Here is a 63,525-nt window from a genome sequence, read left to right on the forward strand (position 1 = left end):
CTGAGCTAGGGAAACAGCTCACGTGCCAGCAGATATGGCTCCGTGTGCCACCTGTGGCACCCATGCCATAGGTTCACCATTACTGGTGTAGGGTCTGCTGGGCAGGGGGTTGAACTAGATGACTTACCAGGTCCCTTCCAACTCTGTTAATCGTTATTTGTATCTATCTGATGATTTCTGAGAATGCAAGTAGAGACTTATTTATTTATTTATTTATTATTATTTATTTATTTATTTATTTATTTATTAGATTTGTATGCCGCCCCTTTCTGTAGACTTACTTACCTACTTACTTACTTACTTACTTACTTACTTACTTACTTACTTACTTACTTACTTACTTACTTATTTAGTAGTACATATTGGTAGTATACAAAGATATAACAATGTTTATATACATGATACTAATGACAGAGAAACATTAGGACAGAGGATAGTAGCACACTGCTGCACTTATGCCCGCCCCTTACTGACCTCTTAGGAATCAGGAGAGGTCAACAGTGGATAGTCTAAGGATACAGTTTTGGGGGTTTGGTGATAATACTACAGAGTCAGGTACTGAGTTCCATGCATTAACTACTCAATTACTAAAGTCGTATTTCCTGCAGTCGAGTTTGGAGTTGTTTACTTTACGTTTGTATCTGTTGTGTGCTCATGTGTTGTTGTGGTTGAAACTGAAGTAGTCGTCGACAGGAAGGATGTTGTAGCAGATGATTTTATGAGCTATGCTTTGGTCGTGTTTAAGGCGACGTAGTTCTCAGCTTTCTAAACCTAAGATTGTAAGTCTAGTAGGGTAGGGTATTCGGTTGCGAGTGGAGGGCTCTTCTAGTAAACTATCTCTGGACATTTTTTGAAGTGTTTATGTCCAAAATGCGGTGTGGGTTCCAGAAAGATGAGCTGCATTAAGGATTGGTCTGGCAAAAGTTTTGTATGCTCTGGTTAGTAGTGTGAGATTACCAGAGCAGAAGCTACGTAGGATTAGGTTAACAACTCTTGAAGCCTTTTTGGCAATGTTGTTGCAGTGAGCTTTGGCACTTAGGTCATTTGATATGAGTATTCCAAGATTTTTTATGTTGTCTCTAAGGTCTTGTTTATTCAGCTTGCATTTGCTGTACTTTATTTTTTTTATTTGTTTGTTTTTGTCAAACACATATTGGTGGTATACAAAAATATAATAATATTTATATGCATGATACTAGTAAAAGAGAAACATTAGGACAGGGGACAGCAGGCACTCTGGTATACTTATGCATGTCCCTTACTGACCTCTTAAACCTTCCTTTCCCCTTTTATTCAAGTGGACTATTTAAGATTAAGGCACCTGCAAAGCTGCCCTTTCATCACATATTAACTGATGGATGACTTACTAAAATAAGATCCTGACAGTTAGCATTGCTCAGAATAGCCATAAACTCTGAAAGAGACAAACTCCAAGGCAGGATAGAACGTAAGGCAAAGTTTGAGAGCTACAAAAAAAACTTTCCACACTTCTCTTTTTTGGGAGATTCCTCTTGCTTGCATTTTGGAGTCAAGGACTCTTACAGGTCATTAGGCCTTACAAAGACCTAAAGTACATGACTTGATTCTATTGAGCCATTGAGCCATCAGAAGATCAAGAGTAATAAACAACTTGTGAGCCGCTCGGAGTCCTTGGAGAGGGGCGGCATACAAATCTAATAAATAATAATAATAACTTGGTTTACGAAAAAAATTAAGTCATTTTAAAAAATGACTTTGCAGCTATAATTTTGGAAAATATTAAAGGGATGGAAAATTTCACTTTTCCCCTCAGGTCCAAATTAATTGTTTTTGTAGATTCTTGACAATCTTATAATAGATCAGTATATATTTGCATTATATTTTAAGCGATCCCACTAAGGCTCTCCCTTAATTCTCTAGAGCGCTTCTGGTAACAATAGCTGCCTTATCTTTCTTACATCATCTGATTTTGCTCTCATTCCTGATCTTGCCACTAGGCATACAGTGGATCATTTTAGTTTCTGAACCTAATGGCTTTATAGTTCCTGTCCCCTTTAGATGAATACAACCATCAGCTTCAAAACTGGCAAACAGAGGATCCTTCTGTCCCCGAAGCCAGCATTGCTGCTTTAGATTGACTTTAGGCTTCTTTTCAGCAGTCTTCAAATCCCTTGATCAATTGCCCACAACCTAACTAAAGAAAAACCTGGCAGAAAGTAATGGCTGAATGAAACAGCCTCCTCCATATTAAAAGCATTAGGCTGAAAACTTTAAAGCCAGCCCAGCGATAACCAGTGTGGGAATCTAGCTAGCCATTATGCTCATCACAATGCAGCTCTGGGAGCTTTCTTTGTAAACCATCCATCGCACAGAACAGGGATTAAGCACAGGTACCGAGGAGATGGATGGGCTGAGTAGCACAGAAGGGTGAAGGTCTCACCTTTTAAGACTAAGGCAAAAACTGTCAGATGGTTATGTGGGAACTTGGCACATAGTTAAAATGAAAAAAACATATTTTAATCCTGAAAACTAGACTCCAAGCTAGATTAAATAAACCAAGACCAGGTTATGTCCAGTAATTAAGCTAATCAATTTAAGCGAATTACTCAGATGCTTCTGTGCCTGCTTTCTTCTGCAAGTCAGTTATCTTCATTAGACACACCGATCCCAAGTTTTATTTTATTTTTTTGTCCCTTTGAATCATTTGTTTAAAACTCTTGGCAACTGCCAGACAAGTTCTTGTAGTTTGGGGGCATGATTTTGGAAGTGGTTTACCGCTAACTTCTTCTTAGAGCTGAGAAAGGGTGATTGGCTTTGTGGTAGAACTTGAATTCATGCTCTCCTGGTCTCAGCTGGGTGCCTGAACCACTATACTAAACTGATTCTCCAACATCTATCTATATGTCTGTCTGTCCGTCCGTCTGTCTGTCTGTCTGTCTGTCTGTCTGTCTGTCTGTCACATTACTGAACTGTCCAGCTCCTTCCAGGAGGGACTTTGAACAATAAAATAACAACACATAAAAACAATATATAAAAATTAAAAGTTTAAAATTAAAAATTTTAATTATAAAAGGAGGCAAGAATAATTAAACACTGTTAAAAATAGGTTAACAAAGGCAGAAGGAGGAGTCTCATGGCATCCATCAGTCCCACGATTGGATGGTCTTTTGAGTTCCCTGAGTTCTCTGCGAGGCCACAGAGACATGTTTTAACTGCTTTTCAGAAGACCAGGAAAGTGGGGGCCTGCCTCACCTCCAGTGGGAGGGTATTCCACAGGACAGGGGCAACAGCAGAGAATGCTCTCTTTCTAAACCTTGATAGTCGGAATCCTTAAATGAAGAGATCTGCAATGTATCTTCTATGCCTGACTGGGTGGGCTGGTGTAATGGGATGAAGCTGGCTCTGTAGGTGCCCGTGCCTCTTGCCATGTAGAGAATTGGACATGGAGGCACACTGACACCAATGCAACTTGTGGAGCAGAGTGTTACATGCACTCTCCTCTGTGTATCCAATATAGTTCACAGGGTAGTATTCGGCACCAGCTGAAGCTTCCCAATAAGCCCATGGAGAACCCACTGCAATAGTCCAAACAGGAGATGAGTGACCAAAATGAAAGCCTCCCTACCCAAGAAAGAGCATAACTGATGCACAATATGGAATTGTGCAAATGTCCCCCTGGCCATGGCTACAACCTACTCGTTGAGCTTTGAGTCCAAGAGAATCCCCAGTTTATATACCAGGTCTGCTGGGGTAGCACAATCCCATCCAAGGCCGAGTACCTCTCTGGGTACAGAGGGACCCATCCACAGCCACTCTGTCTTACAGGGTTGTCTCACATCTAGGACCACCAGCCTCCAGGCACTGCAAAAGAGTTTTGATGGCATCACTCACTCCGCATGGGACAGATTTACAACAGCACATTTATTTATTTATTTATTTATTTATTTATTTATCAGATTTATATGCCACCCCTCTCTGTACACTCGGGGCGGCTAACAACAATAATAAGACAATATAAACAAATCTAATATTTAAGTTAATTAAAAAACCCTAATTTAAGAAATCAATGATACACACAAACATACCATGCATAAATTTTATAAGCCTAGGGGGAAGGGAAAATCTCAATTCCCCCATGCCTGACGACAGAGGTGTTGAGGGACGGATGGAATTTTAATTAGTCTCTGCAGACAGGAATCAAAGTAAAACAAACTTTATTTGTAAATTGTGCCAGGAGCGGCACTTATCAAGTAGCTGTAACATGGCTGAACACAGAATGGAGAATAGATTGGAATGTGTGCCTACGTAAGCAGGCGGATGTGACATGTAGGAAAGATATGAATTGTGGGAGTGATGTAAGAGGGGGTGTGATCAGAGGGAAAACACACATTAACTCTTTTAACTACTGAATGTCTCTGTTGACTGGCAATTCTCAGGGTTTTAAGAAGCTTACGAAAGGCAAGGAGGGTGGGGGCAACTCTGATGTCTGGGGGGAGTTGGTGATACATCATCCTGTGTTGACTGATGATCTCGCCCAGCAGTTTTATGTAGATGTTCTAAGTCCAAAAGAAGACCATTGTCAAAGGTGTTAGATGGGTGAGTCTTTGCAATGACAGAACTTAGCAGATGCTTGGCTTTTTAAACAGGGAACTTTTATTCTGGCATCTTCAGCACAATTCCAGCTCAGCTTAAATAGAACAGCGAACAGACTTCTAAAAGCTTATTTTATAGTGTGGCTGTCAAACAGCCAACTAATCCACAATGCTTTAATTTCCCGCTCGAAAGGCCTCTTGTGTTTAGCCAATCAGGCTTCAGCATCAACCTTCCTGTCCGGTTGTAAGTCGAGGACTTTGCATTTCTGCTGGGGTTGTAAGTCGAGGACTTAACAGAAGGTTCTGAAAGTCACAGAGATATCAGAAGGATCAAGGACACCATCTCCATCCTGCTCCTGTCAGAGATCATCCATGAGTGCAACCAATGTTGTCCTATACCCAGGCCTGAAAATTGACTAAAAGGATCCAGATAATCCATTTTGTTGGTATGTCTCGGTATAGCTAGGCTATGAGAACTTTGACATACACTGAGCAGAGAATTTTAACAGAGTGTGGATGTGTGGTAAAGCCAAAGAAAAAGACACAGACTTAGTTATGCTTAATAAGTACTATTTACATATATACAAAATAGAAACAATCCATAACACGCACTAAGCAAATACACTCCCCCATCAAGGCAAAGCAAAAGCGAATGAGCATTAAAGCATCATTGAGGGAAGGAGTACTGGCGCCCTCTTATGGCAAACCAGCCCAAAATATTTAAAGTGATAGCACAAGAGACTACAATAGGTAGTTTACAATGGCAAACCCTAACAACCATGTACCTTGTACTAACACATTTCCTCCAAGATCCGCTGAAACTGCAGTGCCACCACCTTCTTTCCCAAAAAGGGAGGTCGGAGATTGGATAAAATTGTTCAGAAGGGAAGGGTCCAGCAATGGCTTCTTGAGTGAGGGGCAGCCTGTGCCTCTGTAAAAAGAGTCAAGAATACCCCTTCCAACAAGGAAAAATTCACCATCATCTGGACATTGCCTGCTGTATGACACCTCCCAGCTGGTCTTCTTAACCATTTTATAAGGGGCGTGGATCTAATGTGGAGGTGGTGACATTTGCATTCCATAGGACCCTATCCATTTCTTCAGGTCCAACAGAATCAAATCATTCCCAGATTACTGAGAAAATTATATGAGATTATTCTAATTATTATATCTAAATTATGTCAGAACTTTTGTTTCTTTTGTTCTCCTTAGTGAGCAGCAGCATTACATTCACATGCTCATTTGTCTGCAATGCACAAATCTCAAATCAGTTTCTTCCTGTTGAGCATCCCTTTTTTCCCCTCCTTCCTGTGAATCTCAGCTCACAAAGGAGCAAACCAACAAACCAAAATCGGATCTGATGTTGAATACTCTAAACTGAAGCCATGACTCAGTCACTCTAAACTGCAGGTCTGAGCTTGTCAGTTTTGCACTTTTAGATGGAAAATTTGTCAATTTCACCATCTCTCTATCTCTTTTCTGAGTTTTCTGGGAACACGAAAACGCGCCTGTACAAATTAGCAGAAGACACTTGATGGCTGCAACAAACGTATATACTGGAGCTGCCTGGAGTGTCTTCTTGCTTTGTTTTTTGCTAATTGGGGCAACCAGCGATGGCAACCTGGCCAAACACAGGGCTCCTTTTGCTCAACGTGCAGGTGGTTCTCAATTTACAACAGTCCGTTTAGTGACGATTTGATGTTACAACAGCACTGGGAAAAAAAGTTGACTTATGATTGTTTTTCACACTTACGACCATTGCAGCATCCCCGTGACCACGTGATTAAAATTCAGATACTGTATTTGGCAACTGACTCATATTTATGACATTTGCAGCATCCCCGGTCAATTACCTTTTGCAACCTTCTGAAAAGCAAAATTAATGGGGAAGCCAGATGCTTGTGTTCTTCAGGACTGTGCCTTGCTGTTTCCAGACTTTGTTTATTGATTTTTCATTACTTTCAAACCAAAGCAGAGCAAAGTGTGTGTGTTTCACTTCGTGGGAGGAGGGCTGTGACGTTTCTTCACAGTTGCTAGCTAAGTACTTAAGGACTGATTAAGGGGATTGTACAGACTACCAGGTTGTTTTGGGAAGAGTGCTCTCAGCAATACAAAAAGGGTGCTTTGTTTCTTTTGAATTTTTGGGATAAAGAACATTGTTTTTGAACTTTCAATTGTGTGTGTGTCTGAAATTTGTACCCTTGAATTTTCGGGAGACTCATACCATAGAGCACGGCAGAACACTTACTTACTTACTTACTTATTTGATTTTTTATGCCACCCTTCTCCTTAGACTCAGAGCGGCTTACAACATGTTAGCAATAGCACTTTTTAACAGAGCCAGCATATTGCCCCCCAAAACTGGGTCCACTTAACAACTATGTTACAAATTTAGCAACTTGAATTATTCATGTAGCAACTGAGACAAGAAAATTTGTAAAGTGGGGAAAACTCCTTTAACAAATGTCTCACTTAGCAACATACATTTTGAGCTCAATTTTGGTTATAAGTTGAAGGCTACCTGGATAGTTTTCTTTCAAATGGTACTCCTTAGCTGTGTACTTCCTCAGGGTTATCTCAGTAGTGCAAACAGCTGTGGAGCCTTCTTGGAACTGTTGAAAGGCTTGTGGTGTAGACTGGAGATGGATGAAGCCCTATCCTTCCCTCTCTGCCCACTGACTAGTTTGGAAAAGGGGTCAAAGGCTGTCAAAATTGAACAGTCCTCTCACAACAGATGAGAAGGGATACAACATCATCTATCTCCAGACACAACGCTGTTCCAAGAAGGCTCCGCACCCATTTGCACTAACTAAGTTGACTCTGAGGACACAGATAAACTTTGAACTGTTCTCTAAAAAGGATGCAAATGGCCACCTGTCTGCAAGGGGTATAAATCCTTCCATTCTCCGCCATCCAGTCAGAGCTGGAGAAGCTTCTTGGATCAGAAGCGAAATGCCTTCAAAGAAAAACCAGAAAGTCTAATTGCCTCTTGAAAAAAGTACCTTTGGGACAACCCTTACTTATGGGACCGTCTTCTGCCTCACATGTCCCAGTGACCAATTAGGTCGCACAGAGTCGGCCTTCTCCAGGTCTCATTGGCCAAGCAATGCTGACTGGCAGGACCACGGGGAAGAGCCTTCTCTGTTGTAGCTCTAGTCCCCTGGAACCAACTCCCCCCAGAGATTTCTACCGCCTCACTCTCCTCGCCTTCCAAAATGTATTGAAAATACACTTATGCTGACAGGCCTGGTGCTCTTGAGTGATAGTTCTTCACTCCAGTAGTATGAATGTATAATGACTGTATGCTGTAATATTGGGTTTTAATTTTTATATGTTTTTATTCTATTATTGACAGTCTGAAAATGGGTGAACAGTAGGGCAGTAGGGAAAGCGAGTAGAATGCTTGGCTGCATAGCTAGAGGTATAACAAGCAGGAAGATGGAGATTGTGCTCCCGCTGTACAGAGCGCTGGTGAGACCACATTTGGAATACTGTGCTCAGTTCTGGAGACCTCACCTACAAAAAGATATTGACAAAATTGAACGGGTCCAAAGACGGGCTACAAAAATGGTGGAAGGTCTTAAGCTTAAAACCTATCAGGAAAGTCTTTATGAACTCAATCTGTATAGTTTGGAGGACAGAAGGGAAAGCAGGGACATGATAGAAACATTTAAATATGTTAAAGGGTTAAATAAGGTTCAGGAGAGAAGTGTTTTAATAGGAAAGTGAACACAAGAACAAGGGGACACAATCTGAGGTTTCTTGAGGGAAAGGTCAGAAGCAACCTGGGAAAATATACTGCTCAAAAAAAATAAAGGGAACACTCAAATAACACATCCTAGATTTGAATGAATGAAATATTCTCATTGAATATTTTGTTCTGTACAAAGTTGAATGTGCACAACAGCATGTGAAATTGATTGTCAATCAGTGTTGCTTCCTAAGTGGTCAGTTTGATTTCACAGAAGTTTGATTTACTTGGAGTTATATTGTGTTGTTTAAATGTTCCCTTAATTTTTTTGAGCAGTGTATTATTTTACTGAAAGAATAGTAGATGCTTGGAACAAACTTCCAGCAGATGTGGTTGGTAAATCCACAGTGAGTGAATTTAAACATGCTTGGGATAAATATCCATCCATCCTAAGATTAAATGCAGGAAATAGTATAAGGGCACACTAGATGGACCATGAGGTCTTTTCCTGCTGTCAATCTTCTATGTTTCTATGTTTCAAACAAACAAACCCTGACATGAATGATTAAGAATCCTCATAGACCAGAGGTCTCCAAACTTGACAACTTTAAGCCTTTAATACTTGTGGACTTCAACTCCCAGAATTCTTCAACTGGCTGGAGTCGAAGTCCACAAGTCTTAAAGTTGCCAAGTTTGAAGACCTGTGCCATTAGACGCTCCCGGTTTTCCCTCCAGCCATTCTCCCCAAACACCTCAGACCTCCGTTACGCCCAACGCGCGCTACTACAGCTCCTCCGCGCGGGTTTCGGCCGGGCGCCTGGAGGGGAGGGGGCGTGGCCGTCTGGGTGGCGGTGGGGGAGGGGCGGCTTTCTCGTTGCTCTCCGCCGCCGTCCCCTCAGACGGCTGCTCCGGCGCGAGAGTCTTCGCAGCCGCCTTCCCCCGTTCCTCTGGGATCTCGCAGCATGACCGCTCTGTGGCTCTCGCTGGCGGCCCTCGGCTGGGCTCTCCTGGCGTCGAGGGGCGCGACGAGTTCGGCTTGCGCTCCGTGCAAGCCGGACCTCTGCGCGCCCGTGCAGTGTGCCGTGCCGGAGCTGACGGCCCGCGACGAGTGCGGCTGCTGCGAGCGTTGCCTGGGCGAGGAGGGGGCCCGCTGTGGCGGGACGCGGGGCGCTCGATGCGGCCCGGGCTTGGTGTGCGTCAGCCAACGCCAGGCAGCGGAAGCGCCCGAAACCGACGCCGATGAGGGAACCGGCCATTGCGTCTGCAAGGAGGACGGCGCCGTCTGCGGGTCCGACGGCCGGTCCTACGCGAGCGTGTGCGCTCTGCACCTGCACAGCTGGCGCGCGGTCCTCGACGGCGGCGAGCGCGTCCGGAAGGCTCACGACGGCGAGTGCAAACTTGGTGAGCCGCGCGGCGCGGAGGGGTTGAGGTGGGCTGGGCTGGAAGCCGAGAGCGGTCGGCACACGAGACCCGCGGGTTTTTTCCTCCTTTCTCTCGTTCCCCACTTTCCAAATCTTGCCTTCTTTTGGCCTTTTATTCATTATTTATTTATTATTTCGATTTCTCTTCTCTTGTCTTCTAACGTTACTTTTTATCCTTGCTTATCTAATGTTTTATTTATACAAATTGCCAGCCTATAATTGTTTGATAGGTACACAAATAAAATAAAATAGATTTCTATGCCGCCCTTCGGCTGAGACTCAGGGCAGCTTACAGCAAGTAATGCACACATGATAGAAAGTACAACTAAAAACCATCATCGTTAAAAACCCAACCAAACAGATTCAGGCATCATGCATCAGACATTCATTCATCTCTTTTACTTAGAGAGAAAAATGCGTGTTGGTCTAAATTGGAACAAGGAGTCATTCTCCCACGCACCTCTACTCATACAAAACACACACAAGCAATCAAGGTAAAAACTTGAAAAGTTTTGGTTTTTTTTGGGGGGGGGGTTTACAGTAAGGGAGATGTTTGCATCTCTGGCACTAGTCTTAGGCACTATTTTAAGACCTTACAAACAATTGTATATATTTAGGCAGGGGTCCTCAAGCCAGCATTGCTGGCTGGAGAATTCTGGGAGTTGAAGTCCACAAGTCTTAAACTTGCCAAGTTTGAAGAGCTCTGTATTGAAGAGACTGCAACTATAGTATAGCTCTTGAGTGTGTGTGTGTGTGTGTGTGTGTGTAGCAATAGCATTTAAACTCATATACTGCTTCATAGTGCTTTTACAGCCCTCTCTAAGTGGTTTACAAAATCAGCCTCTTGCCCCCAACAATCTGGGTCCACATTTTACCCACCTCGGAGGAAGCAGTTAGCTGAAGTAGCCTGCAGTGCTGCACTCTAACCACTGGGACACTCCAGCTCATTATACACATACACACAGAGAGAGAGAGAAGGGGGAGACATACATAATTATGGTCTTTCATTCAGGTAAAGTAACAGTTTGCAAATTACAGACAATAAATGAAATACAATGGGGAAAAGAAATCAAGGAGAATTCTAAAAGCAGGTCATTCAACTTCTTAGGAAATGCTTATTCTGACAATTGTTCTTACTTACATGCTAGTCCAATGTTGCCTACGGTTCCTTGTACCTTTCCCCGGCATAATATATGGTCTCTTCAAAAGGAGTAGCATCCAGTCTGTTTAGGGAAGGAAATATCAATGAATTCAAGTTGGGGAATTTAGAATTTGGACTATTAAGTGGTCCATGAACATCAGCACAAACCTCATAAGGGTATTTATACTCCCAAAACCTGAATGCAGGCACACGTGTAATCCTGAATTGCCTGGTTTCACACAATACTTAAAATTTAGTTAAATTTAATTATGTTCTGGGTTCATAAAATGTGGTTATGCGCTTCCACAACTGGTTCAGCCACACATTTGCGTTCCACAGGCACTACATTACACTAACTCAGAATTCACCTTCTTATACCACTGCAACATCTAGGCACAAACTTTTCCTAACAACTTTCTATAAACACAGCCAGACTGGGTATTACAGAAAGAGTGTTCCATTCACCCAAACTAAGTAGCCTGGGATTTTATGCGACACGTTGGGGTTGGATTAAAAAGACCTAGATTCACATCCCCTTCCACCTTCCACAGGTCAGTAGATGGCCGTCAGCCAACTGATTCTCTTTAAACTTAACTCACATATTTGTCCCCATAATTAAAAAAAAGTGGGAAAGGAAGAAGGGGGGAAGATTGTGTGTAATGGGCATAGAGAGAGGGGGGGAGAACTACCACCAAGGTCAGACAAGTGGAGGCTGAACCTGGGCCAGGAGACTAATTTGAGGAAACATCTCAGATAACCCACCCACCTCTCTAATTCACAGGAAGGTAAACTGAGATAGCAGGGAGAACATTTAGACTTGCAAGATACTGTTCCAATAATAGTAGTTTCAGACATGTGGCATTGAATCCTTCATCTAGTCTATCTTATAAAGCTGGCATGTGTGTGCTATTCCAACAAATATCATAAATAATTGTTTAAATGGGGCTCCTGTTGCCAGTTATTGTGTTATTACATGCATCCTCTCAGCTGTCTATTTAGATGGTAATAAAAGTACGGGCAAAGGAGAGGGGAACACATTTCTCTGTTAGTAAGTACTTCATTATATCTTAACCCAAGGGCACTAATTTACACACATATAATCAGTGGGGTAACATTTAATGGCCCCCTTTGGGAACCAGGCTGTGCGTAACAGCTGCTTCTCTTTCTATTTGTAATCGGGCTGCTCCTTTTAATTTGGTGTGTGTGTGTGTGTGTGTGCAAATATATAACCATTTCGGGAGAACATTGCATTGCATTTCTTTTCTTTTTTTAGCTTTATTTGTGCAGTGTAACACATTACTGTTTTACAAATTGGTGCCCTTATTTCAAATCTCTCTGGGTGTGATAGACAGGTCCAACTATACAGTATTTTGGATATTCCCTATGCTATTTAATGTAATGCATACCCAACTGGAGGGTTGAAGTCCTGAATACATATGAATAAAGTCACTGTATTCATGATTTGCAGCACTTTCTTCAAACAAAAGGCAAGCTTTTCGCCATCCCGCTGAACTTCATTCAGTCTTGCTTAAGACAGGACTGGGAGAAGTGGGAATCTTTCAAAAGGGCTTGTGTTTCCTATAAGCTGCCCCCTCCCAAAAGCCAGCCAGCATCTTTATAATGTTCTGACTACTGGGGGGGGGGGATGAGACAACAAATCTCTTTTTTGTATCACCAGCAGTGCTTTTCACATCCCTTAATCCACTTGCTGACTCAACCAGTCTGAAATTAGTTTGAAATCTGCTCACTTCACTGCCACTTATGGTTTACAGGTTACATTTCCAAGAGTTCTGTACATACATTTCTGCCAATGAGTAGAATCCCCTTTGATTTTAAAGGAAATTCAAGAAGGAAGGGAAAGGAAAGGAAAGGGAAGTATTGTATGCTGTGAGCCGCCCCGAGTCTTCGGAGAGGGTGGCATACAAATCTAATTAATAATAATAATAATAATAATAATAATAATAATAATAATAATAATAATAGGAAAGGGGGGAGAAAGAGATGGGAGGGAAGGGGGGAAGGAAGGAAGGAAGGATTTTTTTAAAAAATAATCAAAATAATCCAAACAGAAATGAGCAATAAGTCCAAAATATTGTATAAAATGTTTAAGTATTAGAGGCTAGGGTGGTGTGTTAGAACACCTTTTTCCTCTGATGCTTTTATGCTAAAAGCTTTTATGTTTTGCCTTTTTTCAAACTAAACAAAATCTGTTTATAACATTTCCATTTCAACCTTTGCTCTAGTGTAAATATGTATCCATTCTTATCCCTTTTCTTTATTTTTGCTTTTAGTTTGTTTTACCTAATTAATATAAAGATAAAATCAGGGGGGGGGGGGGCAGAATGAAATGTTTTACCAGTTGTAGCTTAAGTAAAAGTAAAATATTACCAAGTAATCTTATTTATTCAATTTTTATCCTTCCTTTTTAAACAACTTGCCCTTTATTGTTTCTGTTTACAGAACAATAAACACAATCACAATAACCCAATCAGATCTTCTAACCAGAGATTTTGGGTAGACTAAGTAGACTAACAAGAGTCATTATTTTGGGAATATACTGTTTCTGCCCACTTTCTTTAAGAAGTTGAGTCTCATGTTCATCTTCCCACAAATAAGGCAGGTTATTTAACAAATAACAATGGGAAGAGAAGTCAAGAATTTGCTTCAGAGTAATGAAGGAGATATTCAGGAAACATTCATTCATTCATTCATTCATTCATTCACTCACTCACTCACTCACTCACTCACTCACTCACTCACTCACTCACTTACTTACTTACTTACTGGATTTATATGCCGCCCCCTCTCCGAGGGCTCGGGGGAGGCTTACAACATACAAAAGGAAGCAATGAAATACAAAGGCTAAATCCAATTAATTAAAAAAACTAGGTAAATTAACCCAATTTTGTTAAAAAAAATCAATCATACCCATTCAGACAACAATCACACATAACATTCGTCAGCCAGGGGCTTAGGACCTAATCACCCCAAGCCTGGCGGCATAGATGAGTCTTAAGGCTCTTGCGGAAGGAGAAGAGAGTGGGGGCAGTGCGGATCTCTGGGGAGGAGCTGATTCCAGAGTGCCGGGGCCCCCACAGAGAAGGCTCTTTCCCTAGGCCCCGCCAACCGACATTGTCTAGTTCAGTGTTTCCCAACCTTGGCAACTTGAAGATATCTGGACTTCAACTCCCAGAAGTCCCCAGCCAGCATTCGCTGGCTGGGGAATTCTGGGAGTTGAAGTCCAAATATCTTCAAGTTGCCAAGGTTGGGAAACACTGGTCTAGTTGACGGGACCTGGAGAAGGCCGACTCTGTGGGACCAAACCGGTTGGGCAAAAGAGAACGGGACATTTTTAAAGTCCGGAACAAGTTATAACATTCAGAACAAGCTCAGGCATATGTTTCCTTTATTCAAGGATCCAGAACACAGGTGTCAAACCCATGGCATCACGTGACATTTCACATTTTTCACATTCATGGAGCTGGGGTGGGCGTGGCACCTGGTCCATGGGCCGCCAGTTTGACACTCCTGATCTAGATGAAGGAGAGGAAGGATACTGCAATCAGACTTACAAGAGTCTGTTATTGCAGCCAATCTCAGAGAGGGGCGGCATACAAATTGAATGAATGAATGAATGAATGAATGAATGAATGAATGAATGAATAAAGTTTTGTTTTGTTTTATTTATTTATTTATTTATTTATTTATTTTTGTATGGCCCTGAGATGGGCTGCTAGGGTGTCTAAGGTAGTTTTAACCTTCCTGTGGAGCTGTTTTCCTGGTCTGAGTTATTTAGTGGGGATGGCACATCCTTGCCTCATTCATGGCAGAGAAACAGAATAAAAAGCACAGCTCCCTTGATGCCAATCCTCTCATCCCATGGAGAAACCAGATACAAAAGGAGGAATTCTACACCCCACTTCTTTTTTTTCTCTGTTCCTGCTTTGAACAAAATCTCTGCTCTGCTTCACAGCCATGGAACAATATCAATTAGAACAGTAGTGGATACTAAAACTCATTGCTACTGGTTCATGCACGCACGCAATGCTTCTACGCACGCACAGAAGTGTCCCGGGCATGTGGGCGGAGCTTCCTGCCATCGGTGATACCGGTTCACAGAACTGGGTCAAACCAGGAGCAACCCACAGCTGGGTTAGAAGTGTGGTTTCTATTTCCTTAAGATGGCTCAATTTTCTACTGGAACTTGCAGAACCTATGTATTAGTGCTGTTTCGCAGAAAAACTCAAAAACAGTTTTAAGCTAAATCTAACTCTCATGGTGTTAGTGAGCTGGGTCAGTTGATCCCTTTTTAATGTTTCCATAGTACATGAACAATATATTGTCTGCTTCTCTTCTAAAGAGCATTGTTGTAGGGACTGCAAAAAATCTGTACCACCAGTAGCAAAGAGACAAAGAAAATGAACTCTTTGTAATTATATAATTATTATCTGATATTTCTACATTATTGGGATTTCATTCTACCTGGCTTCTGGCTCATACACATCTGCCTTAAGAGAGACTTGCCCTTCTGTTTTACACAATGTATAAAAACTGTCAAAGGCAGAACGGAAACTCTGGTCTATGTTGCTTTCAGAGGAAGATCTCAGTTCACATAAGGATCTTTACAAATATACTGTGATCTGAATGAAGTCTGTATCTTACATAAAAACATATTCCCCCAGTAAAGATTAGTGGCATCTTCTAAGCCAGTCAATGTCAAGGCAATAACACAGCTATGCAGATTGATTGATTGATTGATTTGATTTTTATGCCACCCTTCTCCTTAGATTACTGTTATAGCAGGACAGGAAAGGCTAGGGTTGCTGTAGGATAGGGGTGTAAAACTTGATTTCAATGAGGGTTGTGTTGGAGGGTCGGGAGGATGTGGCAAGCTCAACGTCATTTGTGTTGGGAGCCCCCTGTGATGGCCAAGTGCTAAGGCGGGACTTCCCTCAGACCCACCCTCCCTCTCATTATAATCTCTTCTCGCTGAGAAGCCCCCTGGCTGTTTCAAAAGGCGACAGCCGGGCGGCGGGGCTTCTTGGCGGCCACCCGAACCCGAACTTTTGTAGAACTTCCGGGTTCGGCGTTTGGGCGGCGGGTTCATAAGACAGAAAAAGTTCAGAAGAAGAGGCAAAAAATTTCCGAACCCCGGGTTCGTATCTCGGATTGTTCGTATGGCGAGGGGTTCGTATCATGAGGTACCATTGTACTACAAGATGGTTTTATCCATCTGCCAAAACCCATTCTTCACTCTTCTTTTCAGGATTAGGGTTAGCTCTGAATCCAGAAGGAATATAGGCAGAGATGGGTTTCAGCAGGTCTCTGACCAGTTCTGAAGAACCGGTAGTGGAAATTTTGAGTAGCCTCGCCCCCATCTATTCTCTGCCTCCTGAGTCCCAACTGATTGGGAGGAAATTGGGATTTTGCCGTAACCTTCCCCTGGAGTGGGGTGGGAATGGAGATTTTACAGTATCCTTCCCCTGCCACCAAGCCAAGGCCACAGAACCGGTAGTAAAAAAAATTGAATCCCATATATAAGATTCACATTTTGGCAGCCAGATGTTTTTCAGAATAGCTCAAATAATGGGTGTTTGCTGCAATGGCAAAAGCAAGTGAACAAAGTCGGAATCATAATAATACAAACAAAAGGCAAAATCATCAAGAATTCTTGTTTCCCCCTCTTTTCCTTTTTTCTCAAGGATAGTTCCCTCGAGATGTCTTCAGCTATGTGTATACAGAGAGAGAATTAGGGTTGCCTTCATAAATAGGAATTGTAGGAATTGTAATCCATTTGCTGCTGCTTTGTGCTGAGTCCGCATTTGCTTTCAAACATACTGTCCCTCCTGGTGCGGTCCAGTGCACCAGTAGCGGCAGCCCACTGGTGACATCATGAAGACGTCACTGCCCCACACCCCACCTCACAGACTGACTTGAGTCCTTGCCGTAGTGCAGCTTTCCCATTGTTCTCATTCTGCTCCTCAGACAGCTCAGGTCCACCGATTCCCTCCCTTCCCTGCTGAGAGGTGAATACAGTGTTCCCTCGATTTTCACAGGGGATGCGTTCCGAGACCGCCCGCAAAAGTCGAATTTCCGCGAAGTAGAGATGCAGAAGTAAATACACTATTTTTGGCTATGAACAGTATCCCAAGCCTTCCCTTAACACTTTAAACCCCTAAATTACAATTTCCCATTCCCTTAGCAACCATTTAGATTATTACTCACCTTGTTTATTTATTAAAGTTTATTTTAAAAAATGTTTTTTAAAGGCAGATAAAAGTTTGGCAATGACATATGATGTCATCGGGCGGGAAAAACCGCGGTATAGGGGGGGAAACCGCAAAGTATTTTTTAATTAATATTTTTGAAAAACCGTGGTATAGATGTTTCGCGAAGTTTGAACCCGCGAAAATCGAGGGAACACTGTATAGAGAACAGCTCTCTCTCAGCCACCTCCTCCCAGCCTTGGGCTGTCCCATTAAAGTTGGGAAAGCTGTGGGAGGAGCTGGAGCAGCATGACATCTCCACAGGGGCTGGCCTGGAGCCCACCGCAAGTGAGCCTGGGGTCTTCTCCTACCCTGGGCTCATTAAAGGCAGGGGAGGGGTGAGAGGAGCCAGATGAGAGAGAAGCTTGGGAGCAGCCAGAGAAGTGGGGGACATTGCCCACTCACTAACGCAGCCCCCCACAGCAGGAGCAGCAATGAATGAATGAATGAATCAATCAATCAATCAATCAATCAATCTCCGTTCTCTCCCCAGGCATCTCGCACATTTGGACTCTTCTTGGGCTGCCTAGGCGGGGAGGAACAAACGGCAGGAGCTACCTCCATTCCGTCTACCTCAGCATCCCGAGAAGCTATGAATGCTGGGCTGGCCATTCCCACCTAGTCACATGACAGGCCACACCCACAAAATAAGCCACGCCCACAGAGTGGTAGTAAAAAAAATTAGGAACCCGCCCCAATACACACCCAGTGCTAGATGACAAGCAATGGTTTCCTCAACTTGGAAATTAATAATTAATTAATTAATAATTTCAAACATTATCAATATTATTTGTATGAACCTGTCCATATCTGAACCTTTGTTAATTATCTTTTATAAGTTTTGTATTTTTTAATTACAAAATACAAAATAAACATTCATCAGCAGTGTGTCGTATGGTTACAACTCTTTTTTTGTGGCATCCTCTTTTAATATCTTATCTTCATTTATCTTAGTCTCATTATACATTTTTATTCTCATTTCTTATCATCTATCCAGTTTTGTTTCATCTTTATTTTAATATATAAATGTTATATTTAGCATTTACATAAAGAGCAGCTTAATAGTACAGTGGTACCTCATGATACGAACTTAATTGGTTCCAGGAGGAGGTTCGTAAGGTGAAATGTCCATAAGACGAAACAATGTTTCCCATAGGAATCAATGTAAAAGCAAACTTTAGAAGGGAGGCGAACAGAGGGCAGGGAGGAGCAGCTAAAGGGGATGGGTGGAAGAAGCAAGGCTAGGCTAAAGGGTGAGTGGGAAGGAAGAAAGGCAAGGGGGCGCCCCTCCCTTTTCTTTCTTCAAAAGACACCCTTTCAGTGCCTCTGCAAGCACGCTGTTCTCCTACTTTTTTAAATGCAAACTCTTTCCCCCTCCAAGCCGCCCCGCCCTTTTCTTTCTTCAAAAAAGGGGGAAAAAAGAAACCCCTTCATCCCAGCAGCAGCGGCCTGGGTTCGTAAGGTGAAAATAGTTTGGAAGAAGAGGCAAAAATATCTTAAACACTGGGTTCGTATCTCGAAAAGTTTGTTAGAAGAGGCGTTCATAAGATGAGGTACCACTGTATTATGGTCTCACTGTGATGCAATATTAATACAGCTTAAATTAGTATCTCCTCTATTTCCTAGCACAAATTTGAAGGGAGCGGAGAACTACTCAACAGAACAATGCTAGTAAATGCAAACACCTTTCTATGATTTTACTGCAGGGTGAGATTGATGGCATGCCATCAAAGCAGAGCAAACCCTCGGGACAGTTTTATATTTATATGCTATGTTTTGGATTTGATTAGAAGATTTAACAAGTGCAAGAGCATAAACACAGCACTTGTCGGAGACTCATTAGAGCAGCCACACCTGTATCCAGGATGGAACAGGTGTGCAGGCGTCAGGGACCATTCGTCATATACTGAATCCTCCCTAGCAAATAAATTGGACTATCAGCCTGTAGCTTAAAGCAGCAGTCACCAACTAGTGGTCCGCGAGGAAATTTTGGTGGTCCTCAGAAAAATTATTTGCATTTTTTATATTGCACTAAATCAAGGGTCCTCAAACTATGCCCCCTGGGCCGGATGTGTGCATTGAACACCTGTGTTGTTGCAGAGAGTCTCTCCCTTCGAGGTCTTTTTGTGTAGGCTGGAGGAGGGCAGAAATTCCGACTTGGGGTCTACTTCAGCCTCCTGGTACGGGGCTTTGGGTGAAGGCTGGAGGGAAGTGCCACTGGTGGCAAAGAACCAAAGGGCCTCGTTCCAGTGGGACTGCCTCATGGCCTGGAACTGGCTGACCATCTAAGCTTGCTGAGCCTCCAGGTGCCACTACTTGGCCTTGCACTCCCGCAGGTCTTCCCTCTGCTCGGGAAGCCTATGCTCGTAGTCCTCAGTGAAGTGCTTCTGTTGAGCCTTCTTCTCAGTCAGATCCAATTTGAACTGAGCCAGATGTTTTGCCAACTCTTTCTTGTGGTGGCTGCTTAGCTCCAACAACTGCATCCTGTTGGGACCCTAAGGAGCCCGGTGGGCAGGCAAAGAGTGGAAGGGGAGGGGTGAGTGAAGGCCGTCAAGGCACCCCTTGATGTGAGTGACATAAAGTTGGCCACACCCACCCAGTCACATGACCACCTAGCCACACCCACCCAATCACTCATTAAGCAGGTCATATTAGTGGTCCATGGGATTTAAAATTATGGATTTAGTGGTGCCTGAGGCCCAAAAGGTTAAGGACCTCTGACTTATAGCACTGAAGAAACTTTATCTTTTTTTTTAAATTAGTCATAATCCTGACAAGAAGCCTGTGAAGGAAGCATAAATCAACAATGGTGTAATAATGGGGATACTGAGACTGGGGAAAAAGGAAGATTAAGCAAAGAGTGACTTTTCTGTGAGGATCAAAACAGGTGGGGAGTGAAATCCTGAAGGAGAAAAGAGAAAGGGAGGGGACAAAATGCTTTTCATCTGTTTCCTTTGTCTGCCTTGGGATGGAGGGCAAATTTGACCCTCGCTTTCTTATTTAAACGCAGTACAAAATTAGTTAAGTGTGTGATTATGCTTATACTGTACAATGCTTGGTTTGTAGGTATATCCAAGCATGAGCATTTGAGAGTTATGACATTAGCATACTTGAAATTATATCCTTGAGGTCTCATCCCTTCCTTTTTCTGAATATTGTAGTTGAATTTTCTTCTAGTAACTTGGAATGTTATGGCTGTCAAAAAGTATCACTGTTCATATAGCATTTACATAATCCTTCTGGGATGTAAAAGTTCCTATTCCAAGTTCATTTAAACTTAGCCAGTTTTAAAATATTCAATCGAAAGTCGCTTCTTCCTTCCTTCTAGTATTCTAAGAGACATTTTTAATGGGGGCCTGTAAAAATCTATAATGTGTTAATAGGGAGGCTTGGTTGTGAGAGGTACACACACACACACACACACACACACACACACAAACACACACACTTGACACCCATACAGTTCTATTGTCCAAAGTAGCCTTGATGACACTAGATCAGTGGTGGGTTGCTGCCGCTTCGGACCAGGAAATTTGGCTTTCGCGCATGCACAGAGGTTCATTTCCCCGACGTGACAGAGGACACAAAATGCATACTTCCAACGCGCTGCGAACCAGTACGATATGTAACTGGAACCCACCCCTGCTCTAGATCTGATAGATTACAATTGCTCATTAAAGAATATGAATATTGTAGCTTTACACATCTGGAAAGTTCAACGAATAGCATAGCTCCTGTAGATCAGAATGTAAAAGAAACAGGTTTACAAAGATATATCTTAGAACAGTGATGGCGAACCTTTTTTTCCTTGAGTGCCAAATGAAATGAGCGTGTGCTATCGTGCATGAGTGCCCATACCCATAAATCAATCCCTGGGGAGGGTGAAAACAGCCCCCCCCCATCTGTAGGCCAGAAATGACCTGTTTCCCAACTTCTGGTGGGCCCAGTAGGCTCGTGTTTTGCCCTCGCCAGGCTCCAAAGGCTTCCCTGGAGCTGGGGGAAGGTAAAAACGCCTCCCCCATCACTCTGGAGGCTCTCTGGAAGCCAAAAATGCCCTCACATAGCCTCTGTACGAGCCAAAAATAAGTTGGCTGGCACACACATGGACATTGGAGCTGAGCTAGGGCAATGGCTTGTGTGCCAGCAGATATGGCTCCGCGTGCCACCTGTGGCACTTGTGCCATAGGTTCGCCATCACTATCTTAGAAGAATGAATGATCACTTGCAGCAATTCTAATCAACAATTTAGTGCGGTGATTCCCAAAGCTGTTTATCAGAAAATCCTACTGAACTTCAGTGACTGTCCTAGGTTCTTTTCTTTAGAACCTTGTTAATTTTTAACATTGCTGAATGAATGATCACAACTTGAGGATGTTATTGTATAATAATAGCAACATCATTGAATGATATTTTCATCTTATCATTAGAGTCTTACTTTGGGAGATTTTAAAAAAATATCTCTTAGGGCACATGGCAATCCTTATGTCAATTTAAATGTCCCTGTTGTGATGGTTAATGAATCTGTGTCATTACCCAGAGAAAAAGCACTTTTACCCAATTTTGGGTAATTTACAGGTTTGGGAAGCACCAATTTAATAGGCTTTTCTTTCTTCTATGCACATTCTTGTTCCCATGAGTATTTTCAAAGCTTCCCCCCCCCTTGAGAACATGTATATGCAAATGTCAAAAATTTTATTGTCCAAGCTTTTTCCTCATGCTCCATTCATCTTGAAACCTGATGTAGTGTGAAATGAACATATTAATATGTAACGTATGTTTCACATGTTAGATACGTCTTTACAGGAATTAGACAAGCAATGAAATTGTTCTCTAATGATTTATGAGCTTCTTGCTGATACATATACTGTATTTTTTTTCTCGTAGTATGAACTATTTCTATAATAGCACAGATACCGGAGCATGGTGTGGTTACCAGTCTCTCTTTTGAAATCCTAAACATTAGTCTGGTGAAGATGAGCATCCGTTTATTTATTTATATCTACTAAAGGAGCTCAGCTATATTTACATTCTGATGGTGACCATAGCTAGTAATACGATATGCAGTGTCTAAAGTACAAAAATAGAGAAGCGGAAATTATAAAGAGAAAATGTCAGCATCTATGCAGAGCCACAACTGAATGATGAAATGATAGCTCACTGTAGAATTATGATTCAGTAAGCAAGTACAGTGGTACCTCATGATACGAACTTAATTGGTTCCAGGAGGAGGTTCATAAGGTGAAAAGTTCGTAAGACGAAACAATGTTTCCCATAGGAATCAATGTAAAAGCAAATAATGCGTGCAAATCCTTCAGGAAAATCCCAAACTTTAGAAGGGAGGCGAACAGAGGGCAGGGAGGAACAGCTAAAGGGGGCGGGTGGAAGAAGCAAGGCTAGGCTAAAGGGTGAGTGGGAAGGAAGAAAGGCAAGGGGGCGCCCCTCCCTTTTCTTTCTTCAAAAGACACCCTTTCAGTGCCTCTGCAAGCACGCTGTTCTCCTACTTTTTAAAATGCAAACTCTTTCCCCCTCCAAGCCGCCCCTCCCTTTTCTTTCTTCAAAAAAGGGGAAAAAAAGAAACCCCTTCATCCCAGCAGCAGCGGCTTGAGTTCGTAAGGTGAAAATAGTTCGGAAGAAGAGGCAAAAAAATCTTAAACACCGGGTTCGTATCTCAAAAAGTTCGTTAGAAGAGGCGTTCGTAAGATGAGGTACCACTGTACATGGATCAAGAAATAAGTTCTGTTTCAAACCCAGAAAAAAACATATCACGATCGAAAAGTTTTTCTGAATGATTCCAAATGGGGGCTTGAAACAAAATCTGGAGCATTGTAGGTAGTCCTGATTTGCACAATATCTTTTGTACAAAAATCAAATGTACAAGTAGAGATTAGACTAAATTTGGCTCAATAGCAGTAACTATGAGAGGGACCTTAGCGCCCTAGTAGACAATCACGTAAATATTAGTTAGGAGCCAAAAAGCCAATGCAATCTTAGGTTGCTTTAACAGACAGAAATAATCAAGATCATGTGAAGTACAGTATTAGCACCACTTTATAAAGCCTTAATAAGAGATAGAGGCTATGGAAAGAGTGCAGAAAAGCAATAAAGAGCAATGTTTCAATATTTGAGAGGTATTTTCCGAAGCACCATAAGGCAACCAAAATGATTAGGGGACTCGAAACCAAGACTTACAAAGAGAGATTGAGAGAACTGGGCATGGACAGCCTAGAAAAAAGAAGGTCTAGAGGGGACATGATAGCAGTTTACAGATACTTGAGGGGTTGCCACGGTGAGGAGGGGGTCTCTTTATTCCCCAGGGCACCAGAGGGCTGGACGAGGAACAATGGTTGGAAGCTGACCAAGGAGAGATTCAACCTGGAAATAAGGAAGAACTTCCTGACGGTCAGAGCGATCAACCAATGGAACTGCCTGCCAGGGGAGGTGGTGAACTCCCCAACTCTGGACACCTTCAAGAGGAGATTGGACTTCCATTTGGCTGGGGTGCTGTAGGGTTTCCTGCTCAGGCAGGGGGTTGGACTCGATGACCTAACAGTCCCTTTCAACTCTATAAATGAATGAATGAATGAATGAATGAATGAATGAATGAATGAATGAATGAATGAATGATGGATGGAAACTCATCAAGGAGAGAAGGAACTTAGAATTAAGGAGAAGCTTCCTAACATTGAGAACAATTAACCAGTAGATCAGCTTGCCTTTAGAGGTTGTGGATTCAATGGCAATAAACAGTATTTTCCAGAAGAATTTCATGTAAAGTTATATTAGATTGTCTTAGCTGAATGTGAAGAGTTTCAGGCTCTTATTCCAAATATTATGGTTCATCACAGCCAGATGTTCAGACCAGATTTGGCATTTTTGTCCACCTATCAAGCCCTTTCCAAGAATCTTGGAAGAATCCAAAGATTCTTGGAAGTCTTGGAAGAATTCAAAGATTCTTGGAAGTCTTGGAAGAGTCCAAAGATTCTTGGAAGTCATATGATCAATGAGTGATCAATGCCTAGAATGCACTCCCTGACTCTGGTTTCTTCCCCAAACCCCAAAAACCTTAACTTTAGATTGTCTACAGTTGCCCTCTTCCCATTTCTAAGAGGTCTGTAAGGGGTGTGCATAAGTGCACTATTGTGCCCACAGTCCCTATTGTCCTATTGTCCTTTTTTATCATTACCTTTTATTTATGCTATGTTTATACAAACTACTATCCTATACATGTTTGACAAATAAATAAATAAATCTGGGATAGACAGATGTCAATGTTAGATGCTGTTAAGGGAATTGTGGCAGGATGTAAGAATATTATTATTGATTAAAATTATTTGCCACCTATTTCGCCGTGGGGCTAGATGGCTTATAACAGTAAAAGCAAAAAGTGTAAACATAAGAATTATGAAACAGTGAAACAAATATTGGAAGTAGAGTAATAACAGGTTAAAAGATAGGTGGGGGGATGTAGAGAATACAGCGTGGAAAGTGGGGTTTGGTAACAGTGTAATAACTACCCCAAAATACATGTTTCAGAAAGCATCTATCAAAATTCTCCAGTAAATGCTCTGTAATTTGGCTTAATCCAATAATTTTTCAATAATTCTTCTGTAAAGTTTGTAAGGCTTTTGCTGCAACAGCTGTACCTATTTTTTTTCTATACCATCTTTGTGAGAGAAGGCAGGAAAATTCTTTCTAGCAATCCAGCAAGAAAAGCTCTTTTAAAAAAGAGAGATGAGATGCCTGACAACTCTTCAGTGAAAAAAATCAAAGCTTTGTCTGGATTAATTTTACAGGGTCTGCTTTTGGTCCCAGGTGTATTCTCTTGCTTTTGAAATTGTTGCATCTCATGCTTTCTACCCGTATCCTGGCTTTGTCATCTGCATTTGCCTGAAAACCTGAAGCTCCTGTAAGCAGTTTTAATGATGACCTAATGAGCAAAAACACATTCGGAGCCAGTGAAAGAAATGAGAACCCTTTTGAAGTATGGAACTTTTTCAACATCTTTGTACATGTGCCACTCCAGGCAATCAGTTCTTGAATTGCAGAGTTATATTCCATAAACACACTTATATGAACTTATTTTTCTATAAAAAGCCTTTGAGCTGAGACAATTATTAGATTATATTAAGTTTAAAACATACTTCTTGATGGAAAACAACAAACCTTTGAAACCAACTATTGTATCACATTTGTCGATTTTTATTGTTAGATAAATTTTAAAAATTCATTTATTTCAATTATTGTTAATAGCATGTAATTTGCAGCATAGAAATGATGAAGTGTGGTATGATTTAATCCATGTCTGAGGATTCTGAATTAAGGAATACAAAAATGGAAATGGAAATTTTTGTATTTTAATCAGGAATTTTCTTAGGCAACTGCTTAAAATTAGAATGCAAAATAATCATTTTGTCACCCCAAAATTAATTCAGGAACAGCTCTAGATATCATAACTTGAACATATATACATACATATATACATACATACATACATACATACATACATACATACATACATACAAAAATAAAATTGATATTTCATAGCTTTTTTTGGATAACTTTAGAGGTTTTGCAAGGCTGTGTAAAATTACTAATTTTTTTATTATTGATTATTGAAAAATTATTGGATTAAGCCAACCAAATTTAATACTGTAAATGATGAATATATTTAAGTTCATCTTTGTAAACTTTTAATATAAAATGTGGACCGTATTAATGTATGAGCAGAGTAATACTTGTTTACCAAGGTTATGCACACATAAATATTTAGATTGAGATTACTCAGCCACACACAGATATACTAACTTGAATTAAAGTTTACTTTGAGAAATAACATATTCAGATAAACAGTCTCAAGTCATACACATAATAAATCAGAATAACAATCCAAATATTACCAAGTACAGAGGTACCTCTACATATGAACTTAATTCATTCCGTGACCAGGTTCGTAAGTAGAAAATTTCATAAGTAGAAGCAATTTTTCCCATAGGGATCAATGTACAAGCAAATAATGCGTGCAAGCTCATTAGGAAAATCCAAACTTTAAGGCTTAAAACAAAAACCAGTGAGTGGACAAAGTGAAGGCTAACTAGAGTGGAGACGGACAGCGAGGAGAAGCAAGGAATGGAGGTCCTAACAAAGGCTAACGCTGCCCCAAATTGATCCCAAAATCACCCCTCCAAAAGCTTCCTACGCTGCCCCAAATTGCTCCCAAAATCACCCCTCCAGACACTTCCTATGCCTTCCCAAATTGCTCCCAAAATCACCCCTCCAAAAGCTTCCTACGCTGCCCCAAATTGCTCCCAAAATCACCCCTCCAGACACTTCCTGTGCCAACCAAAATCGCTCCCAAAATCACTCCTCCAGATGCTTCCTATACCACCCCAAATCGCCTCCAAAATCACCCCTCCAAAGGCTTCCTATGCCGCCCCAAATTGCTCCCAAAACCACCCCTCCAGACGATTTCTATGCCACCCCAAATTGCTTCCAAAATCACCTATGCCACCCCAAATCGAGGTCCTAATGAAGGCAAATGGAGTGAAGAAAGGCAGCAAGGAGAAACGAGGCATTTTGAAAGGAGAGGTGATTTTGGAAGACTTTGGAAGAGATTTGGGGTGGCATAGGAAGCTTTTGGAGGGGTGATTTTGGGAGCAATTTGGGGTAGCATAGGAATGGCATGTGCCCACACCCATAATGCAATAGCCTCCCCTCATGCATCTGCACACAATTCCCCCATTGCCCCCACTTTTCTAAACATCAAGGGGTTGGCCTGTTGGGTTGGTTTTCTCCATCCACAGGCTCTGGAGGCTTTCTAGGCTTTCCAATGGGTGAAAATGGCCTCTCCCCTGCCCTCCAGAAGGCTGAAAATCAGCTGGCCAGTGTGGGTGTTATCAGCATATTGTTGATACCTCACCCCGTGTTGTCAGATGATCTCATCCAGTGGCTTCATGTAGATGTTAAATAGGAGAGGAGAGAGGAGCGAACCCTGAGGCTCCCCTCAAAAGAGGCATCTGGGGGTCGACCTCTGTCTTCCTACCAACACTGACTACAACCAGATAGAGATAGGAGGAGAACCACCTTATCACAGTGCCTTCCACTCCCAACTCCCTTAGTCATCGCAGAAAGATACCATGGTTAATCATATCGAAAGCAGCTGAGAGGTCAAGTATAGCACCGATAGAGGAATGACCTCCATCTAGGGCCTGCCAGAGATCATCCATCAGAGTGACCAAAGCAGTTTCCGTGCTGCAGCCAGATCTAAAGCCTGATTGAATAGGGACTAGATAATCAGTTTCATCCAATGACCGTAGGAGCTGGAGTGCCAACACTTTCTCTGCAACCTTTCCCACAAAGGGTAGGTTGGAGACTGGACAAAAGTTCTTTAATTCAGCTGGATCCAGGGAAGACTTCTTGAGAAGGGGCCTCACAACAGTTTCCTTTAATGGTTGTGGGAAGGACCCCTCCCTCCAAGAGGCATTATTAACCAAAGCCTGGAACCAGCCTCGTGTCACCTCCCTGCTGGCCAAAACCAACCAGGAGGAGCACAGGTCCAATAAACACATGGAGGAACTTGTCGCTTCCACAGCCTTGTCCACATCTTGAGGAGTCACAGGATCAAATTCATCCCACACAATAGGACTAAGACCTACCCCTGTCATCTCAGTCAGAATTGCCCAATCAGATCATATGCACACAGACCAGCTGATCATTGCCTGCACATGCATGCAAGAAACCCGGAAGAGGAATGGCTGACGCCGCATGTGCCAGACGACATGGCTCCGCTGGCCACTTTTGCCACGCGTGCCATAGGATCGCCATCACAGGTATATATAGTAGTTCTCTCACTCGTGTCTCCATTAATTGCTCATTCACTGCTAGATACTGAAAAGTGAAGCTTTCTTGTGTCTGGGTTATCCTATCAGTATGGTGTCCACTTGCCCAATGTAGTCCTATTAATTCATAAGTTCTGGATTGGCAGAGGGAACTCAACTTACAATCACAATTGAGCCCAAAATTTATGTTGTTAAATGAGACATTTTTTTGAGTGAGTTTTGCCCCATTTCACAACTTTCATTGAGTTAAGTGTTAAGTTGTAATGGGAGTTGTTAAGTGAATCACTGCAGCTAGATAAATTAGTAACCCGGTCATTGAGTGAATCTGGCTTCTCCACTGACTTTGTCAAAAGATCCCAAGTAACTTTGGGACACAGCAATTGGTCATAAGTATGAACCAGTTTCCAAGCAAGTGAATTTTGATCCCATGATCATGGGGTGCTACCAAAGTTGTCCTCATGAAAAATGGTTATAAGTCACTTTTTTCAGTGTCATTGTAACTTTGAATGGGCGCTAAATGAACCATTATAAATCGAGACTATCTCTATTCTTATTCCTGTCCCTTTTTACATATTTTCCCATGCATCCTCATCCTGCAGTATTAGAAGTGCTGCAAATATCTGACTCTCTGTTGTTCCTATTTACCCCAAAATCAAGGTGTGGCAGTCCAGAATCTCACAAGAAGTTGCTATCCAAGGAGAGGTTTCAGTTTGAGATGGAGCAATTTAATACACGAAGAACATTTATTAATACTGTTCTATAATAACGTGCAGAGCAGTGGAAAATCATTTACAGTGATTCAGTAAAAGAAGTTCCAGTAAAAGTAGTTCCTTCAATTAGAATTTTATAAACTCAAAAATTTCACCGAGAAAAGTGTTTTACACACACACACACACACAAACACAAACACCTGAAAAAAGTGCACCTTTGGAGGTCAAGGTAAAAAAACATTTTAAGAAATTATAAAATGGATATCAGCTTGTCATTGCATCATACCAACAGTATCTTGTTAAATTCATACCTATGCAAACTAAATCAAATGTATTCTGTATCCAGGCTGCATTCATTTCTTTCTTCCAATCTTGCCTATACAGTGATACCTTGTCTTACAAACTTAATTGGTTCTGGGACGAGGTTCTTAAAGTGAAAAGTTTGTAAGACGAAACAATGTTTCCCATAGGAATCAATGGAAAAGCTATTAATGCGTGCAAGCCCAAAACTCACCCCTTTTGCCAGCCAAAGCGCCCGTTTTTGCGCTGCTGAGAGTCCCCTGAGGCTCCCCTCCATGGGAAACCCCACCTCCCGACTTCTGTGTTTTTGCAATGCTGCAGGGGAATCCCAGCAGGGGAATCCCAGCATCGCAAAAACGAGTGCTTCGCTGGCAACGGAAGTCTGGAGGTGGGGTTTCCCAGCGAAGGGGGCATCAGTGAAATCGCAGCATCGCAAAAAAACCAAAGTCCTCGAAACCCCACCTCTGGACCTCTGTGTTTTTGTGATGCTGCGATTTCACTGAGGCTCCCCTCGCTGGGAAACCCCCACCTCCGGACTTCCATTGCCAGCGAAGTGCTTGTTTTTGCACTGCTGGATGCCCCTGCTGGGATTCCCCTGCTGCATCACAAAAACACAGAAGTCCGGAGGTAGGGTTTCCCATGGAGAGGAGCCTCAGGGGAATCCGAGCAGCGCAAAAATGGGTGCTTCGCTGGCAATGGAAGTCTGGAGGCTGGGCATCCCAGCGGCTGCGGTGGGTTTGTAAGGTGAAAATAGTTTGTAAGAAGAGGCAAAAAAATCTTAAACCCCGGGTTTGTATCTCGAAAAGTTTGAATAATGAAGCATTTGTAAGACGAGGTATCACTGTATTTTGGAGGGCAAAGGCCAAATCCAGCCTTTGGACAGGAAAAAAAAATCTTCCCAGACTTTATCCAGGTAGTTCCTGCCCATTGCAAGGGGAGATGCTAATGAACACTGACCACACAATGCTGCTGCCCATATCAGAGAAAAACAGACTGGGCTCCTACACCTGATTCTGCTTATTTGTGCCAGGGTCAGCATCACTTGTGTCTTAGTGTTGGCTAAATACTATTTTATTCAGAAGTGACAAATAAGAGAAGGGTCAAAGGGAAGATGCAATCTCCCCAAAGCTAAAAGTCAGGGCGGGGTAGGGCAAGTCCTCCCTTTGTTGCTTATAAAATTGGCACAATGTCATTACAATATTTTCTTTAATGAACAAGCAACCTGCAGTCTAGAACTCCATGTGACTCCCGAGTCTCTCTTTGCAGCTGTGAACACCTTAGCCAATTGCACCACAATTAATTGCAATGTTTCTAAAAACGGCTGGCTGTCCTTTCTCCAAACCAAAAGGAAGAAGAAAATAAAATAAAAATAGCACATCTAAGGTACAATGCATGCATGCTTGGGGGTTTTTTTTATCACTGCTGGTGTGGTTCCTCTCTGCCAAATATTACTTACTCCAGCTGTGGATAATGGTTTAGTAAATGCATTTTTTTATTCTCTAAGTCTGAAATTGGCTCCTTCTTTAGGCACAAAACATTTTAGCCGTAATAACACACTGATTATTGTTATTTTTGTCCCAATGGTTCACCGAAAAACAGAGCCGAAAGAATAGACTATACCTGCAAATGTCATTCTGATTAAGGGGAAGAAGGTGATAGAAGAGCTGGGTTCAAGGAATCCTTCACCCTTTTTTTGAAATGAGTGACAGTTTTCAAACCCAGCCATGCTAATTATCACTCTTTCTTTTCACCAAATGCCAATTAGCCAGGTAGCAGCATGCCGAGGTCAGAAATGCTAACAAAAGCTCTCCAATTACTACTTGCAGTGTTTTTGTTGAAAGCAAGGAAGCTTGCGGTGAATTAATCATAGTGCTACAAGTATCTGCTGTTTAAATACATGTGTTTGTGTACAGTTTGCATACAAATGCTCATAATTCAAATTATGGAAAACATGGTCTGGTTCAGCCAGAATGATCAAGTGCTCTGTCCCGGTAGGAAAAATCGGGAGGCGCATGGAATTGCATGCCCCCGAGGGGTGCATGCATGCACCTTACACTACATTCGGCTTCTGCGCATGCTCCCGGAGCCAAATCCTGTGTGAGAATTCTCGCATGAGTAAGATTTTGGCAATTTTTTGCTTCTGCGCATGCTTAGAAGCAAAAAATTAGCTAAAATAGCTAAAATCTCACACTCGCGAATGTTCTCATGTATGCGAGTGTCCTTGGGCCTATGCGCAGAAACCAAATCTCGTGCGCACCCGCGGCCGGGAGCGCACCAGTAGTAACAGCAGCAGGCAGCCCCCCGCTGGTTGGGGGCCATATGCTGACTCTATAAACAGCTTAGAGGGAGGCTGTAAAGTGGTATATAAGTCTAAGTGCTTATTCCTATTGCTACTACAATCCACTCTATATTTAGCTCCCATTGCCAAGCATTTGGAAGTTTCAATTGGTGCAGAATGTAGCAGCAAGTGTAGTAAATGGCTCCACTAACTTAGTGTCTGTAGCACCACTACTCTCTGAGCTGCTTTTGTTGCTAGGGTGCTGATTTTCACCTTCAAAGCCCTTCATGGTTTAGAACCAAGTTATTTGATGAGCCATTTTTTCTCAATTGTTTTTACCCATCCAATCCAACCAGGCCAGATGGGCGTGATCCTACGCAGCTAACCTGATCCTAAGCAGCTTCTGCTCTGGCAATCTCACGCTACTCACCAGAGCCTACAAAACTTTTGCCAGACCCATCCTTGAATACAGTTCATCTGTCTGGAACCCATACCACATCTCGGACATCAACACTCTTGAAAATGTCCAAAGATACTTCACCAGAAGAGCCCTTCACTCCTCCACTCGAAACAGAATACCCTACGAAAGCAGACTATCAATGCTAGGTCTAGAAAGCTTAGAACTACGTCACCTAAAACACGATCTAAGTATTGCCCACAAGATCATATGCTGCAACGTTCTACCTGTCAATGACTATTTCAGCTTCAATCGCAACAACACAAGAGCACGCAACAGATTCAAACTTAATATTAACAGCTCCAAACTTGACTGTAAAAAATATGACTTCAGCAACCAAGTTGTCGAAGCGTGGAACTCATTACCTGACTCAGTAGTGTCAACCACTAACCCCAAACATTTTTCCCTTAGACTATCCACGATTGACCTCTCCAGGCTCCTTAGAGGTCAGTAAGGGGGGTGCATAAGTGGACCAGTGTGCCTTCCGTCCCCTGTCCAATTGTCTCTCCTTATCTCATTTATCTTTTATTCCTTTCAAATAAGTTCACCTATACTTTTATATCTTATTTTCTATTCTTTTCTTTTCTTATATTATTACATATCTTTCTCTTCAATGTGTATTATGTATTGGACAAAATAAATAAAAAAATAAATGTTTGTCAAAGAATGCCAGTTGGCAATGCCCAGAAGACATGTGTATTCTCCCAAGTGCCCATCTTGTGGGAAATTCCTCCCCTAGAGACCAGGATGGCCCAGTCATTGCTTCCTTTCTGTAAAACCTGGTTCTGTGCCCAGGCCTGGGACCCCGATGATGTACATCAGTGGTTCCCAAAACTTGGCAACTTTAAGACTTGTGGACTTCAACTCCCAGAATTCTACAGCCAGCAGACAGCTATGCTGGCTGTAGAATTCTGGGAGTTGAAGTCCACAAGTCTTAAAGTTGCCAAGTTTGGGAACCACTGATGTACAGGAACTCACTTTTTTGGTTTTGCTAGTGATGTTGCCCAGCTGCTGTATTTTAACTTTTGAAATATTTAAAATTGTTTTATTTTAAGTCTGTTCACCACCCACAGTCACTTGTTGAGATGGGTGACCCTATAAATCAGATGGAGGAAGGGGTTAGATGGGATATACGTATAAATAAAATAGAAAATGAAGGCATGGTTTCTCAAATTTTTAATACTTTATCATACTTTATCATACTTTTGTAAAAGTTATCACCAAAATTAAGTCGCACTGGTACTGCTGTGCATGCCTTAAAATAGTTCAAGCAAGGTGAAGTTGCTTTCTGCTGCTCAGGCTACATTTAGCCATTATATAAAGCTGAGCTTTCTGGCCCCACTTTGCTAAGCATAGCACTTAACTGTTAGTATAGTAGAGACTAAACCCTGTATTGTGTATTACCCAACACAAAGATGAAGAGAGAAGAGCATACAGTAATTCCATGGAACTATAGAACAATAACTGAAATGTGTGCTTCTCTTTCATGACAACATTGCAAGCTCAGAGCAATTGTATAAATCAATGCAGCCGTGAAATTCTCATAAGACATATGTACTTGGGATATTTTAGTACTGTTTACTATTATCCAAAGAAAGGAAATGTTGAAGGTTTGTGGTGCTTTGGATTCAGTTTGGAAGAAAGAATTCAGAATGCGCAGGGAGCACTAATTGTTATTGTTATCATTTGCTGACACTTTTATCTATAACTCAAGTGAGTAAACCTGCCTAACGCTCCTACTTCTAATTTTCTCTACAACGATCCACAAATGCACCCTTTGTCTGACCGGGACTATAGTTTGCCTTACTCTCAACTATGTAATGCTACCTACTGGGAGCACTCTATATGTTAATATTACTTTGCATGACTGACATTCTTTATATGCCTTTTATAGAGACTTTTATCATTAAAACCTAAGAGCTCCCGCTGCGTATATGGGGACTTAGCCCTAATTAAATATTCAGAATATCAGCTGAATATTGTTGAATTTGCATTTATGGCTATGTTAATTGGACATTCAGTAGTTGGTTTAAAACCAACTTACAGCCCATATGAACCCCCTTCCCCCCACCCCTCATTTTTGAAGCCAGTTTCAAAATCTTATTTGTTAGCTGCCTCCCAAGAGGTTTTACCCTTTCCCTACCAAGAGATATAAAGCTATGCTAAAACCTATTTTTCCTTCATGTCTAGTTGAAGGCAAATTGTGGTAATTGCTACTACAGTAAAAGGTCGTTTAATTTACAGTCATAGGTTGCATTTGAAATCCTTGTTTGGTTTTTATGTGTAAGGCCATCCTGGCAAGATTCGAGTTCTTGCAAAATGGCTTGAAAATTGATTAAAAGAATAAAGTAAAACAACTGTTTGTGGAGTAGGGATTGTGGAGTAGGTTAGTGAAGAGTTAAACTTTAAGAAGCTCGAATCATAACAATATTCCATACGCAGGGAGATTGGCAGTATAATGGACTCAGGAATTGCATAAAATAACAGAAAAGAATCTGACACACGCTGGGTTGTCATATTGTATGGTTTGAAAAGAATTAAGGATGGCTTGTTTGCTTACATTTGTGCTATGAAACTGTCATGCTGCAGATGTTGCCCCAGAAGTCTGCATTATTTCAAAGAGTTATCGGTATAGATGTCATGAAAAACAGTTCTGTGAGGTAGGTGGGGTTGGTAATTCTTCCTGGGGAATCTAAAATATCGCTGTTTGCCAGCTGCTGGTGGTGGCAGTAACCATTGTATAGTGTTCCTTTGTCATAGAATGCCTTGTGCCATTCAATTGCAAAACTTATCCCATTACACTTTTTTGGGCTATAGTCCTCAACAAGGACCAGATTTTGGGGAAGGGGGTGAGGTGAGATTTTGTTGAAATAAATGGTTTGCAAGAACAAACTTAAGTGGATATATTTGCCTACTGCATAGCTTCCATTAAAGCTGTTCCATCAACAGGGCTATCTTGGGAGGTGTTGTGGTTAGCTCTGGCCCAGCTCCTGCCCCAAGGACTGTGAATGTGGGGGAGACATCCACATGCTGCAGGCCTGTTTTGCCCCCCTCCCCTTGGTGGAATCTGCTGATGAAGGCTCCTCTGACCAAGAAGACATGAGTGACAGGGAGGAGGAGAGTGTGGCAGACAGCTCAGAAGGAGATCAATTATCTAGCTCCTCCTTGGATTCAGAACAAAGGTTAATGATACAGCCACGCATGCGGAGAGCGATGCATAGGCAACAACAACTGAGAGATTATTATCAAAGAAAATAAGGCCACCTGTGGTTGGGTGGGGCTCTGGTAATTAGTGAGGCTGCTATAAATAGCAGCCTGTGGGGTTGGCCATTGTGTTTGATCATTGTGTTTCATGACTGCTTTCCTGACTTTGACCTTTTGTGTGCTGATTTTTCCCCCGCTTTGAAACTAAACCAGAGCAAAGTGTGTTTCACTTTGTGAAAGAAGAAGGACTGTGAATTACCTCACAGCTGCAAGCTAAGTATCACAGAACTGATAAGGGACTTGTACAAATTACCAGTTTGTTTGCTATACCAAAAGAGAGCTTAGTTTAAGTGAATTTTCATTATAAAGAACATTGTTTTGAATTTTCAAACGTATGTGTGTCTGAAATTTGTACCTGTGAATTTTTGGGAGGATTCTACCAGAAAGCCCAACAGAACAGGAGGGGGGGCGGTTTTGTAATAAAGTCAATATGGCAGCCACAACCAACCAATCATGATACATATAAAGGTATGTGTGTAGGATTTCATGGTTGCAGTTACTATCTTTCTAAAAAACTATTTTACTACTCACTTAGCAACTGCCTCATTTAGCTAGTGGAGTTCCTTCCAATATTGATGAAAACTTTGTGAGCAATCCACACATTTATCACCTTTGCTGGTCTGTAAAGCAAAAGAAAGCTGAAGTTAGATCACAAACACAGCCATGGTTTCACTTTGCATCCTCTTTGCTTAACAACTGAGTTGCCAGCCCAATTGTGGCTGCTAATTAAACAAGGACTACCTGAGTGTACTACTTTTGGGCAATTCAGCACTTTGAATAGGAAAGACTATGAGGAAAATGTTTGTTTATTCACGTTGGAGCCATCACAATTAAAATAAGGCATACTGTATGACATAAAATTTAAGATCTAAAATACAATATTAACAGATCTTGCCCCAAAATTAGCAACATCAATTGCATACATGAGGAAGATAAAACTAACAAACTCTTTCCCCCACCATCTCAAACTTTCTGGAAAAGTTCTTTTAGGAAATGAAATCAGCAAAAAGTTTAAAACAATAGTAAACATTCTTGGACAAAAAATTGACAGTTCCATTTTCATTGTAAGTAGTATTTTTAAAAGCCTAAATTGGATGTGCAAACCCAGATATCTGTTTGATCAGTTTTTCTCCAATTTTCTATTGTGGACATCTGTTTTCCTACTATTTCAACGAAGATCTCCAATCTGGTGCAGGGTATAATCTTTCCTTCCTTCCTTCCTTCCTTCCTTCCTTCCTTCCTTCATTCCTCATGTGTATTCATTAGCTATTTTATTCACTGAACATCTTTGAGACCATGTAGTAGCTATTACAGGCTTAGAGAAAACTATATAATTTAAAAACAACAACAACTAAGATTATTTATCTAGGATTGATTTATTGCTCTCTCTAACATACCTGATGAGAAATGAGTAATGAGAAATTATTGTCCATTCCTTACTTTCTTAATTACAAAAAATAAACGGTGCCAATCATCTTTGTTACTCCTTATGAACAATCATGATTAAAAAGGGCTTTATCTAAAATGTACCCGCTTTAATCAACTGACTCCAACATGTCCTTGTGGGATATGAATTCTGAGAATTACAATGGCCACATAATTTGATTATCCTTTAATTTTAATGACTGCATTTTTAAAAGAAGACTAATTTTCATAGGTTGCATATATTTAAGAGAGGGCAGAGGCTATGCAGATGCCCATTCCGGCGTCTATAGGACCTTTGTGATCTTTGCTATTTGTTGCTATTTGTAAATCAGGACTGATCTGATTTAGACATCATGATAACTATAGTTTGCTGAACAAACCACAGCTGGTTGGGATGCCTGAATTCAGTTAGCAGTCTGTGCCATAATTGTACTTTGGCTCTGTGGGATAAACAACTGTGACAAAATGTATATTTATCTCAGCTGCTTTCTTCTTCAAAAGGAACTCACTTAACTAAAAAAAATGTGTTTGGCTAATCCATAGCTTAGTTTTAGTTGATCTTTATGAGCTTGGGCAGTTAGTTAATTATGTATATCATGATAAGGATTACCATGTTTGAATGGTTTATATGAACTAAAGTTCATCCAATTGCTTCCTCTGAAAGAAACAAGCCTCAGGCATGGAGGGAAGAGAAATACCTCTTTCCTGCCTGAATGTTGACTTCAGCACATGAAGTAGGTATCTTATTTATTTATTTTGTCCAATACACAATAATACACAATGAAGGTTATAGAGGATATAGTGGAGAAGAAATACGAGATATAGGAGAGACTATAGGACAGGGGACAGAAGGCACTCTAGTGCGCTTATGTACACCCCTTACTGACCTCTTAGGAATCTGGAGAGGTCAACCTTAGATAGTCTAAGGGTAAAATGTTGGGGGTTAGGGGATGATACTATAGAGTCCAGTAAGGAGTTCCACGCTTCGACAACTCGATTGTTAAAGTCATATTTTTTACAGTCAAGTCTGGAGCGGTTAAGCTTAATATTAAGCTTGAATCTGTTGTGTGCTCTTGTGTTGTTGTGGTTGAAGCTGAAGTAGTCTTTGACAGGCAGGACATTGCAACATATGATCTTGTGGGCAATACTTAGATCATGTTTAAGGCGTCGTAGTTCTAAACTTTCAAGACCCAGGATTGTAAGTCTAGTTTCGTAGGGTATTCTGTTACGGGTAAAGAGGAGTGAAGGGTTCTTCTTGTGAAGTATCTTTGAACATTTTCAAGGTGTTAATGTCTGAGATGCGATATGGGTTCCAAACAGATGAGCTGCATTCGAGGATGGGTCTGGCAAAAGTTTTGTAAGCTCTGGTAAGTAGTGTGAGATTTCCAGAGGAGAAGCTACGTAGGATTAGATTAACAACTCTTGAGGCCTTCTTAGCGATGTTGTTGCAGTGGGCTTTGGCACTTAGATCTTTAGTTATTAGTATCCCGAGGTCCTTGACCGAGTGGGGATTATCTGTGATAATTTGTTTATTAAGTTTGTATTTGAAGTTCTGATTCTTTTTGCTGATGTGTAGGACAGAGCATTTGCTGGTTGAGATTTGGAGTTGCCATGTGTTGACTAGTCAGAAACTGAGTCTAGGTCTTTTTGTAGAGTAGTTGCGTTATCAGTGGTGTTGAAGAGTTTTACATCGTCTGCAAAAAGAATACAGTTGCTTGTGATGAGATTGCAAAGGTCGTTGATGTAGAGAATGAAGAGTGTAGGTCCCAGTACGCTACCTTGGGGGACACCGCTTTTAACAGGGACAGGTGTGGATATGGAGCTTCCTATTTTGATCACTTGTTGCCTGTTAAACAGAAATGCAGTAATCCAGCTGTGGAGGGATCCTGAGATGCCATAGGATTTGAGTTTTTGAAGTAGTTTGTCATGGACCACTGAATCAAAGTCTTTGGAGAAGTCAATATAAATTGCATGTATAGATTTTCCTTGATCAAGATGAGTTGTCCATATGTTTTTGCAGAGAAGGAGCTGTAGATTGCAGGATAGGTTTTTTTGTGAATCCAAATTGTTTGTTAGAGAGCAGATTATTAGTTTCTAGGTGGAGAGTAATTGATTGGTTTATAATTGATTCCATAACTTTACATGGGACTCAACATAGTGAAATTGGTCTGTAGTTATCAACAAGAGTCTCTGCTAGAATTTCTTATCTATCACAATGGGGTTTTTTGTCCATCAGCCCAGTTCACATGAAAGTGGCGCAGTTGCTCTTCCAAGACTTCTAACAATGCTCTAAACATTTTGCAGTCTGAATCAGGTTGGGTAAAACCAGGTAAAGAAGTAAACATCTGCACATCCACACAGATCTGCTTTTTGGTTGGCACCACTTTTAAAAAACAAATTTAAGTAGGACCAAAGAGATAACAAGGAAAGCAGTTTTGGTGTGTGTGGGGGGGAGAGAGGTCTTTAATAAATTGCTGAGAAAAGATGATGATTTGCAGCTCTTCTCTCAGTTGAGCGCTCATTCTAGCTGCTTCAATTTAGCCTTTGTGAAGCATTTGCAAGAAATTCTGCCTAGGCTCAATTGCATTGACATCTGTGAAGCTTAACTCTATGGATAAGTAAATGGTGTCTGGGAAATCCCACTTCTTTTGGCTCCTATGGAAATGCATTCTGGGGTCAGAAAATATGAGACAGGTAGTGAACAAAGCAAACTGATACAATAGCAGTGTGGAAAAATCATCCTTGTAATTGGATTTTGTGGTGGATAAAAAAATCTGCCAAGTTACAGACAGGGGACAAATACAGACACAATTCTTTTTATTAAAATACAGTGATACCTCGTCTTATAAACACCTCGTCATACAAACTTTTCAAGATACAAACCCAGGGTTTAAGATTTTTTTGCCTCTTCTTACAAACTATTTTCACCTTACAAATCCACCGCCGCCACTGGGATGCCCCACCTCCGGACTTCCGTTGCCAGCGAAGCACCCGTTTTTGCACTGCTGGGATTCCCCTGAAGCTCCCCTCGATGGGAAACCCCACCTCCAAACTTCCGTGTTTTTTTTATGCTGCATGGGAATCCCAGCAGCGCAAAAACAGGTTCTTCACTGGCAACGGAAGTCCGGAGGGGGGTTTTCCAGTGAAGGGAGCATCAGTGAAATCGCAGCATCGCAAAAACACAGTGGTCCGGAGGTGGGGTTTTGAGGACTTCAATGTTTTTGCGATGCTGCGATTTCACTGATGCTCCCTTTGCTGGGAAACCCCACCTCCGGACTTATGTTGCCAGTGAAGCGCTCATTATTCCCCTGCTGAGATTCCCCTGCAGCATCGCAAAAACACAGAAGTCCGGAGGTGGGGTTTCCCATGGAGGGGAACCTCAGGGGAATCCCAGCAGCGCAAAAACGGGCACTTCGTCTGGCAAAAGGGGTGAATTTTGGGCTTGCACACATTAATCGCTTTTCCATTTATTCCTATGGGAAACATTGTTTCATCTTACAAACTTTTCACCTTAAGAACCTCGTCCCGGAACCAATTAAGTTTGTAAGACAAGGTATCACTGATTTATTATAAAGCTTGTCTTTATTTTAAAAGGTTTATGGTAGTATTTCTCAAAGATGCCTGTTGTTATAGTAGTTGTTAGTATTATTATTATTATTAATAATAATAATAATAATAATAATAATAATAATAATCCAGACAATTTACAGGAGCCAAGACTAGCTCAAAGACAAAACAGGTTATTAATTCTTTTTAGTTATTCTTAATTAAAGAGATAGACTGTTATACCAAAGCTGTAAGAAAACTTTACTGTTGAAAAACTAATTGAAAATGGAAATTCTTTACATGAAATCCCAGTGTTTCAGTATTTTGAAACATTTGCCCTTTCTGTTCTTTTTTAATGGAGGTAGAGTGCATGTAATTACTTAAAACAATGAAAAGAAAAATCATTTTACTATAGAAACCCATAAAATAATCTCACTGAAGGAAAAGCAGTGATGCTTTCTTCAGCATTTTTTCTTTTACATTCTTGATCAATGTCTACTGCCCTTTGTTAAAAATAATTACACCCCTCTCCAAATTCCCTGCATAAGAAATACATAGTAATATTAATGACAAGAACAGATTCTGCTTTTTTATCTGATCTTTTTTCATCTCCTGTCTAAGATGTCATTGTTCATCTGTCAGGAACAGTGTTTCTCAAACTTAGCATAGCTGGCTGGGGAATTCGTAGGAGCTGAAATTCACACGTCTTAAATGAAGTTGCCAAGGTGGAGAAATACTGGTTTAGAAGGAAGTCGCATTATGTCTGCCAAAGCAAATGTAGCATAAATGTAGATTTATGACATCTTAAAAACTATTGATTTTATCGTGGTGTATATTTGTGATTTCCTACAGACTAAAAGATTCAAAAACAATATTGCTGATCCTAACAGTGTTTGCTTTTATCGTGCAGTACGACCATGCAGATGGAAATCAATTTTATCTGTCACAAACAGATATATAATGGGAGAATACATGATTTCTCAAATCTATAAATCTATAAAACAAGAGAAGAAGGAGTCCAGCTATTCTCCAAAGCACCTGACGGCAGAACCAATGGGTGGAAACTAATCAAGGAGAGAACCAACCTTGAAATAAGGAGAAATTTCCTGACAGTTAGAACAATTAATCAGTGGAATGACTAACCTCCTAAAATTGTGGATGTTCCATCACTGGTCTTTAGTATGAAATGATATAGGGCAGTGATGACAAACCTTTATTGGTTCGCGTGCCCAAAGGGATGTCTGTGGGTGTGCTAGCATGTGTGCAAGTGCCCATATTCCTTACCCCCCATGCATGCGCACCACCCATGCTGCCACCCATGCTGCCCCTTGCACATGCGCACAGGTCTTTCTGAAGCATGGTAGATGAAAAAAATGCCCAAACCGGCGAACCAGAAGTTCGGGAAAATGCACTTCCAGTTTGCCGTTGAGCTTTTTTTTGCACTCTGGAAGGTCCAGGGAAGTTTCCTGGAGCTCCGGAGTGCAAAAAACCCGCACAACGGGCAAACCGGAAGTTTGGAAATTCAGAAAACGCATTTCTGGGTTTGTTTGTTTGTTTTCTTGGTTTGTTTGTTTGTTTGTTTGATTGATTGATTGATTGATTGATTGATTTGTATGCCGCCCCCTCCGCAGACTCGGGGCGGCTCACAACAATAATACGAACAGTGTATCACAAATCTAATATTAAAAAGTCTCTAAAAGCCCTTTATTTAAAAAGCAGACATTCACACAAACATACCATGCATAAATTATATAGGCCAGGGGGAGATGTCTCAATTCCCCCATGCCTGACGGCAGAGGTGGGTTTTCAGAAGTTTACGAAAGGCAAGGAGGGTGGGGGCAATCCTAATCTCTGTGGGGAGCTGGTTCCAGAGGGTCAGGGCCGACACAGAGAAGGCTCTTTCCCTGGGTCCCGCCAGATGACATTGTTTAGTCAACGGGACCTGGAAAAGGCCAACTCTGTGGGACCTAACTGGTCGCTGGGATTCGCACGGCAGAAGGTGATCCCATTTGCCCATTGTGCTGCTTTTTGTACTCGGGGGCTTCAGGAAACTTTCCTGAACCTTCCAGAGTGAAAAAAACAGCACAACAGCAAAATGGAAGTGCGTTTTTCAGAACTTCTGTTGGGCGATTTATTTGCCTCCGGGGCTTCCGTGAAGCTTCCCTGAAGTGTCCAGAGGGCATAACAGCCTTCCCCAAGGCCAAAAATCAGCTGGCCAACGCACACATGCACGCTGGAGCTGAAACATGGCAAAGTAGTGCATGCCCTTAAGTATGGCTCCACATGCCACCTGTGGCATGCGTGCCATAGGTTCACCATTGCTGGTATAGGGTTTCCTTCTTGAACAGTGGGGCTGGACTGGAAGACCTCCAAGGTCCCTTGCAACTCTGTTATCCCATTATTCTATTAAGAGAAAAATGTTTCTGAATCTTTCTACTTCAGTATCCATGTCCCATTTCTTACCTGATTCTAAATGAGATTTGTTTATAAATCTGTTGTCGAATGTCATACTTTTGCAGACCATTTGGCTTTTTCTTCCTTTGCAATCTGGTTTACACACTCTTCTTTTTTGGCCCATCAAAAATATTGGGGGGGGGGGCTTAATGTGTTTATAACAGTGCTGTCCATTAACCTTGGAAACCTAATGCATATGAAAGAACTGTAAAATAAAAGTTACAGCCAACTGCTATGAAGAATAAAGTCTACTTTTAATCTGCTACCACTCCTCATCACAAAATCCTTGAAAGGCACAACGCTTCTAACAGACAACCCTGTATTAAAGACATGTAAACAGTTACTCTCCCTGATCATCCTCATTTATGAACTAGAAGAGTGTCGGCAGCTATGTAGGTACTGGTTTTTTTTTTTTTTTTTATTATTATTATTATTATTATTATTATTATTATTATTATTATTAATTGGATTTGTATGCCGCCCCTCTCCGTGTACTCTTTGTTTAATGATCAGCTGCTTGGTTGTTAAGCAAATAGGTTACTAAGTGAAACCTCACAATTTCATGATCTTACTTCCATTTTCCTTTGTCTTGCGGACTTGTGAAAGTCGCAAACGCGAAGTTTGGGTTGCCAAGTTACTTTTCCATCATCATGGTAATTGCTAAATAAGGCAATAACGAAACGGCTACCTGTAATGCTTGGCATCTAAAAGAAACTAGTAGATTGGACATTTCACCTTTTTTATAGACACAGTTAAATAAAATTGCTGCGAACATTAATTTCTCATTGGAAGTGTTACAGATGGGAGCTCTTTCTTAACAGATGGCCTTTCGCTCCCTCGCTTTCCCAGCATTTTCAAAGAACATTGTGACAAGAGGCAGGTGCCAGCCACTCACTCCTGTCTTCCCTCTTGCCTTAGCTGCAGGCATCTTCTATTTGGGATTCTCCCAGCATGCCAGGTGTGGAACGCATCTTGCATTGTCAGTTCCAAACAGCCCAGCCTAAGAGAGAGGAGGGGGATTTTTTTATTGTGTTCTTAGAGGGCTGATCCAGAAGTCTCTCCTCTCCCTCTCCCCAACACCCTCCAGGGCGATAATTGCCATCTGCAAGGGAAGCGGTGCTAATGGCAAGGGAATCCAAGCTGTCTGCATATTCCTTGTGAATTGGGGAAGCTGAAAGGAAATTGGCTTAATTTTTACAAGCCGCCTCCTTCCATCCCAGAAGGCTTGCCATCATTCTGAAGTGTTGCCATAGATACAACTAAGAGACAACTCTGCGTGAAATCAAAAGGGGAACTATAGAAAGATTAAGACACGTGAACCTTGGAGTTGCCTTGCTGGCTGGAAAGAGCAGTCACTGCTCCCAGGATGTGCATTTGTACATAAATGTACAATGTACATTTAGTTAGTTAGTTAGTTAGTTAGTTAGTTAGTTAATTAGTTAGTTAGTTAGTTAGTTAGTCCGTCCAATACACAATACATATAGAAGAGAATAGACATGAGGTAATATATATAAAGAAAAATATAAAATAGAGGGGAAGATATATGAAAGGAAGAAAATATATATGATATATGAGATAAAGGAAAGACAATTGGACAGGGGACGAAAGGCACACTAGTGCACTTATGGTACGCCCCTTACTGACCTCTTAGGAACCTGGAGAGGTCAATTGTGGATAGTCTAAGGGAGAAATGTTGGGGGTTAGGGGTTGACACTATTGAGTCTGGTAATGAGTTCCACGCTTCGACAACTCGATTGTTAAAATCATATTTTTTACAGTCAACTTTGTAGTGGTTAATATTAAGTTTGAATCTGTTGCGTGCTCTTGTATTGTTGCGGTTGAAGCTGAAGTAGTCATTGACAGGTAGGACGTCGCAGCATATGATCTTGTGGGCAATACTTAAATCATGTTTTAGGTGTCTTAGTTCTAAGCTTTCTAGACCCAGGATTGTTAGTCTGTTTTCGTAGGGTATTCTGTTTCGAGTGGAGGAGTGAAGAGCTCTTCTGGTGAAATATTTTTGGATGTTTTCAAGGGTGTTGATGTCCGAGATGTGGTATGGGTTCCAGACAGATGAGCTGTATTCTAGGATGGGTCTGGCAAAAGTTTTGTAGGCTCTTGTGAGTAGTGTGAGATTGCCGGAGCAGAAGCATTTTCACTTCTACCAAATAAGATATAAGGAACGGGTGTTGAAAACCGGTCCTAGGTGTTCCAGAACCAAGAGAGATTTGAGAATAAACAAATGCATGGAGTTCTAATCCTTTCCAATATAGAAAACCATGCATATGTTGGTTTCGGAACTACCCCACCCAACCTCACCCCACCTTCAGAAGATAATGTTGAAAAATCCTGATATTAAAATTATTAAAAATCCTTTGGGTGCATAGAATTAAGAATTACAGTATTATAAAACAGCTGTTCATTCCATTCCATTTTTTCTTTGGGGGTGCATAGCAAAATATCTGGGGATAATCTATTCTTGCATTTAATTTATTTCAAAAACACTCACTGGCCCAAAAGTCATCCAGTCAAATAGAACATGGTTGAATGAGAAATGTGTTATTTCATAGTTTTAAAATAATAGCAATAGCATTTAGATGTATATACCACTTCACAGTGCTTTACAGCCCTCTCTAAGCAGTTTACAGAGAATAAGCATAAGCATAACAATCTGGGTCCTCATTTTCCTGACCTTGGAAGGATGGAAGGCTGAGTCAACCTTGAGTTTACTGAGATTCGATCTGCCAAACTGCTGCTAGCAGCTGGTGATCAGCAGAAGTAGCTTGCAGTGCTGCACTCTAACCACTGCACCACTGAGGCTCTTAACTAAGTCTGTTAATCTTAGAGATACAGAATGACATTTTTACTAAGATAATATAGTAATATGCAAACATTGATAGAATAGATTTGATTTGATTTGATTTGATTTGGAAGGATGGATGGATAGATGGGTAGGTAGGTAGGGTAAATAGATGATAGGTAGGTAGGTAGATAGGTAGGTGATAGATAGATAGATAGATAGATAGATGATTGATAGATAGATAGATAGATAGATAGATAGATAGATAGATAGATAGATCAGAAGCATTGTTTTCTTAAATCTTTATCAAAACTATTAGTCTTTATCAAAACTAGACTATTTTAAACTATGTATTTTTAAATATTAAATTAAAGAAACCTTGATAAGTAAGTTCCAGCTTCACTTCTTTGAATCATGATTTAGTATTAGGAATTTGGAAATTGCTTAACTACAATTCCCAGAAGTCCCAGCATTAGGTATACTGGTTAGAGCTCTTGGGAGTTGAATTCAGCAACATCTGAAAATCCCAGGTTGTCTGTTTTCTGCATTTAATGGAGTGTGGACTGTTTCACTAGCAGATTGAATGTTCCATGTCAAAGGTTTTTTTTCTTACCAGAAGCAGATAATTCAATTCTCTAAAATTGCATAATGGTGCAGATCGGGTGCTTCTGGGATTCTTGCTTTGTACATCTGTAATCATGTTCATCCTTCATTCAGAGTTTTGAAGAGTCTGGTTTTTTTTCAGACCCTGAAATTTTCTTGCACAAGAAGCACCATTAAATTCCAAAAAAGAGCAACAGCACCACATCCTGGACATCTGCAGCTTTTTTCCCCTTAAATTATCTTTGTGTATCCTGACACATCTCTACAATTACCTCTGGAGAAAGGACAATGGAAAAGATATATAGTAGTAATTTATGCACCACTCAATCTTTACAGGGCTCCAGATTGTTCTTCACGAATCGTTAAGCATTGTATTTCCATGCTAGCAAATGAAATGTAACATTAAGGCACTTTAATTTATTTTAAAGTAGTGATATTAGGGCAAAGAATAAAACTGACAACCACCCACATAAGGGAACTATTTTTATTATCTCCATTCCATGAAAGACTCACAAGGCTAAAAAGGGCAATTTTCAAATGTATCAATTTAATTCCAAATAGAGATACAGTACAGGTAGTCCTCAGTTTGCGGCCACAGTTGAGCCCAAAATTTCTGTTGTTAAGTGAGATGTTTGTTAAGTGAGTTTTGCCTCATTTTACGACCTTTCTTGCCTTGGTTAAGTGAATCGCTGCAATTGATAAATTAGAACCCGGTTGTTAAGTGAACCTGTCTTCCCCATCGGTTTTGCTTGAGAGAAGGTCGCAAAGGTCTTTGGAGAGGGGTGGCATATAAATCCAATAAATAAATAAATGGTGATCACATGACTATTGAGCTGGTGCAGAAGTTGAGGGAATAATTATTGGCTCGCCACACTGTCAGTAGAAGGCCGGATGGCTATGGGAATCTGGGAGGGGTGATTTTCATGAAGAAGCAGTTGCAGCCACAAAGCATTCTTTTGAGAGGTTCAAGGTCATCCTTTTGTCCACCAACTGGGCAGATGCAGGAGGAGGAATTGCCACGCTGGCACAACCTGAGTTGGCAACGTGACAAGTTTGGGAGTGGGGGATAAGGGATGTAAACTTTCAACTGAGTGGGAAACTTTGTTTTTTTGTTTTTAAAAAAATAGTTTTTATTAAGTTTCTTCTTAAAAAAAATACATATATCAAAAGAAAATAAGACAATACAATACAAAAACACAAAAACAACAACAAACAATTCAAAATAATGTGTAAACTTATACTTTAAGAGGAGGAAAAATAAACCATTCTCTATTACAATTATCAATATCTATACAATGAAATTTATATAAAATATTTTCATTTTCTGGCTTGAATATTCGGTGTCCTTTTACTTGTCTTGGTTATTGTTATCTTATCTATAAATCAACTATTTTCCTACCGCCTTATGTTTAATCTGTATTTAATGTTTAATGAGTGGGAACCGTTGGAAGCGTCAGATTTGGGTTTCCCACTGAAGGTGCCAGGATGGCTCTGGCAATAAATTGGAATTTTGAGGAATACTTTGACTTGGACTCTGATTTAAGTTTGGATGCTATCTGGAACCCTGACATTGTCCTTGGGACACAGCAACAGTCATAAATATGAACCAGTTATCAAGCATCTGAATTTTGATCACATGATCACATTAGAACTATCTACTGCGGACCTCACCCCTTCCCTAAGAGGTCTGTAAGGGGGCATGCACAAGCGCACCAGCGGGCCTACTGGGCCTACTGACTGGGCCTACTGTCCCAGTCCTACCATCCCCATTTATTTGTACTCATTTCATGTGTTCATGGTCACGTTTATACCTGTTATCTCATACATGTTTGACAAACAAAATAAAAAATAATAATAAATGACATGATCTGTGTGGATCTGATCACAGTTAGATTTTTTTCTTTCTGTATTAGTTAGACTTCTATGACTGGCGGAGCAACTGTAGCTCCTTTAAATGTTAAATGTTGTTTGTGTTGTTTGTCTAAAGAAAAATCAATATTTTTTTTAAAATAATAAATGACTGCAGAGGTTGTAATTTTGAAAAATGATCATAACTCACTTTTTTCAGTGCCTCTGTAACTTTGAATGGTCATTAATGAACTGTTGTAAGTCGAGGACTACCTGTAATTCTAAAATGCTATACCTGTACATATCTCTGTTTCTTATAGCTCCTGCTATTGTTGTGCCACCGAAAAGGATTCACAATGTAACCGGAGCCCAGGTCTATCTTTCCTGTGAGGTGAAAGCAGTTCCAACACCAATCATCACTTGGAAGAAAGTAGGTTAAGGGTCCTTCTAAATGCCAGTTGGCTGAATCGGGCAGCTACATCGATGCCACGCATACTTCTGATTCAAAAGCAATATCTTTCTTGTAGGAGTATTGTTGTGATCAATATTCCGTGGATCCTGGATCTTCTAGAATCCAAAAAGAAGATCCATTTACAGGATACAGAGAAGGGTGGGTTCATCCCAGTTTGGACCAGATTGCCCAAACTGTTAGCAACCTGCTGGTGAACTAATGTTGGCATCACGGATCTGGTTCTGTTGGTGCCATCTGTGCGCACAGCCACATGATGCCTTTTCATCTCAGCTGTGGGCAGAATGTGGGGTTCGCAAGGGGGAAAAGACCGCAGCCCAGACTGCTTTGGTGCGACTCGACTCTCCTTTTTTCCCCTGCTGCTGCTGCTGCGCGCTCCTCGCTTTTTTCCTCTTTCCTTCTTTCTGGCCTCGGGAGGTGGCTGCATGAGGCTGGAGGAGAGCCGTCCAAGGCTAGGAAAGAGGAAAAAAGCAAGGTGTGCGCAGCAGGAGGGGGGGGGGGAAAGAGAGCCGAGCCAAGACTGGTAATCCAGGAAGTGACTGCCACCAGTCAGCTGGAGCTGCGCACGCAGCTTCATTTCTGCCAGCGCAACTGCGTTCCACCCTGTCCTGCCTGCTGCCCACCCCTGATGGGCCTCCAACTGTTCATCATACATTAGATGGTTAAGCCTATAGAATATCCCAGGTAAAGGGAGTCTTGAGTAATGGTATAGAAAAAGGAATATGACAGCTATAACAAATAAAGTGTCTTAGGGTATTGCAATGTAAGTTTATGATGGGGCATAATATTAACCAAAACAAGAAAATAACTAAGCTCAGAGAGCACGAAGGACCTTTCATTTCAACCCTGAGCTGAAAAATACTGTCCGTTAAACAAAGCCTTGATATTTTTTAAAATAAAAATTGTTGCACATAAATGTTTAAATAAAACATATGCATAATTTTAAGCCAGTGAATCTCTTTCACATATGCTGTCTTGGTTAAATCCCACAGGTCACGGAGTCCCCAAAAGGAGTTAGGCTCTTAGAAGAATTGCCTGGAGACAGAGTTAACATGGCAGTCCAGGTCCGAGGTGGTCCTTCTAAGCATGAGAGCACCGGTTGGGTTTTGGTAAGTATGTTAGAAGGGGCAATTTGTAATGGGGCCGCTACTGGGACATGGGACGATTTTTATGTGTAGGACCTCGTTTCTTTGGTGAACTGTCCATCAGGATTGTACATCATCAGTGAGTGTGATTAAACCCAGCAATTATGTGTAGGACCTCATTTCTTTGGTGGACGGTCCATCAGGATTGTACGTCATCAGTGAATGTGATCAAACCCAGCAATTTGTGGTATAAAAGCCAAATTTGTTTATTTGTCAAATTTATTCACCCACCTATCTCACCTCTAGGCAGTTTAGGACAAAAAAATGAAGAAATGAAAAGTGTAAACATAACAGTTAGAGAGTAAAGTAACAATAGAATAAGCCATATAAAAAAAGCAAGGATGGAGCAATATGAGAATAAAAGGTGGGTGGATGTGGAAGCAGGGAGTGACAGCAGGGAAAGTGGGGTTTGCTATCAATATAGTATCCCCTCCAATATCGTTTCTTCTCTTTATTTCATTTTCTTCATTGCCTTTCTTTTCTTTCATGGAAGCATCATCCCACTTATTCCTATCATCATGATCCTACCCTTTTCAAAAAACATTCGGGAGATAAGGTTGTTCCTGCCAGAGACTGATTTCATTGCAACTAGACAAGCTTTGAAATTCAGCCAAAGACTGTCTATAATCCTGGAGGAAAGACAGAAAAGTACACACACACACACACACACACACCAGGAAGGGGAGGGGGGATTGTCCTCTGAGAGCCACAGTGGGTGTAACTTGCAAATGAACAATGCTAAATTTTCCAGGTTTTGTATGATTGGGATTTTATAGATGCCATCTTAGAAGTGTGTAAAACAATAGAACTGGGAATAATTGATTCAATTGCAAGGTTTCAGGAACATTAAGGCATAAAATGGATGCTTAGCTCTAGGCATAACCTAAAAGACCCATTTTGCCTTTTGAAGTTTTTTTCTTAACTCTCATCAAATTATTTTAAAAATGAGCTGAAAGAATTAGAAAATTCAGTGCCCTTTGTTGGATCTCGAAATGTCCTGGGCCTGCTAAAAGGACACTAGAAGTACTTTTGGAAACTATCGCTTCTGTATTTATGGGTGGAATAGGATCTGCATCATTGTTTGGTTGATTGGTTGATTGGTTGATTGGTTGATTGATTGATTTGTATGCCGCCCCTCTCCGTAGACTTATTCATTCTATTTGTTATGCTGACTTAAAAGATATCATTGGGAAGATCGAGAGGTCTTTGGGCTTTGTAGCCAACATGCAATTCTCTTTCAAGTACTTTTTCACTGACAGTAAGATTATCCATCCTTACACTCCTTTGCTGGTGGAGAATACACTCTTGAGATATGCACAAAGCAATGTGATGAACTCATTGTTTTCTACTTGGAAATCTGAACTTGAGCAACCCAGAAGACTTAAATATATTATGTATGAAGTAGAATTTCCTTCTGTATTTTCTTCTTCAACCGAGTATTATTATTATTATTATTATTATTATTATTATTATTATTATTATTATTATTATTATGTCAATACAACACAGCCAACGAGATCACTATGCTGGATTTCGTATTTCATCACCAGTCGGGCGCTTCCTAAGCACCTAGGACTGCGTGATGTAGCGGCGAATTATGTTTGCCGATCCCAGTAAAGCAGCTTTTTGCAATTGACAGATGGAGATTTTGTCAATTCCGAAGGTTTTCAAATGTCCGCTGAGATCTTTTGGCACTGCGCCCAGCGTGCCAAGTACCACATTATTATTATTATTATTATTATTATTATTATTATTATTATTATTATTATTAATTGAATTTCAGTGCCAAGCACATGTTCCTACTAATACACTTTATTTCAAACTGCATTTCCCCCCCCCCATTTTTCCCATAGAAATTACAGGTGGTAAATTTAATTATATATATATATATTTAAACCACAAAAAGAATGGTGATATATCATGATACAAATTGGCATAACACAATATGGTCAGATATAACATTTTATTGATAAGAATTTACTTGAAGATATGGTAGTATTAGAATTTCAATACCATTTGCGGTAATGCAAAATATCATTAACAGCTAGGTGGAGGTGGGGGAGAGAATCTAATCAAGCAAAAAACTTGGCATATATATTCAAATTACAATACAGAACCTCCATTACCACATCACTGAGTTCAGTGATGTGCATTTGGGAGCAACCTTATGTCGTAGACATGTTGCTTCCCATGGTTGCTTCTCTCTCTTTTAGACATCATACTATGTCCTCTACTCCAGTGTTTCCCAACCTTGGCAACTTGAAGATATTTGGACTTCAACTCCCAGAATTTCCCAGCCAGCGAATGCTGGCTGGGGAATTCTGGGAGTTGAAGTCCAAATATCTTCAAGTTGCCAAGGTTGGGAAACACTGCTCTACTCAATGAAGAACAATGTCAAAGTCTGCCATTTCGTTTCCTTCTTTTTTCAGGAACTATTGTGAATAATTATATTGTTGAATGGGAACCAGAATCTGTAACCTTCCTCCAACAAATGTTTTAAAGGATCCCAGAGTTGAAGAATTTTAAAAGGCAGGTAGAAAGAGGCAAGCTGTCCATGGCCTTTTGTAAATCCCACAAACTGCTGGAACCAATCATGGCTTTGAACACCAGTCAAGCTTCTTCTTCTATGTAGGCCAAGTTATTTCAATTTCACACAAAGAAGATTCACTCTCTCTTATCCAGGTCTGGAACCCAGACATATAAGTGTTTCTTTAAAAAATGGGGAGGAATTTAGCTACAAAATTGCCACCACCACCATCCCACCTGTGCAAGAACACATATTTGCAAAACCACAGTTTCACTTGGACATCAACCTAAAAACTGGGACAGAAACCTTGGAAAATAGATCTTGAAAGTTATAGAGAAAATTTAGCCTGGACAACTACTGCTTATTCTCCTTTTCCTCCCTCTTTTCAATTCTAAATTTCAGAAACATTACAATTAACACTTCTTTTTAAAAAGAAGTGTTAATTGTAATATTATAGAAAACTAAGTAACAACATAGCAATAAATCAATAAATTGCTATTTATAATAAAATTGTATAATTTAGAAGAGATACCTAATAGATTACCATACATTCACTGTAAACACGAACTCTTTATATTTTCAGGCCTTTACGGGCAATTGACAACACCCAGCTGCCAACGTCTTCAGACTGATCCAAAAAATCAAAATGACAATACAATGATGACATCAAAGCCCCGACTAATTTTTTATATGTGATGCACATTAAAGATAAAGGTGCAGTTTTGTTTGCTGCATTGGGATCAACATACCCTGTGGGCATCTCTGGGTCAGACCAGTTTTAAATGGAAGATCATACATAAAGCCTGATCTTTTTGCAAAAGCAGCTAGGAAGAACCATTCCTTTTTGGCAAGCGATCCACCATTGATCTTAATACAGGAAGCCTTTACTTTTAATGATTGCAGCTGATTTTACTGGATTTTATACATGGAATAGTTACTACTAATTATATAGGAGCTGTCTATCTTGAAATAATTATGGAGATTCTCAATCATCCAGGTCATGGTTGTACCAAAAGTACATTTTTTCAAGAGGAAACTGGACTTTCTGATTTTTCTTTGAAGCTGTTTTGCTTCTCATCCAAGAAGCTTTTTCAGCTCAAGAAGTTTCTTGGCTGAGAAGCAAAACGTCATCAAAGAAAAACCAGAAAGTCCACTTGCCTCTTGAAAAAGCACTTTTGGGATAGTAGACATGGTTGTTTTTTCCCAATTGATTGCCAGGAAATTATCTGGCCTGATCAAAATAGTATTTATACCTGGCCTACAAGGAGAGGACTTACTGTTTCACAAGAATTATTGTACTTAAATAGCAAAGGAACTGCTTTACCCAAACACTCACTAAATCAGGGGTCTCCAACCTTGGCAACTTTAAAACTTGTGGGCTTCAACTCCCAGAATTCCTCAGCCGGCTGAGGAATTCTGGGAGTTGAAGTCCACAAGTTTTAAAGTTGCCAAAGTTGGAGACACCTGCACTGTCAGGAAGCTGGTGCTGTCAGGAAGAGGTTTTTCAGTCCCTGATTATATTGAAAATGATATAAAAAAAGGTTTACCAAGATATGCAAAGACAATCACACTGCAATTATTGGAGAAAGAAGAAAGACCGACCCCCAGAGAACATATGTTTTGTGTGCTTGTTTCCCCCCCCTAGATTAATCCACTGACAAAAGATGACGAGGGTGTTTACCAGTGTCATGCCACAAATATGATGGGAGAAACGAAGGCAGAGGGGACTATTAAAGTCCTACACCAAAATAAAAATAAGAAGGATCACTTCCCAGCATCAGAAGACATGAAGTAGCAAGGTAACCTTGACCCCTTTAGTTTTCGGTGTTGGTAGAAATGCCTTTTTAAATGAATATAAATGCCTGCCTTTTTTTTCATAAGACAAGGATGGTATAATAAAATGAACAAAAAAGAGGAAAGAGGCTTACAAGTCTGTTTCAATCGAAAGGCAAATAGATCTTAATTTCCATGGGACACTTATAAGCCATATGGTTGCAATTTCCACATCATTGTTCCGGGGAACTCAAAAGAAAGTTAAGTTAGTATCATTGCCTAGTGCTGTTAAGCAGAATCAATATACATTTCACTATAGACAAAGTCAAGGCATTGTTAAGAACTATGAAAATGCTGCTGGAAATCGCTGCTATATGGCCATCCCTTCAATTCTAATCTTTGAAAGTACGGAAGCGTGGCAGAAATGAGACCTTTTGCAGCAGTGATTTATCTTGGGGTAATTTGGGGTTGTTATCCTCAACTTCATAATATGCATGAAGGATTTCAGTGGAGAAGTACCTATAAAGGCAGATAGATTGACTCGCTCTCTCAAAAAAGGATGGAGAGAAAACTATGACAGACTTATTGGAACAATGAAATGCTTGATGCTCAACACCAGATAGTAGTGAGAACAGGACAGGGGACTGTTTCTCCTATTATGATATGTGAAAGACAGGAGCATCCCCTTCTTTATTATTGCAGTATAACTGTGCCTTTAATCTATTTACTGCACAGAAACATGCTAATATAGGCCAAAATAACAGCTTGTGAGCCAATTGCAACTTTTTTCTCATTGTATTTGTAGTTCCTTATATGGAGACCCTACTGTATATCAGGGTTGGCAACTTTAAGACTTATGGACTTCAACTCCCAGAATTCCCCAGTCAGCATGGTTGGCTAGGTAATTCTGGAAATTGATGTCCACAGTTAGTTTGGACACCCATACAATATAGCAGTGATGGCGAACCTATGGCACAGGTGCCACGCGGAGCCATATCTGCTGGCACACGAGTTGTTGCCCTAGCTCAGCTCCAAGGTGCATGTGTTAGGGGGCTAGCTGATTTTTGGCTCACACAGAGGCTCTGGGAGGGCGTTGGGAAACAGGCTGTTTTCAGCCTCCAGAGGGCCTCCAGGGGGTGGGGGGAGGTGTTTACACCCTCCCCAGGTATTGAATTATGGGTGTAGACATTTGCACATGTGCAATAGCGTGCATGCTGCTCTTTTCCTGCATCCGAGGAAAAAAAAGTTTGCCATCACTGCTCTATAGTATTAATGATACTATTCTACATTTTCCCAAGAACTAGGCCATGTGTTTGGGAACTACAGCAGTTGATGTACATTTTCTGGCATACGACTGCCAGATCATTCAGCAAACAATCCACATTCATTTATGTACACATTGTGCAAATAGTTTTGGCTGTAAAAGCTGCTACACAAAGCAAGATCAGTGAATGCCTGCCAAAGTTGAAATCTAACACTTTTTTTCCTCTTCAGAGAACCAGAACAGATGGGAATGTGGTGGAATAGGAGAAAGTGCATTTTAGGGTCTGATAAAAATAGGAGCTAAAAGAAAAAGAAGATATACAGTACTTTGGACACAGAAAGAAAATTGGTGGGTTATATAAGGAGTGTGTGTAGACAAAGAACAATTAAAAATGAGACAATAAACTGAATTATAACCAATTATTTATCTGTAATTAAAGGGTAATTCAGCCCTCTGAATCTAAACAGAAGCCTCCACATTAATTCTCTGTAAAACTGCATATAAATATTATTTGTGGTTGCCACAAGTTATATTTTTTTCTCTCCTTCCCTCATATCTCTAGAAGACATCCTCCAGTTGGATCAGAACTGAACACAATCTAAAAACCAATGGATTAGTGAATGCTTTCTTACTTTCTGAAGACTAGAAGACGCTGTCTCAATCTTTTTTTGAGTAATGGTAATATTTGTAACCCCCTTTTTTAGTGTTTGATGAATATTGAATATGTAGTTAGTATGGAACAAAGACATAATAAAAGCATGGGTTTTTTTAAAAAAATGTTTTTATTGGCACGCTTAAGTACATCTAGGAAATACTGCAACTTACTATAGCAACAAATTAACTGGTAAAACATTACTGCATTCAGGTCCATTTAAAATTGAAACATTGGAGAAAATATCCATTTGGAGCCCTCCCTTTACTAAGCAATCGATTCTCCATCATTTTTGTCAATAAAACTAAATGGACAACTAAATGAGAACTATCAAAAATAATATTGTATTTTAATGCATTAGTTTAACCACTTGAATGAAATTTGCTAGATTTATACTCATCTTTCTTGCAAGACCCTTATGTTGGACCTTCCCTTCATTACATAACCATCACAACAACCCTGTAAGGTAGATTGAGCAAAGAGCTGTTTGGAAGTCATCAATTGAGTTTTTATGGTTTGGATGTTAGCCCAAGAGTTCAGTCAATACACTGGCAATCAACTTGAGCATTACATGTTCGGAACTAGATTCAGAATAGGACTCCTGTCCTATTGAACCTAGAACATGTGTCAATAAAACACACCCACACACATTCCTCCAGAATGCTATAGGGCTCGCGTCTGGGTGCTGAACTAGAAGACTCCAAAGTCTTTCAACTCCGTTATACATCTTTAAAAGTACTGTATACTCAATTTGAGAATACTGTATATTGTTTCATCTTTATCATCTTTGTTGCTTGTCTTATAGAATAATGGCTTTAATCCAGCAATATTCTCTGCCCAAGGTAAAATATTAAGACAAGTTTTGAAATATAATAGAAAATATGGAAACTCCCATTTAAAACTGCAGCTTTTGCATTCTTATACCCATTTAGTAGAAGACAAACTCCTGTTATTCTATTTTCTCATTTTACTTTTATATTTTGATTAAGTAGGTATATTTCAAAACTTCAGCTACCTAATTTTTATTTTCCAAAAATAGTCATCAGATTTTGATGGAACCTAGAAGTATTCTTTTTTCTTTTATTTTCTTTGTTTTTTTTGGGGGGGGGGGGCTCTTTCCCAAAAATTTGCATCTGACTTTTCAAATGACAAGAAAATCATGAAATTACAAATGAGATCCCTATTTAAAAATGACCACGCCACTTTTCTTAGGAAAACGATTGCTACTTAGCCATTGACATCTGGTGGCTGCTTTCATTTGTGGAAATGCTCACATGATATATTCACATTATTTCATTTTGAATTGTCATTAACCAATTACAGAAATCAAATCACTAAGAAAAATCGAAGTAGCAAAAGAAAACAGCCTCACATACATAACCCAGACTGCTTTTTGAATGGAATGAAATGAAAGCTCTTGTCAATCGCTCATTTTTGGAAGATATGCAAAGATATGAAAGAGCATCTCTTTTTAGTACATGGTATCTGGATACTAAGGTCTGCTATCTTCCAGTTAGATTAACTGGATGACCTAGCTTCCATTAATTTAACACTTAAAAAGCAAAAAGAAAACTTCTAAAGCTACACCTAATTTCTTCATTGCTCTCAAGAGAGACAGTATCAATAGATCGACTATGATCTTGGTTCATTTCAAATCAATATTTTAGGGAGCAGGCACATCAATGTAGGCACAATTCCTGTCTTTTAGTATGGAGGTCATGCCTAAACTAATACCGATCTCCCCGTTTAGCAGCAGTGATTGTATAAGTCATCATTGTATGGTAGTCTTCCTTTCTTTGCTCTCTGACTGGACAACCAACTTCATTAGATGAGCCCACATTTATATCATAACCAATTTGTTCTTTCTACTCAATGCTTGATTGCTTAACAAAACTCAATATCATCACAAATAAGACATACAGGAAGTATATGTCTTTGCTTTTGGCTCAATTTAGTATTACCTGTTTTTCATCTTTTGAAAAGCTCCAAGCACAGTGCTGTGTGGGGTTCCCCCCCACTCTCATCTTGAAGTGTCAGAACGTAACAAAAAGGGTGCAGCATGAAAAAACAAGGTTAATCTGGCAGGAAATATTGCAGAACACTATCATTAGAACGTATACTCAATTTATTTTAATCTTTCAGGATATATCCATAAGGTTTCACATGGGACTGTATAGTGACAACAATATCACCATTAACACTTCAGATATAATTATATTTCAATGCATATTTAGCAGATTTCCGAAATGAGGCCTGATAATAAGCTCTGAATAAGAACAAGATTGCACCAACAGGAAGGCAAGAACAAAAGTCTGGCACATGGAATGAAAAGTGACCAAAAACATTTTACTTTTTCAACTGCTCTACAATCTTCATGTGGAAATGTTCAGGATCCATCTGTTAGGATATGGAGTCACTTGTCTATAGTCCATTCTTAGAAAAGCATTCAAAGTCCAGTTTGGTCTTCCATGCAGGCAATCCTCGAAGCTCTTACTATCATATGCTGTTCAGCTTCTTTATAACAAATGGAGCTATGGAAAGAAACACAAGTAATGGTCTCAACAAACAAAATGAGGCATTTAGATCACAACTCCTGATTTAAGTTTAGCTGAATGGGGAGGAAAGAGATTGCACACTGACAATGAATGCCCTATATAAGTGAAACTACAGGATGGTAACTTTTTTAGTCTTTTTTTTTTTTTTGCTTAATTTCTTCCCCACAGCGATGAGCCACAATGCTCTGTAGTAGTGCACTAATCAATATGATCTTGAAAATGCAGATTTAAGAAAACAAATTTGAGTTTTCCAGTTCTTGAGTACCTGTATTGTTCTGAAGACTGAAGATGTACGATATATTCAATGCCTAACTTTAAAGTTATATAATACAGATCTACAAATTGTGAAATACAGTGGTACCTCATGATACGAACCCCTCGCCATATGAACAACCCAAGATACGAACCTGGGGTTCAGAATTTTTTTGCCTCTTCTTACGAACATTTTCCTTCTTACGAACCCGCCGCCCGGCTGTCGCTTTTTGAAACAGCCGGGGGGCTTCTCAGCATCCTCCTGAACCCGAACGCCAAACCCGAACTTCCGGGTTCGGCGTTTGGGAGGCCGCGGAGAAGCCCCCGGGCTGTTTCAAAAGACGACAGCCGGGCGGCGGGACTTCTCGGCGGCCTCCCGAATGCCGAACCCGGAAGTTCGGCAAAAGTTCAGGTTCGGGAGGCCGCTGAGAAGCCCCGCCGCCCGGCTGTCACCTTTTGAAACAGCCGGGGGGCTTCCCAGCGGCCTCCTGAACCCGAACGCCAAACCTGAACTTCCGGGTTCAGCGTTCGGGAGGCCACCGAGAAGCCCCCCGGCTGTTTCAAAAGACGACAGCCGGGCGGCGGCATTTTTTGCGGAGGGGGTTTTGTTGCACAGATTAATTCATTTTACATTGTTTCCTATGGGGAACAATGTTTCGACTTACGAACTTTTCGCCTTATGAACCTCCGCGGGGAACCAATTAGGTTCGTAAGACGAGGTATTACTGTAATGGAGAGATATTTTTAAAAATACAAAACAGAAGAGTATTATTTCTCAAGTGCCAGGTGATAAAAAAGCCCGTTGAAATATTTTTTCCCCCTCTACTGTACTTTCTGGGTATCTACTATTGGAACTCAGGGGGCCAAGTGGCAATGTTCAAACAATTGCCTACAGTCCAAGAAATACCGCCTTACAGAATAATGTTCTTGTATCTCAGCTGCAAAAATGAAAACATCTGTTCAATTACAGTTGTCTTTATTATTTGTTTGCTGGCATCTAATGACTCTGCATTTGAGCCTGGATTGATACCTCTACTACTGAAGATCGGAATGGAGAAGTGCTGTGGGCTGCCTCCAAAAATTTAATGGTAGTACCAGGTTTTTCTGATTTTTTTTTAAAGAAATTACATGTTTTTTAATCATAACTTAAAATTTAAAATTCTACCTTGGGTTGCTATTTCCCCAGAGTTTGATTTAAGATGAACAGCCACATACTATACTAACTTTACTTACTTAAAAACAAGTTAGCATTTATTATCTGCTGATGCCTAGAGGTGGAGCTCTTGCCTCACAACCAGGAGGTTGTGAGTTCGATCTTAGGTAGAGGCAGATGTTAGGGTCTCCTGCTTTGGCAGGGGGTTGGACTAGATGACCTGCAAGGTCCAACTCAGTTAATCTGTTAAATAGAGCCTCTGTGGACCAGTGGTTATAGTGTAATACTGCAAGCTACTTCTGCTGATCACCGGCTGCCAGCAGTTTGGCAGATCGAATCTCAATAGGCTCAATCAAGGTTGACTCAGCCTTCTGTCCTTCCTAGGTCAATAAAATGACCCAGATTGTTGGTGGCAATATGCTGACTCTCTGTAAACCTTTAGAGAGGGCTGTAAAGCACTGTGAAGCAGTATATATACTGCTCAAAAAAATAAAGGGAACACTCAAATAACACATCCTAGATCTGAATGAATGAAATATTCTCATTGCTCAACAGCATGTGAAATTGACTGTCCATCACTGTTGCTTCCTAAGTGGACAGTTTGATTTCACAGAAGTTTTATATACTTGGAGTTATATTCTGTTGTTTAAGTGTTCCCTTTATTTTATTTTTTTGAGCAGTGTATCTAATTCTAAATGTCATTTGCCTATTGCTAAACCTGTTAAATCCCTTGCGTGTAAATCTCATCGCAATAAATTTAAATAAATAATAATCTCTTCAACTCCAACCGACAAACAGCACCCGCCTTTCTCATTTTCCCCGGGGGGAAAAACCCTCCCTAGTGCTGAATCGAGGCATGCCTTGGCCAAAGGTTGACCTCCCATGTGCTGGAGTTGCCTTGAATCCCAATTCCTTTCGGGATCTACTTCAATCCCCTTAGCCGCTACTCCGCCCCAATGGTATGAAATGCTACAGCCACTCCTTTTATCCCCCGAATTTTATCCCCCCCCCCCCCAATGTTAAAGGTCACTAAGGTTCCAAATCCAGGCTTTGCAACAGAAGATTCCCAGCACGTGGCCGCCGCCCCCAGATGCGCCCGCGGGAGGCACTCACTGATACGCAGCACGGCTACGTAGATGAGGAAGTTGCGGATCGAACCGAGGACATCCTCGCGCATTTTACGCTTCACCTCCTCCGGGTCCAGCTTGGGCCCCAGACCCTCAGGGCGGAACATGGTCGCTCAGCTGCCGTCGGCGCCCAACAGCAGCTTCTGAAAATCTACCCAGGGGCTCTCTCGAAATAACCCCGCCCTCCCTTACGGATGGCATTGAGGGACAAATTTCTGGGTACGGTCCGTGTTCAAGAGGGAGACTATATAATACAGTACAAGTACTGTATAGCGTTTCTCCTTGTACACTTCCGGTACAGAACGCTTTTCGGTTCCTGAGTTCCGGAGCCGAAGGAAGGTTCTGATCCTAAGCGTGATACGAAGTGACACAAAGTCTCTTAGGGCTGGGTGGAAAATAGCAATTGGGTTTTCTTTGCTTTTCTGGTTTTTCCCTTTTTCCTCTCTCATAAGTTTCCTTATTCCTTATTAAGACGTTTCGTCTTTTCCTCTCTCTTATTTCCTTATGTAAACTCTGCCTGTCTCTTGTAAACTCTTTTATTGCTCCTGTTTTCTGCAGGAAGGTAACGCTTTAAATGCTGCTTTAAAAATTAAGATTGGGGAGGGAGAGCTTACTAAGCTGCAACGTTTCGGTCTCTGCTTCGATCGGCAATAATAAATAACCACAAAGGTGCTCTAACTGCACTTTTATAATACTTCTGCTAGGAGAAAAAAACAAACGTTGTGTTATATCCAACAGCATGATGTAAATCGCAATATTTGACACGCAGATTGGGAAATTGAGGCTGAAAAAAATACTCTCCTGGTGTGCTAGGGCTTGTCTTTGTCTTCTTCTGTTTACAAGAATAAAAGGAAGAGATTTTCAGGATAAGGTAAAGAATTCTAAGAATAGAATGAAGCACACAGGGGACATACCCAACTGTGTAGCCAGTTTGACAGATAGCAAATTCAAAGACAATTCTGGTGATCTGGGTCACAAATACCTGCAGAATAGATTTGCACAACCCAATGTGAACACTCTACTATAACCTGGCTATGACTGGATTGTGACACAACATGGACTTCATTCTGGATCGGGTGAAATCCAGCAGGCTCTGACAGGTTCTGGAGAACCGGTAGTGGAAATTTTGAGTAGTACAGAGAGCCAGCAAATACTACCTCTGACTGGCCCCAGAGCGGGGTGGGAATGGAGATTTTGCAGTATTCTTCCCCTGCCACGCTCATCAAGTCATACCACAGAATCGTTAGTAAAAAAAAAATTGGATTTCACCAGGGTTCTGGATGCTTGCAATGATAATCAATGAGACATTAATGGACATTTGAGTAACAACTACTACTCAGTTATTATCAAAATTGGCCCAAGACATTTTGCTTCCCTCAAAAGAACAACAAACAGTAACTATTTGATTGGGAAGAACCTCATTTCATCCATGATAATAACTCCATCTAATAGCATCTATATTTGATTTGATTTGATTTGATTTGATTGCCACACCTCTCCATTGACTCGGGACAGCTAACAACAATAATAGCATATGACAAATCTAATATTTAAAATAACTAAAAACCCTTATTAAAAAACCAAACATACACACAAACATACCATGCATAAATTGTATAGGTCTGGGTGGAAAGGAATATCTCAATTCCCCCATGCCTGACGACAGAGGTGGGTTTTAAGGAGCTTACGAAAGGCGAGAAGGGTAGGGGCAATTCTGATCTCTGGGGGGAGCTGGTTCCAGGGAGTCGGGGCTGCCACAGAGAAGGCTCTTCCCCTGGGTCCCGCCAAACGACATTGTTTAGTCGACAGGACCCGGAGAAGGCCAATTCTGTGGGACCTAACTCGTCACTGGGATTCGTGCGGCAGAAGGTGGTCCCGGAGATATATAGTGTTAGTGATATAGTGATAAATAGTGTTGATGGTAAAGATGACTTGCTGTCATGGATGAAATGAGGTTCTTCCCAATCAAATAGTTACTGTTTGTTGTTCTTTTGTGGGAAGCAAAATGTCGTGGGCCAATTCTGACATGGTATTGCCTGCTACCCAAAATTGCAATTTACAAATAAAAAATATTTTATTGCATTTTTTTCTCATTATTAACTTTACTCTTTTTTCCAAAATTTGTATTGCTTTTATTCTCTTAAAATTTATTTAATAAAAATTAGTTTAAAGAAGAATTCAACAAGTGCTGGGATCCCTTCTACTGTTGGTTGGGAAAAAAAGAACAACTTGCCTAATAAATGTTAAGAACTGTATACAGTATATTCAAACAGATACAAATCTGGTATCCAACCTTTCTTTTTTTTTAAATAGATGTATGAGACATCGATATATATACTAAAATTAGACTGGCTTACTTAAAACTTCATTATCTTGATTTATTCAAAACTTTTTCTTATTTATCTAAAATTTTAAATAAGATCTACCGTACGCCCGCACGCCCGCCCTTTCCCTCTATTCTTCTCTTCCTTCTTCTTTCCTTTCTTTCTTCTGTATGTTTGTATGTCTGTCAATGTTTTTTGTCTATTTGTCTCTGTCTATTGTCAAATGCATATTGTTTAAACTATAATTCGATAGGATTATTGCTTTAATCTCTAATTACCCATTACTCGCATTTCCTTTTTTCATGTAATTTGACATGTCTATATTGTTAATTGTAACCAATGTATTTATTGTATATTTGTAAATAAAAACTTTTTAAACTCTAAAAAAATAATAATAAAAGAATTGAGCAGCTGGTTTATTTGTTTGTTTGTTTGATTGATTGATTTTTATGCCGCCCTCCTCCTTAGACTCAGGACGGCTTACAACATGTTAGCAATAGCATTTTTTAACAGAGCCAGCCTATTGCCCCCACAATCCGGGTCCTCATTTTACCCACCTCGGAAGGATGGCTGAGTCAACCTTGAGCCGGTGATGAGATTTGAACTGCTGACCTACAGATCTACAGTCAACTTCAATGGCCTGCAGTACAGCACTCTACCTGCTGCGCCACCCCGGT

At 40.7% G+C, this 63,525-nt stretch overlaps 2 protein-coding genes across 2 annotated transcripts; one reads left to right on the forward strand and one right to left on the reverse strand.

The window, feature by feature from the left end:
• Positions 1-9,130: 9,130 nt before the first annotated feature.
• On the forward strand, positions 9,131-55,562 carry IGFBPL1 (insulin like growth factor binding protein like 1). The gene is made up of 5 exons (XM_070742250.1): positions 9,131-9,663; positions 47,928-48,037; positions 49,069-49,185; positions 53,394-53,547; positions 55,348-55,562. The coding sequence occupies exons 1-4, from the start codon at positions 9,225-9,227 to the stop codon at positions 53,541-53,543; spliced, it is 816 nt and encodes a 271-aa protein (XP_070598351.1). The 5' UTR covers positions 9,131-9,224; the 3' UTR covers positions 53,544-53,547; positions 55,348-55,562.
• On the reverse strand, positions 55,549-60,697 carry TOMM5 (translocase of outer mitochondrial membrane 5). The gene is made up of 2 exons (XM_070742251.1): positions 60,511-60,697; positions 55,549-57,968 (listed from the first exon to the last, which is right to left on the reverse strand). Exons 1-2 carry the CDS (start codon positions 60,629-60,631, stop codon positions 57,934-57,936), a joined length of 156 nt encoding a protein of 51 aa, XP_070598352.1. The 5' UTR covers positions 60,632-60,697; the 3' UTR covers positions 55,549-57,933.
• Positions 60,698-63,525: the final 2,828 nt, after the last annotated feature.

The sequence above is a fragment of the Erythrolamprus reginae genome, chromosome 2 (genome assembly GCF_031021105.1).
Source record: "Erythrolamprus reginae isolate rEryReg1 chromosome 2, rEryReg1.hap1, whole genome shotgun sequence".
In the NCBI taxonomy this organism is placed as follows: domain Eukaryota; kingdom Metazoa; phylum Chordata; class Lepidosauria; order Squamata; family Dipsadidae; genus Erythrolamprus; species Erythrolamprus reginae.

Bases quoted from the DNA above. Each gene is read 5' to 3' on its own strand.
- IGFBPL1 (XM_070742250.1), top strand. From the start codon at position 9,225: ATGACCGCTCTGTGGCTCTCGCTGGCGGCCCTCGGCTGGGCTCTCCTG. The intron at 48,038-49,068 runs GTAGGTTAAGGG...TAAATCCCACAG, and splicing joins CAATCATCACTTGGAAGAAA to GTCACGGAGTCCCCAAAAGG. The intron at 49,186-53,393 runs GTAAGTATGTTA...TCCCCCCCCTAG, and splicing joins AGAGCACCGGTTGGGTTTTG to ATTAATCCACTGACAAAAGA.
- TOMM5 (XM_070742251.1), bottom strand. From the start codon at position 60,631: ATGTTCCGCCCTGAGGGTCTGGGGCCCAAGCTGGACCCGGAGGAGGTG. The intron at 57,969-60,510 runs GTGAGTGCCTCC...TTCTTTCCATAG, and splicing joins CGTAGCCGTGCTGCGTATCA to CTCCATTTGTTATAAAGAAG.